Source organism: Ruditapes philippinarum, unplaced genomic scaffold (genome assembly GCF_026571515.1).
Source record: "Ruditapes philippinarum isolate M1 unplaced genomic scaffold, ASM2657151v2 ctg4066_1_1_1_1, whole genome shotgun sequence".
NCBI lineage: Eukaryota > Metazoa > Mollusca > Bivalvia > Venerida > Veneridae > Ruditapes > Ruditapes philippinarum.
The window spans coordinates 1-71,412 of record NW_026858575.1 but is presented as its reverse complement, the minus strand read 5'-3'; the positions used below and the strand labels follow the sequence as shown (position 1 = coordinate 71,412).

Below are 71,412 nucleotides of genomic sequence, written 5' to 3'. Positions count from 1 at the left end.
AATGTTTTAAATGTTCTATGTTGCATTCAATTTAGTTACTCAAAGTGAAATCCCCTTCGAGCTTTCTGAGTGTTGCGGCAGGTGCATTTGGATTAATGACAACAGGAGTTAAATAGATATAACTGTTTTTGTCTAGTACTTGCTAAGAACAAAATATTATACTTTTTTATTAAAATAATACATAATAACAAACCCACGTTTTCATTTTCATAAAATATAGAAAAAACGTTTTGTGTCAAACACTATTTTAAATACTACTAATTCTAACAGTACTTTTCTATAAATAAATGCATTTGCATCTGTTATAATTCGTCGGTTTCAAATGTATTGTACTCATAATTTACCGGTCCATAATATTATAGATAAATAATCATTTATTATAATGACTTGTGTGTTGGCAAGTATATAACTTTAAACTGCAATTTTACACTTCCATGTATATATGTAATGGATCGAATGGACCACTCTCACTTGAATGCTTAGATTGACTTGTTCAGTATTTAGCAGTTATGAACTTGATTATTTATATAATGATTTATGTACATTATGTTTGTGTATGTGTATATAACACCCGGCCATACGGGCCTATAATTAACTGACCTCGCTCACAGTTTATTCTTTATTCATATATAACAGCGTATACATATGGACGCAACACGTAAAATTGAAATATTATCATGTCATAAACTTGAAAGCAAATGTTAATGTTTTTTATAAGTTGAAAATATACCACTTCTGGCGCTTTCAAATTAAAATTACACGGTTCCTACATCTTATCAAATTGATCAAAAATTACACTTGAAAATAAATAACATTATTTTGATCAGATTTCAATATATTTTTGAATATAATTATTGACATCATAACTATTATTAAATTAGTGAACATTTTTAAAGTAAAATATGTGTAACATATCTAGATATTTAATGTTAGATTTCCTTAAAGTTACTAGGCAAAATAAAAGAACCCAATTCAAATGGGCTTCTACAGCATTGATCTCATTTTGAAAAGCACATTATTTAAATGATATAAAGAAATATTAGCAGCGTCACGACAAAACCAACATAGTGCGTTTGCGACCAGCATGGATCTAGACCAGCCTGCGCGTCCGCGCAGTCTGATCAGGATCCATGCTGTTCGCTTACAAACCCTATTACAAATAGAGAAACTGATATCGTACAGCATGGATCCTGATCAGACTGCGTGGTCTGGATCCATGCTGGTCGCAAACGCATTACTTTGGTTTTGTCGTACCGCGGCTCATTTATTCTGTATGTCTACACACTAAATTAACATGTGATAGGTAACTAATGTAAAAGTTTTCTTCAAAGTTTAAGACGATTTGTAAATTATATTATATATTTGCGAAGTAAAATCTACGTCCGTCACTGTTTTTATAGAAGAATAAATTTCCACAATATAATATTGATGACAATGCTATGATGAAATTATGAGAACTCCAACATGGATTAAAGTTTATCAAATCCTTTTATTCAAATGTCTTGATTTGACATGATTTACATATCTTATAAACAATTGGAGAACCTGCATTGTATATTTTGTAATTAACAGACAGTTTTCATGATTGTTTACACGATTTAAACATAATATAAGACAACTGTAGTTCGTTCGTTCGTTCGTTCGTTCGTTAATAATGCTGAATCAAATAATACTAGTATATGTTTTCCAACTAAATTGCAAAACTGTTGCTGTTCAAATGGTTCTATCAGATTTTCGACTAACACATATATTTTGAGACAAACTATATCACATGTTATAACATTAAGGACTTAAAAAAATTATAGACAGTAATAAGATTTAATACATTCAAAATATTTCACTCTGTAAACATTTTAGGATTTGATAGATTCGGGGTTCATATTTTAAAAGTATTCAACCTTATTTTATTGTTATTCTCGTGTGTTAACTCTCGTACATGCACGTCGTTGACATGCCAACAAAGGGCATAAGCAGACGACTGAAGATCTTCTGCAATGTGCAAAACGTGGCTTGTATGAAGCAAGTTGCCGTTGTCCTGATAGAAACCAAGAGGAATGGCCCTACAAATAAATGTAGACAAAGACGACGAGGAAGGGTAAAAGGTACTAGTGCGCTATGTCGGCTTGAAGGTCGGCGCCCTCTGCCTAGCAATAATATAATTTCGTAAAGACATTTTGAAAGATAAAACTTTATAAACTTTAAAATTGTAAGAATTCTTAAAGTACAGTTGATTACATCGCTAAATTTCATTAGATTCTGAGAATCGTTGTTATCATATTGTTTGTCTGTGAAGCATTTATTATCATGTATTAAAATCAATATATTGGTTGTTTTCTTTTTCCGCGTGCCTACTTAACATTATTTTTTATACTATTATAACTTTTATTCGTATTATGTTTTCTTTAAATTGCATGTGTATTAATTGACAGATACACTTTAATTTAAATCTGTATACCAGATTTAAGCTATAAGAATGTAAATATATAACGATGATGCATTCGTGTTTTTTCTAAATCATATTCATGTATTAAATTAATTTTACTTTGAAAGTAACTGATGATTAAAAAGGGTAGTGATATTGGTATATTCAACTTTAATTATTTTTTGCTTGATGATATGTAATATGTATATACGTTAAATCGGACATTAACCCATATCAGCAATCTTTAAATGTTTATACAGGTGTTTTATCAGTTTTGTTTTGTATATATACATGAGATATTTAATGTAGATTTAGAGTATGTTTCAAGATTAGCTATTATAGGAAAACAAGATGTTTACCATAAAACTTTTTCAGAACCTAATTAATTGCAAAGGAAAGGAGGCAGTAAAACAAATTTTAATAGAAATACTTATAAACGAGGTAAAATTACTTATATACATATAAACAAGGTCAAGATACTTGACTTGGAATGTTACATTTTCTGTGTGGCACATCTAGCACTTGATTCTTTTATTCCTTTATGAATGTAACAATATTAACACTAGCTGTCATATTTCAGTTACTTGATATGATGATCATATACCATATATTTACAAACTGTAATAATAAATAGATAATAGTGTGGTCTTTGCGTCGTTATCGTCTACGGACTTGGCACCGACTCTTATACTCTAGAATAATCCATCATTTTCAAGTCAAAATAGAACATTTGAGCCGCGTCACGACAAAACCAACATAGTGCGTTTGCGACCAGCATGGATCAAGACCAGCCTGCGCATCCGCGCAGTTTGATCAGGATCCATGATGTTCGCTATCAGTTTCTCTACTTGTTATAGGGTTTGTAAGCGAACAGCATGGATCCTTATCAGACTGCGCGGAGGCGCAGGCTGGTCTGAATCCATGCTAGTCGCAAACCCACTATGTTGGTTTTGTCATGACGCGGCTCATTTATTTTACATTGTTCTTAAACGTCTCGGTTCACGTTACCTTCTCGGGTTCACATTATATTAGTAACACTTTCAGGGGGATCTGATATGTTCATGATATAATCCAAAGTGTTCCTTTAATTTTGTTTTAAAAAAATTAAGAGAACATGTGTGTAAATAGTGAAAACATTCATAATGTAATTATATACATGTATATACATATTATCACTCCCTTGCGTAAATGTAAGTACTTAAATACTACGATTCAACATAATTGACCAATTTCATTGTTTACATTTATTTATTGAGGGAGAAAAGAATAATGTTATACACGCTATGGTTGTTTTTTGTTACCTTATGAGAAGCAAAACAGGCAAAGTGAAAAATAACGATATACATGTAAGAAGCAAATGGAAACCCAAATGTGAAGATACAAGAAGTACATACCACATGTAGTTGTAACATTTAAATGAAGATACATGGAACATATGGTAACCAAAAATAAAATCCAAAAAGCATATAGTAACGAAAAAACAATAAAGCACATAGTAAACAAGAAGAGAAAATACAAGATGCAAATAGTAATCAAAATTAAAAATACAAAAAGTACTTAGTTACCAAAAGATGCAGATACATGAAGCGTATATGGGGACCCGAAAATGTGAGTACAACAGAGACACAGTGACCCTAAAATTAAGATACCAGAAAGACATGTAAACAAAAATTAATATACAAGAAGCAAACGACTCAGTATCGCTTCTATATGAAATTGATCATAATAATAAAATTAATTTAAGATTTCGTAACAAATTCAGGGCTTATCCTTAATATTTTCCTCGTGTGCTTAAAGATATAATCATATTAAATCAGATTATGAGGAATCGAAAGTATTTAGATTCAAGTCTTTTTCTCTGTTTCTATAAGTTTTAAATCTTACATTAGTATAAAATATAATCTAGTGACAGATGCAGAACTTATTACTATACAAAACACTCTTGCAGTGGATATAATTTGTATTTCAATAAATCTTTGAAATGTATAATTGACGTTAATATTTGTATAGAATACATATTTCTGTCGGAAAGACACATTAATTAAGATTTTATAGTTTACACACTCATTCTGCTTTAAATTTGTTTTCTTCAAAATTGTGTATTGCGACTGGGTATTACAAAGAACATATGTGAGGTACAATCGCAACTTATTGTCTTCATATAATTTCACATTGTTTCCGTTGTCTTCGGTTGTATGTATATAATGTTATTCTGATGGCACAAACCTGATAAACAAACAGTTTTGTTATACAAACATCATTAGTAGTATAAACATTTTATCATGCTGTTAGTTTGCAAAAATTTTGATTGCAAACAATTACCATGCAAACAATAACCATCAAGGGACTCATTATTGGTAATAAAGAATGTGCTCCAGAAGTGCATGATTATTCTAATGAATATACTTTTAACAGGCAATAAGACAGCTTGTATGCTAACAAACATATAATTATGCTTTCCTGAATGTTCCTATGTTATAAATCAACTATTTGCTGGGTTCGTTTGTTATCGGATGATTTGGTACGTGTGTACTATCATTGAAGAGAAAGCATATTTGAGCCGCGTCACGACAAAACCATCATAATGCGTTTGCGACAAGCATGGCTCCAGACCAGCCTGCGCATCCGCGCAGTCTGATCAGGATCCATGCTGTTCGCTTACCAACCATTTTACAAGTAGAGAAACTGATAGCGAACAGCATGGATCCTGATCAGACTGCGCAGATGCGCAGACTGGTCTGGATCCATGCTGGTCGCAAACGCATTATGTTGGTTTTGTCGTGACGCGGCTCGTTTATTCAGTGATGATTTTTAAAACCGTAACCACATTAAATATCATAAATAGACTAGTTCATATATCAATCTGGATAAAACATTTTTCACTTTAGGGAAAATTTAAAAATATTTAGTGACCAGTGTAGATTAATATCGTACGACACAGACGGATAGGCTGATTTTTCACTGGACTGCACTGTCAAAGCGAAAGTATTTCAGCAGCTTTATTCATTGCAGTAAGTACAAAGGCTAGAATAATACCCTTAATGAGTTTGTAACAATTTTGCAAACGGAAACCGATTGATAATTTTTAATGAAAGAAATGGTGGCGATGGCAAATATACCACACACGCACGCACCAACGCATACGCACGCACGCACACACACACGCACGTGCGCGCGCACGCACGCACGCACGCACACACACACACACACAGGTTTTTACGTTCCATAATATTATTACTCTCGGGGTTTCAGGATACAATAAGCTACATTTTCTTTTAAACAACTAGTATAATTGAAACAAAGATATGCTTAGTTGTAGCGATGTTCGCCGAGTAGAAATCACTTTAAACACCTTTACATAATTAAATAAAATGCACAGTCTGTAAATTATTAAAATCATTGGGAGATGTATGCTTAACAAGGGGAAAAACTCGTGCTTGAGAAAAGCTAAAACTGAAGTACAGTAAGTCTCTCTTAAAAACTAAATAGACCTTAAAGAAGAGATTCAAATATATCTATTTGATTTCCAAAGTACAAAGTCGAAAAGGTTCCCTGACTGGGTCGATATTTCAAAAAGCTCTTTTACCATGATGCTTCACATGTTGTCAATTTCTGCAAGTCTGCATTGTTTGATACATTCAATTTTATTCGGCAGTAACCTTTTCTTATATTATTCACTTTTGAAACATGGAAAGACTGAGGCACGGCACACTTTGAAAATAGTCTATTTCAGTATCGTATTATATAGTGTTCAAGAAGGCAGCCCTACGTCAGTAACGCCCCAACAGTAAAGTACAGTTTGTTGTATTCTACAACTATATGTTTATGCACCTTGAAATCGGTGACGGTATGTGATGCATTGCCATAACCGTAATTATCACTTTGAATTAACACTTTAACGGTTAGTACATGTTACTATAGGAGTATAATAGTAGAATAACGGGACTACAGGCTTATGAATGACTAAGTTTCAGTACAGGTTGGTGTGAGAAGAGAATAGGTTACTAATCCATCTTGCATTTAAGGAAGAACAACCAATATTTATTCATGTTTTTTTTATTGATGATTACTACCTTATGTCACATAATTTCCGGCTTGTACACATAGCAGTACCTCTTTGTTTCAAGTACATGTAATAATATAACAAAATTAACAATGTCACAATGATTAGGGGCATATATGTAAAATATGTCAATTAATTCAACATAGAAATAACAAATTGACAAATTTATTGAATGCAGAATGTATACACTGTACAAATTTGTTATGTACTTTTAACGAAAATCTGAAATTATCAAGAGCTTTAAATCATTACTCCAGTTAATTTGACTTAATTACTTAAATTAACTGACAATACTAAATAGATTAATTCTTGTTGTTGGTAATATGCATTGCTCCTAAAGATAAAAACTCACCAAAATCACATCTGAAATATACTTATAATCTTCATGAAGGTGCAGGATACTCTAGAATTCGCCCGATTCCTTTAAAATATACTAACACACAATGAAATCTATGGCTTTTTCAAAAATGCCTAATTAACTGTCAATCATACGTTTATAGATTTTTCACAAAAAATATTCAAAGTTTCTTACTTGTATGTCGCCATCTGTCAATGCTTGATATTCAATTTTCTTACATTCTTTTAGAGACTCGCTACCAACATATTTAGTTACGGGTAAATACCCAAAAACTACTGATTATTATCTACACACAAACAAGAAAGAATTACAATGACAGAGAAATGCCAAAAGCTTTCTGTACCATCAAAAACTCATGTCTGTGTTATAATTAAATTTGACCGGGGCCATAGTTTGAATATGCCCCCCTATCCCCTTCATTTTTTGTGGTCATCTGCTGTGATTTTCTTAAAAGACTGTTTCGCATTAATTCTAACTTTGGTAAAATACGCACTGCAGTTACTTTGTATTTAATCAAAGATTAAAAAGATCATTTTCAGCGGAAGTAACTACATACTACAATGACCATTTCTATAATATGATTTACTTAATCTGAAGAATGAGATCATAGCAAGAAAAGCTTGAGATGTCCCGCTGATGTGGGCTCCACGTCCATACCAGCAAGTACGCAGATTCTCTGACCCATATGGGTTCGTCCCGGCAGCAAATATCAATAAACGTATAAACAATTACATGTGCTGGTGAGTCTGAGCCAAAACAGATTCCTTCAAGGTATGTTAATTGTTTTGATAAACATATGTCTAAATGAATGAATTTTTATTCAGCCATTAAAAACAGGTAATTTTCATTCTGGTACTGGCATTACCGTTTTTAAGATGTTTTATGTGTTACATGTATAAGTTACCAAATTACATTTGGCCTAAAACACCAACATGTATATTCAAACTCTTCAAGTAGTATCTTTCTTGTAATCTAAATATCGTAAAAATATGGTAACATGTCCTAACCATGCTCAACATTTTCGTTATCAATATATTTTAGTAGTCCGTGTTAGTACGGCGTTTAGAAGAGATAAGAAGGGAAGTAACTGTATGAGACGTCTGCAGTTTTAAGACGAGGTAAAATCCAACGTTTCGCTGTTAAAATGACTGACGCAGGACTGGAAAGGTTCGCAATAATTTTAGTCGGATAGTTAGATACAAAACATAACTTCGATTTAGATTACTATTACGTAATTAATAAAACCAAACGTTTTACCATTAAAACTGTTCGAGCAAATGGCGTTTAGTAAAAGAAGGGAAGGAACTCAAATGTGATTATTTTCTACACTTAGTCATGTACTGAACAGAAATATGTTTAAATTATGTTTACATTATGTTATGTGATGCAGATATATTATATATATCTATTTTAGCCCTCCCAGACCACAACGTGTGATTGCATTTGATGTTATTTCTACTGCAAATCCTGTGTATGCGGACACGAAAAATCTTGTTAAAAAGGGTCATGAAGGTCAGTTATCTCTTGTTCGTGTTTGTTGGCGTGCAGAATGCCTTTGGGTGTATATACATGTTTCTTTAATATATGCACTGCTTACAGCTGAACAACTGTCATAATTATGTTGAGTACATATGTAGAATTCTAAAATGTACAATAGAGAAAATAAGAATCCCTAAAGAAAGCCCAACACGCCAAAATTGAAAACGTTGCAGGCTCGGTTTGATTGAGCCTGTTCATGGACGGTACTGTCAAGTGCAAAAACTTTGTAGGCCCATTTGGACATTGTGTGACATGACTGATATACTCAAACACAAAGAGACATTAAAACAATTCTTTCTTTCAAATGCAGGACAGTTAATGAAAATCAAATACATTTATCAAAGATTTATTCATTTGAGAAGTGGGGTGTAGAGTGGGTAGAGCTTGTCACATGTGACAAAGCATTACTTTAAACACCTTTTATTGCTGACATAACCAAACCATCTCATTCATTGACGAAATATAGGATATAATTTATTACTCATTTAGATTTTGAAATAAATAACATCTAATGAAAGACACATTCAAGATTATAGAAGACAGTTACATAATTATTATAGTGTGATATATAATTTATTTTATATAAACTTTTGAACCTGTATAATTGCAATCATAAATTTACACAAAGGGAACATCATAGAAATGCTCAAACTAGTATAGGCCAAAAGGCCTACATTGTTCAACAAATTATTTTCTTATATATAGATATTAATCAACATTGTTCCTCATTTTGCATGTTTATTTCTATCAGATACTGAAATGCTGTTAAAGTTTGAAGACGGTCTTGTTGACAGAGCAGTGTCTGACCTGCCAAATATAGCATCTCAGGTGTTCTCGTTAAACAAGGACCAAAATAGTGAAATAAAACGACAACAAAAACATTTGACCATTATACAGGTGAGCTTGACTAGTACTGTGAGTCTGTGACACAGTTGGTGTCTTAAAAGTTGTTGTTGTTTTGAAATAAAGTTGTAACAAGTAAACTTTGTGTACATCTTTAGTCGATTGTTTCTTAAATATGCCTTTTTACTCATTTCCAAAATGTATTTTCTAAAAAAAAAATTTGCAGAAGTCAGATGTGTAAGGACTTTAGGCTGTCTACATATTACAAAATATTTACGAAAATCAATAGTTTTTTTTTTTCATATTTTATTTCATAAACAAATATAATTTGATAAAATGCCATCCTTACGCATGTTTTGAAATGTGCTTTTAACTTATTTGTTTTAGGACAAGGTGAAAGAGGGTAAGAATTAAAACAGTATAGATTAACCATCAATATTTGTTTCGTTATTAATTCGTTTTAATGTGATAATTAAGTATGTGTTCAATATACTAGTATAAATACATTTACTTCACAATTATACAAGTGTGTAGAACATTTTACTTACTATTCATCACCATAGTCTGTGTAGATTTATCAATAAATACACTAGTGACAAATAAGTCGAAGTGAGATTTTTGGACTACTTTTAGTATGTCTACCCTTTTAGTCCAGCTGTTGAAGGTTTGAGTCCTAATCGGATATCATGACCTTGCTACTCGGATATCATGACCTTGCTACTCGGATATCATCACCTTACTACTCGGATATCATGACCTTACTACTCGGATATCATGACCTTGCTACTCGGATATCATCACCTTGCTACTCGGATATCATGACCTTGCTACTCGGATATCATCGCCTTACTACTCGGATATCATGACCTTGCTACTCGGATATCATCACCTTGCTACTCGGATATCATGACCTTGCTACTCGGATATCATCACCTTACTACTCGGATATCATCACCTTACTACTCGGATATCATGACCTTGCTACTCGGATATCATGACCTTGCTACTCGGATATCATCACCTTACTACTCGGATATCATCACCATGCTACTCGGATATCATGACATTGCTACTCGGATATCATGACCTTGCTACTCGGATATCATGACCTTGCTACTCGGATATCATGACCTTGCTACTCGGATATCATGACCTTGCTACTCGGATATCATCACCTTACTACTCGGATATCATCACCATGCTACTCGGATATCATGACCTTGCTACTCGGATATCATGACCTTGCTACTCGGATATCATGACCTTACTACTCGGATATCATCACCTTACTACTCGGATATCATCGCCTTGCTACTCGGATATCATCACCTTACTACTCGGATATCATGACCTTGCTACTCGGATATCATGACCTTGCTACTCGGATATCATGACCTTGCTACTCGGATATCATCACCTTACTACTCGGATATCATCACCTTGCTACTCGGATATCATCGCCTTGCTACTCGGATATCATGACCTTGCTACTCGGATATCATGACCTTGCTACTCGGATATCATCACCTTACTACTCGGATATCATCACCTTGCTACTCGGATATCATCGCCTTGCTACTCGGGAATCATCACCTTACTACTCGGATATCATGACCTTGCTACTCGGATATCATGACCTTGCTACTCGGATATCATGACCTTGCTACTCGGATATCATCACCTTACTACTCGGATATCATCACCTTGCTACTCGGATATCATCACCTTGCTACTCGGATATCATGACCTTGCTACTCGGATATCATGACCTTGCTACTCGGATATCATCACCTTACTACTCGGATATCATCACCTTGCTACTCGGATATCATCGCCTTGCTACTCGGGAATCATCACCTTACTACTCGGATATCATGACCTTGCTACTCGGATATCATGACCTTGCTACTCGGAATTTATTTAAATAGGTTACAAAACCTTGATTCACACTCCTTCATAAATTTGTTAAAAGATAACTTACTCGTCAGTCATAAATTAATAAATAATGAATAATTTTTGCATTATAATATTAGTATTGCCATTGCAATGTTGCCTATATATGTATTTCATCAATGTAACATGTTGAAAACGTAATTTTCTGAATAATACACAGGTGAAGAAAAGGTGAATGAGATCAAATTAGAAATACAATGTGTGATGAACAAAATCTTTATGAAAGAAGAGGAAAGTAAAGATAGCAGTAAAAGAATTAAAGTTATAGACTCCGGTAATTGTGTGTGCTTTATTAAAGATCCTGTATATCGTTGGTGGTGGTCGTGTTGGTAGTTTTCACTCCGGATTCCGACAGGAAGCCACATTGAATTCACCAGAGCACAGTTCAACCACCGCACCGTTCCTGGGCTGTCAAGCAGTTTATCAGTACTAGTTGCATTCACTTTTGCAAGGAACTTCACCAACTTGAAACCTATGTTATCTTTCATTATAAGAACGTGATTTTATGATACTCAAATTTTATTTGTAATTTGCTTTAAATCACATTTCTGCATAATGATATGGTAGCGTAAAGTCTTGTATATTCGTGTATTATGATGTTTTGAACACACCGATATATACTTGCAGATCTTAACTAAACTTATTTTCTTCCAGAGATTAAGTCATTGATAACAAAGGTATTAAACAAAGAACACGAGTTATCTCATCTTAAGGAAAATACAGACGTAGAAACCAGGTATATCTAATATAATATCACAAACATTTAATCAAAACCATATTTTTTAACATTAAGCAAACTTGGAAAAGAAAGGAAAGTCTAACACTAGGTAAAATTGAACAAAATTTAATGATCAATCGGTTTTGATGATATCATCACCTTTCTACAGGATTTATTTTCGAAACTGTTATTTGTAGAATTTTTTTGCATTAAAATTGTGTAACGGCTTCAAAACCACTTTGCATTTGTTTATGGTACATTAAGAGTATATTATACCCCGGTCACATATTCACGGAATACGCCCACGGAAGAGCCACGGATTAATTCCGGCATCGTCCGTAGCTACCCGTACTGGTCAGTAGCTCTCCGTATTGTAACCGTAATCAATCGTAGTAGTCCTTGTATATCCGTAGCGATCCTTGACAATTTTTGAACATGCACAAAAATTTGCTACGGAAAAATCAACCGTAGCGTATCCCTACTAGTCCGTATTAATCCGTACTGATACGTACTGGTCCGCACGAAAACCGTACTAGTCCGTACTGATTCGTAGTCCACCAACTTGTCAAGGATTTCCACGGTTTTGTACGGAGAACTACGTATTTGTACGGTTACCCTACGTATAAGCTACGGTTTTAATACGGATTAATACGGCATTGTCACGGAAAGCCACGATCGTAATATGTTGTACTACGGAGAGGCAAGGATTAGCACGGTCTTATACGGTTTATTGCGTTGCAACACGAAACGGTACGGAATGGTACGGTCCACCACTGTTTAGTACGGATGAATTAATTTTCAAGGGTATAAATACTACCTTCTTGTTAAAAACAGACATATTTGCGGAAACATTTAATAAATGATAATTGCCATTTACTGGCTGCAACTTTATATTGAAATGGCTCAGAATGCGGAGGCAGTGGTCGAGCTTCTTGATGACATACATAATGATAGAAGTAAATTTATATTAATATCGTACTACAATTCATAAGTAATAGAATAACATTTAATGTTACATATTTTACAAACATTGGATCGTGAAATTGGAGTAAATATGTACATAAAACGAAGTGTCTCATAAGCCTCGGAGGCTCTTGAGTGATAATAAGATTAATTAACAAGCTTTTTACATATTTTTAAAACATAAACATCACGATAATTAATGTAATTGTTAGATGAACAGCAAATCTTAAAGCAGTATTGATCAACATTTTTCATTAATGATTACTAGACGTCCATATCTAATCAGGTAAGAGAAGACAGACGAGATGGTGGACTAGAGATGGGCTTTTACGAAGACCGCTTCAAGTTAAGTATGAGGCTCTCATGGTCGAACTTGTTGAGGATCCAGCGTCCTTCAAGAAATTCACTTTAATCGGACCTGATGTGTCTCGGGGATCGGACGCGACTAGGCCGAGTCCTCTCCGCCAAAATCATTGAACTCTGCAATTCGTTTTCTAGGTGTTCTTTTTCTTTTGAGGCATTTTGAAAATGAGCAAGCAATAGGTTGTGGACTGATGTATTAGGTCCGTATAGATCCGTTGCAATTCGTTCTTCTCCGTATCAATACGTTCTCCTCCGTATCAGACCGTACTTATTCGTACTAACCCGTGCTTATACCGTAGCAGACCGTAGTGTATCCGTAGTGCGTCCGTCCTGATTCGTGTCGTTCCGTATCAAACCCTGTCGGTCCGTAACAATCCGTGTCTCTCCGGGGGCTTTTGGTGGTAAATTCGTCGGACTCCGTACTCATACCGTTGTGTGTCCGGACTGGAACCGTAGCGGACTACGAAATTTCACATTTCCGTAGTAATCCGTGAATGATTAGACCGTAGCTCTTCCGTGGCATTATCCGTGAATATGTGACCGGGGCATTAAAGACCGCCTGGATTAACAAAATAAAGAAAGTGGTATATAAGACAGATTCCACACAAGATATACTTTTAAGGTGTCTTATATATATCCGTTACATAGTAATGGACAGTAACTAGGGGACTGAGCAACAGTTAGGAAAATCGGTGCAATTTATGGCTGAAACATTCAAAGCGTATAGTAAATAAAATTAAAAGAAATTAATAAGCTTGCATACTACTGCTAAGACATTAAATTTTAAACATTATTCAAACAAATTCAGGATAATGAATTGTAGAGCCGAACGGTCGACTGATATCTTGGGGTATCAAACTCGTAGGTCAAATACCAACAAATTTTAAGGTACTCTCTCCGTAAAATTAATTTGTTTGTCATTCAATGTAACCATTTCTTTATGTTATCTCAAAGTTTTTAGCGTGGGCTTATTAGTAGTTTTCCGTGTAACCGGTATTTATATTCATTTATTAAAAATAGTTAAGAGAGCTTCAATGTCTTTAATTCAATTGACCTATCTTTGACGTTTTAGTTATTCCAAGGGCAATGAATGACATCTTGCATTCCAAAGCTATTATGTTTAATTATTCCATGCATGTCGTAAATAAGGCATGTGACCTATTGGATATTTCTCCTGCAGTACAGAATAAATTTGATTACATCAACACATTCAGTATGACTTGAATTTTCTACCAAACAAACATTGCTTGTTTTAGAAATCTAAAGAAACAACTAGAGAAAACAGATAAGTACAGACAAGACGTAGAACAGTTTGAACAAGCATCGTCTTCTACCTATAATGATCTACAGATGGTTAAACATGAAATAGAGCAATTAAAGAAACAAAGTAAGTTTCTCATAGATTAAAGTTACATTAAAAAATATGTAAAAATATTTTGCCATCGGCCTAAAAATCAAGCATTATACAGTTTCATAAACCTTTTTAACAGTTATGTTGTAAATATCATCAAATATTGTTCATAAACTAGGATTTTAAACGGAAAACCCCACGGTAACACTAAAGTTCGTATACGAATTTTAACATGCAAATGAAGACAATAATCTTATGCTCTAATTCGTTACACTCAAACGAGCATAAATCATTTACATTCTTTAATAATACACCTTTGAAATAATAAACAACACAACACAGAGTTTAAAGAGGCTAGAGAGAGTATTTGTAAGCCGTCTCCACTAACCGTTTATTTTCCCAACCAACAAAAACAAAATTCTGGATATAAATCTACATATCAATTTTTGTTAAGACAAAAGTCCAAAAAAGCTTCCATATGACTTATAGTAGTAAATTTACTAAGCAAATTCATCTGTTAAAAAATGCCAAATACATCGTGTAAAGAAATATAAACTTTCCAATATAACTGAATAATAGAGTTGTGTAAAAACAGAAGTTTTTGGAAATGTTCGAAAAGTCAGGTTGCTGCGAGCGGGATACCCAACCCTAACTCCAACGTGGTATTGTTGAAGGATTAATCCAGGCTCAAGACCAGCGGCTCCTTCGAACCTACCTGACGTAAAACCCGAAATTTAGAGGTCTGAAATTTTTTGTCATAATGGAAAAAGGAAACGAATTTTGAAAATTATAAATAGACAAAAACACAGATAATTTGTCACTGAAATAAACTCATTTCATGTACATAATTATATGCAAACAGAATAATAATTCACAATGAATCAAAACGGAATTAAATGAATATGCCTCATCAATTTTGAAAGTCCATTTTTTTTTTTTGCGTATAAAGACACACGTTTACTTTGCTCTGAGCTGTACATAATCCTGAAAAAGAAAACAATTGTAAGAAACATTTACATAACTTTCTGTATAATATGATCGAAAATATTTCAATATTTTCGGAAATTTCACATCTAAACGGCTTGACAAATAAACCTCGAATGCCCGCTTTACTAATTACAAGAAACTCGTGCACTATTGCCGCCAAAAACATAACTTCCGATTACTTCCTTATAAGGAAATACTAAGTTACGGTGTATGATTCCGATAATAAATACATAGCTCGTGTATGCGCTTCGTCACATTGTTATAGTTGCTGTCTGGAACACAGTAAACATGAGATTTTCTTGTGCAAACGTTTTAGCTTCACGGTGAACTAGGCCTGTGGTTCAGAAAAAAGTAATCATCTCATAAAAAGGATTAAATTTGTATGAAAACATCCGTTACAATGCGGAAATATACCGTTACATTAGAACTGCTGCACATAGTCATGTTTGTTGTTTTAATATTGATATACGGATGAACCGAGGGCGGAGTTTCTCATGCAAACAGAAATGATTATTATTGTACTTCCGATTTCGCCACAATTAGGTTGCCCATTTTTATGCTTATAAAACTTATTTTGGTTGTCTTGACACAAAAATATAATCTGGAGTCGATATAAAACCAAATTTATTTATAAAATGTCGCCATTTCTGTTTTTATGAAATTTATTTAATGTAGCTTTAAGATATTTTGAGGTTTTTATCAATAACTAGTTCAATTAATTTTAAGGATCTTATGAGATATAATAGAAGCAGGTTGCTTGTTCAAGCACTGTTTGTTTGTGTTCCAACAATACGTTATATTTGTCAGGTGTAACAGAGAGATCAAATAGTTCAGTTAAATATATTCTTTCTTCTGTTTGTAACTACTGTATATGTATTAACTATGTATATAAATACACTATCGATACGTACCTTCAAATGGAGACGCTTCAAAAAACTATTGTTTTATATTTGTAAATGAATTCAAATACGAAATAAACTGCCAAACAGGTGACCAGTGCCATGAAAGGTACACAACTTAACTGGCTTGGAATGCTACACTAAATACTTACAGCCAACTCTCAACAATATCTCTCATATCCTTTGCTCCAAGTAGCACATTCAAAGAAACTGATTATACCAAACCTGAGCAACAGAAAGGTTTTGTTTTTGTTTTTGTTTTATCTTTCTTCCTTCTTTTATTTAGAAGAGATTATGGATAAGGATCCAGAAGCTACAGAGAGGTTACTGTCAGGGATTGTCGAGAAGGAATTACAATCAGACATTGAAGACTTAAAGTCTAAACTCCTTCAAGAAGGGAACCAAGCAAAATTACACATTGAAAAGGTAGGTTCAAAGATTTTTTTATCATATTTAGTGTATGACAGTCCGAGTACCATTGTTGTTTCTTGAGATTGTCTATAATTGTCCTTCTTGACCCTTAGTGTTTGCTATGATCAAAATATTTCATCATAATAAATACTGATGTAAATATCTAGAAAGCGTATATTACGTTCACCGATGGAAAGAAAGTGCTTTATATAAAGACAATTTGAAAGTGTGACGTTTAAATATTTCTTGAAATAAAGGCATTCTTTACAATGTCAATTCTTATCTTAACAAACTTATCCTATTTAATACATAAATAAATATTATATTTGGGAAAATTTTCCCTCCAAATTTCAGCTGACTGAAGAACGCAAGAAGCATAAACAGTTGACACAGACAATCCAAGTTTTACATGTGAGAACATTTTCTTAATTTTCTTCCGACGTTCGCTTATCCTTTGATGTTTTTTTTATTGCTGCTGTTTTTAATTTTAATAGTAATTAGAAAGCAAATTACTTAACCTAAGTATGGGAAGAATGAGCCTATTTCTTAGCAGTGAATATTTCTACCAAGAATTTTATTTTCATTTGAGGTGTCGTAAATATGAAGTAGATTGTTCTATTGTATCTGATCATAATATAATATAGAAATAATGGGCAATGTGTATCTTTATATACATGTATATATGCTGGGAGGTAGCTTTGTTATCTTAACATTATTTGAACTAAAAAATAGAGAAATATACTGACTTAAAGTGAAATAATATGTTTATGAAATTCTGTTGAATTTAGCAAACCCTTCGTGAGCAATGACTTTTTAACTTCTAGCTCTAGTCTAAGCTTAATTGCAAATATTATATTTTGTTGGCGTTCATGAAATGTCTCTATCAAACCAAAACTGTAAAATGTTAACTCAATACTTACTGTTCAGTCTGGCCGTTAGTATGGCGGCATTTCCCTCTTTCAGTATTTATATGAGCCGCGTCACGACAAAACCAACATAGTGCGTTTGCGACCAGCATGGATCCAGACCAACCTACGCAGGCTGGTCTGGATCTATGCTGGTCGCAAACCCATTATGTTGGTTTTGTCGTGACGCGGCTCAAATAATATCACGTTGTAGAAACGTAACGCAGCTCAAATGACCCGATTACAGCGTCAATTAAAGGAGATACAGACAAGGAACCGGCAAAAACAGAATCAGCTGAAACTGTTACAGACAAATATGGTACAAGCCGAGCAACAATTGATGAAATAACTGATTATAGTGTACATTTTTGTTGTATTTTTGTTCCGTTAATATCTACAATACAAAACTTATCACTGGTAATACTGTTTGTGTTTTACTTTTTATATGAGACTAAGATGGTAAAATATTCAGTCTGTAGATATAGCTTAAATATTCTTAAATTCGGTTGAAAAGATATCTAATCAGAATTCCAAATACGTTTAATCTGTTATTTAGTTACACACATTAAATAAGACGCCGGATATATACAGACATACATAATGTTCAAGACGATAGTTAAAGTAATATTTAACGAAAATGACGGGAAATAATATAGAAATTTTATGTAATCAGGGTTTCGAAACCATTTTTTGATGAAATAAATTACATGTAAAAGAAACAACGAATTTGCTATACACACTTCCTTTTCAAACACGTTGCCTGGATATGTCTGTAAAGATACATATTTCAATACTTTAAATAAAAATAACGAATTTGTGAATAATTTATTGAACTAAAGAAGTTAACAATATAACATACATAGATATAATAATTGTAGCACTTGATAAATGACTAATGATAAGAAATGATCAGCAATAATAGACCTTGTATGATGTCCTTTGTAATGATTAATGAATATGAAACAATGGTATAAAATAACTTAATTATGATGTTATGATGAAGCATTAACCACATTTATTTTAATAAATACATGTATTTACATCATTTTTATGTACGGCTTCTCATGAGCGTATTTTATCAACAAGAACACCGGGACTTCTCTGTTTATTTAGTGATATTAAAAAGTAGTTACTGGCCCTTGTATGCCATTATATATCGCTGATTATTCCTAGTGTCTCTACCTCTTATTTGATCAAAAAATGCAAGTTATACATGTATGTATAAAACTTCACCGAAACCTATGCAAGTTACTGACGAAATTCCTATTGAATCAGGTTAAATTGTAATTCAAACATTTATACGAAATCCCAACTTGCAAGCAAACTTAAGGGGTAGCTTTCCTACCATGAATGGTAATTACAAGGCAAAGTAAATAATATTTATCAGAAATCACCGCGCTCATGTTTATGTCAAGCCATTATAATCCTCTCACAGGGAAAGAGCATTATTATTCGAAACAATACCACATATGTTCTTGAAAATTTCGATACATTTTACAAAATGTATATAATAGAAATATCGAAAAATTAATCTATAATGGAGGAAACTTCTTATGTTTGTATCGTGAATATAGTAAAAGACTTTGTTGAAACAAAATGTTAAGCTGTTGGAAATCTACTTTGTTAATATCGTCCTGTTTTATGTTAAAAGATAACAAAATTAAGTTAAATTACTATACAACATTGTTATTAATTTGCTTATGTAGACAGTTGCATTCCTTACAACGTACAGTAAGACCCATGCGTATTTCTATATTCAATGATTTCCTTTCACTGATATGTTGGAGGCTTTTTGTAAAATTATCAATGACGCGTTTTCTGTAGATCTAATGCTTTGAAAATGTCTGTACTTGTAAGAAATGTCAAAAATGTTACTAATAATTTTAAATTGTTAGGTTCGTAAGTGGTGCAGACATGTTAATAGGGTATTGATGGTTAGTAGAGTTAGATTTATACGACGTGTGAGTGAACGCCGAGTGAATTGTGACATCATCTGTGGTTGTTACAGTGGCGGTGTCAGAACGGTTTGTGACGTCATCTGTGAGAGGTGGAGATTGGTTGGTCAAGTTGCAACCAAATTCTGAAATTATATAAACAAAAGCAAGGTTTATTTGAGAAATATTTCTAGAAGTTCACACTATTAGATATTCTTCGAAAAACTGGCCTGTACATGTACTAACTCCTTCTTTAAAGCTTAAAATATCAGTAATTCCCATTTTGTACGCTAATACGTATAAAGATAACACAAAAGCGAAAAAGGTGTAATAATAGGCTAGCTAATATCGTTGTACATAACGTAATATATAAGAACCTACAATACTATGAAAACCGAAATATTCTCCCAAAAAAGAATGTTCCTTATACTTCTTAGAATGTACAAAATAGGATATTGACAAACAAATCATACTCGACGAAAACAAAATAATTATGTATACTTCCGGATCCCGAAAAAAAATTAATTAGGTAAAAGTTCCCAAACATTTCCTTCCTTTCTTTTTAGCTCTACAATTGAAAATCTTAAGGGACTTTGAAAAATGTGGTGTAACAATTCTAACAAATGAGCGTTACTATTCATGTGATATACAAACCGTAAATGCAAGATACCGGATATTTCTACGCGAATATGAAATAATAAGCTATGGTGATTTTGTGGCTAATGCATAATTAATCGCTGTCATAAAACATATCACTTGATGCTCGTGATTTTGATAATTTCATGCACGGATAATTGCCCCAATTTTGGTACGACTTGAAGTCGCCTTCTGCAAATTGTCTTCTAATAATATCACATCTTAAACAGTCACAGTCGTCTCTCCATTTCTGATCGATTACTTTCTTCTTTACCTTTGACGATCTTATTTGTTTTCTTGCCCTATAGCTACGTTCAGTTTGGGCGCTAACCGGAGGTAAAGGATCATGGGGCACTGGCGGTATCTCGTTCCTTACATTACTTAAATCAATTTGATAAATACCTGATTGTTCTAAAACAAACAACTCACTTTTAGTGTTTTTCTTGACCGAATCTTGGGTTTTCTCTTGTTTATCTGATATTAACGGAGACATTCTTGTATTGTTCTTCACAAACACAAACTCTTTTTCAACCAATTCTTTCATACTATCCTTTTCTAATTTAAATTTTGCAGGTGCTCCTTTACTGCGTTTATTTGTGTCTGAAGTAGAAGCGTCATTCGTTTTGTGCCTTTTAAGAAGATGTTTCTTGTAGGAAATGCTCTCGTATTTCTGACTGTTGTCAGCTTTTGTTTTAATGTTTTCTTGTTTTTGGCTACTTTCTTCAGAGGCGAGATTCTGGAGGGACTTGGACATTGTGGCGGTAAGATCTCGATAGTCTTGTCTTGTATTTAGGTCAGTGTACGATGAACTATGCTGATCCTGTATAAAATATACAAGGTATTTAAAGTTAATAATAATCTACATATCAATATTTGCCATCTTATGTAATTGATATCCACACTATTTATCTGATATAAGACTGATAATATCTACAACCAGATTGAATTAAAAACATGATATAAAAAGATTAAATTAAAATGAATGTATTAACCTGGAAAAGAAATAAAAAAAGAATGAAAAAACAAAGCTTATTTCCCATATACCATAAAACTTAAATGAGACAACATATCCGATATCTCGAAATTTGAATAAAACACCACAGCACACTCCAGCTTAACAAAGATCAAAACCAAAAATGTGTATAGAATTATAAGGAAAAAAATTCAAATTGATAAAGATATAATTAAAAACACATTTGTTTAACCGTTTATATAAAATGTCAACATTGCATAATTTAGATTTCTTAATGCATCATTACGGCATGGTTCTAATCTATATATTTCAATTTTTTTATCTGTATTTAGAAAAACGATTACACTAAGATGATAGCATTTATATTTTGACATGCTAGTACAAGAAGAAATGTCGAAATAGAAAATACAAACCGTTTCTTCACTGAAAATATAATATCTATCCACAATATTAGTTTTACTTTTATATTTACTTGATAATGGTAGACGTGTTGGCATTCTTTAACGTTGGAATGCCGAATTAAAAAAAAAAGAAAATATCTACTGTCCTATACAGAGAACACAGCATTAAAATGAAGGAGGTAATGAGAACTTATTTTTTTGAAATTAATTCAGAGGATTTAAAGTTAAAATTGACTTAATTTAGAAAGATTAACTTGTTATATCATAAAGGCTTGGCTAAATAAAGTAATATTGGTCGCCAGATTAAGTACGCGGATAATCTGACCTTTTATATATTTTATCCTTCTCCGAAAAAACATATTTTGATATATTATTCAACTCTATTTATGTCAACGCTAGAGAATGAATGACTGTCAGTCGTTGACAGTTTGATACTAAAATAAGAAGTGTTCGCACAAAATATGTCACTGACTTGCTATAAAATTAGTATTTAATACATCCAATCTGTCAAATAGGAGACTTAAGTAAAGCTTTGAATCATTTAGATTATTTTTTCTTTCAACTTTTAAACTAAATTTCTTGAATTGTTTTAATTTTGAAAACTAAAATGCATAATATTTTTATATACTGCTCTATCTTACTACAATTACCAACGTTTAGAGCTCGACAGCACAAGTTGAGAAGTTGTTTTGTGTTCGAGGACTTACAATGGGTACATTTTGGAATCCATTCCATTCATACTAACAAATATTAACATATTGACCTTACATATTTAAAACCTAATTATAACAAATGTAATGCATGCCGTAGTTTTCTATTTAGGGCTTAAATATGTTCGCTTTAATGTAGTAGTAGTTGTGTGAACCTTTAAAACTATAATATGCAAAAAGTCAAAAGACTACATATTTTCACAATAGAGAATATTTGTTAGTTTTGAGTAAAAGAAGAAAATATTGGAAAAGATACGTATATTCAAAAGCATAATCTTTGTTGTTTTATGATCTTTGATGAAAAACAGCTACTTATATAAAAAAAATTATCTCATCGACAAAACCAAATATTTTCATTGATCAGCATGAAAGGGGCTTGTTAAGAAATTTGACCGCACAATTCAAGAAGGTATTATGGAAATATTGTTTTATACATTGCAGCTGGTTTTTATTTGTATGTTGCCAAAATTTCGTATTATTCTATTGACTAAGATTTAAATGTATTCACAACAGACATTCTATAAGAAGATTAAAAAATCTAGTACAATTCAAAAGTATATCGTACTGACCAAAATATTGAATTACTTAAGAGTTATTGATATTGATCGATTAAAAACTGTGCCGTCCAATACCATGTACATGTATACAGACGATCGGGTTTGTGTGAACTATCAAATAATCCTTCTAAATATATCCTGTCACACAAAAAATATATATGTTCTGTATTCACGCACTGAAAGCCTACGAAATGTGAAGCCTGTCGACTATATGCTGACCCTTACAATTTAACTATGCATTAAAATGTCCAAATATAATTGACCGTTTGGCGAATAAACCAACATTTGTTTGGTTCAAGCACATTATTTCAAATTAAGATTCATTAATTTTCTTCAAATTTATAACAGGCGTTAAGAGGTTCAGCTGCTTGTAAGCAAAACAATTTTTGCTAGCAATAAATGCTTTTTTGAATATGATGGAAGTAGAAGATTTCCTATAAGCTACTTGTTTGTGTGAGGCAGTAATTCCCTTCTGTACTGTCAGGTAACAGATAAAAAATTAACAAGAATAATTTTTCTCGAGTTTTGATAATTATAAATACTTCAGTTAATACGGTTGTTATCTCGTATTTTTTTCTTAGCAGACCATTTTATCAAAATCATGGATAGGCAATGAAAACAAATTTCAGGAGGTAAAAATTGCAAACTTTCTATGATTGAATCTGTTCATAAGAGGTAATGTGAAGTATAATATCCTCTACGTCCACTAGCACCACCTTAATCAGTATTAAATCTCCATTGAAATCAGTGATCCCGAAGGAACAAAAAATAGAACAGTACAGAGAGGAAGTATGGGTCAACATTTTTACAGCTGTCACTCAACATTTACACCTACTATTGTCACAAAAGAAAAAGAAATTTCAATTAAAAGCATGGCAGTAACGCTTTCGACTGAAATCGTGCCCGTAGTATAGTAAGATATAGCAATATAAGACATTGTTTTTATTCTGTATTTTAAAGTAATACAATGTATTTATCATTCATTTGTAACAGTGTTTTCTAAATGTAATTTGCTACGAGATAAAACAATTCTCTAAGTACTGTGTTAAAGTACTAAACAATATTATTTAGTATAAAACAAAGTCACCAACAGCAAACACGCTACACCAGAATATCTTGCAAAAGGTAAACAGAACCAAAGCTTTTCAAAGTAATAAGCTTTTTAATATTAGATCTAATAAGAATAAGCAGCATTCAATTTTTATTATATAAAACCACACACTTTTCAGGCTCTTTACTTGGAATTGAAAACGGTTACATAACTAAATATGTATAATATCCATTTCCAAATTAAAATTTGAATGTATGAACTAGTTCTTAACCTTTACATGATAAAGAGATTCATAGTAGAAAAAGGTTTTAGTGTACGTAAAGAACTAATTAAGTTTATGACTTGAAATGTCTTATTTTCTATTTTCAGTTCGGTAATTAAACAAACAAATTTTCAAATTTTCCGATTAATATATTTAAATAATAGTAACAAATATTATGAAATATCACAAAATACAAAACATAAAATAACACTATAGTTTCATTTATACAGTAACTTAACGTCAACTGTATAAGAAAGTGTCCCAATGTTATTAAAATGGCTCATTTTTAAAGCTCCAAAGACAAAGAAAAATTTAGAATACGACATAACTTTGGTCCGTGTGTTAATGTTATTATATATTATTCTACAATAGCTATAAAAGAAAGCATTTTGTCTACACTAACTCCGTGTTTGTTTTACCTTCGGGTGTTTCGGTGGACTGTATTTCCAACTCTCAAAATGAAAAGCGACCTGTGTTAATTTTAGGAGGAATGATATTTTTATCATATTTTTCTTTCTTTCCTTCTTTTAAAATAATATTTTTTATCTAACAATCTTATTTACAATTTGATTTCATTGTCTTGATACCTGAATTCCTACTTCATCAAACTTGACTTCTGCGTTACCTTTTCACGGACTTTGATCACTTTATAAAAAATATTCATGATTATAAATTCAAAGTATTATCAATCACAAAGATACGGCACTTTATTTATCTATAAAAATAAATAACTTTAAAATGATTTTTTGAAAGAAAACAAAAACAATTGTGCTGTTGAATTACTGTCGGTATTGTCTGCGCACTGTACCAAAGAAAAATTGCAGAGTCACGATATTCAACATAATTATATAATTTGATTTGTGAGTTCATCATATACGATGACTGAATCATAGAATAATGCTATTTTGGTTGAAACAATGAAGTACATGGTTAAATACAAGATAGAAAACTTGTCTACATACCTGTAAGTTTTTCTTGTCTGTTAAATCTACTCGCCGGTAACCATCTGAGTGAACTGTCTTGCCGGACATTCCTGTCACAATACTGCACGTGGAAATTGATGGTAGCTTCATAGAGTCATATGTGTATGATCGACTAAACGAGCCAGGTCCTTGAAATTTCTGTTTTAATATAAAGCAGAACATGATTGTAATACATTAATATTGGAAGAATATTCCACTAACAAACAAGAGCGGTAACCATGTATAACTGCGACCAGTGCAGACCAAATACAGGCGGCAAAGCCATGGCCTGCACTTTTCAGTATTCAGTCTGTAAATATTTTGAATTTATATTTTGCATTTTTCCCTTAATACGATCAACCGTTTAGTCTATATTGAAAAATGAATGGACGTGATTTTTGTATTATTTGAGCTGCACGCCAGTCAAATTCATTAAAAAAACAATGATTACGACATTTGAGACGTCAATGATACCGGTTTATTTCATACTTTCCAGTGTTTTACTATATAATAATATATCAGATGATTATATTCTGATAAACCACTAGTGAAATTTATTAAATATAATTTTCACTGTAGCCAGACTATATCTGAATGCGGATGAAAAACAACTAAACGGAATAACAAGAAAAAAATGAATGTCGTCATACGTAAATTTTGCTTCTACAGGAAAAATAAGTCGATGTCATCATACATCATGTTAAAAATGTAACAAAATAAGAGAAATTTAACAGAACTATATTTCAAAATTGATGATGTGACGTCACGATGTTATGATGTCTTAAAGGAGAATGCGCGACGTTACGCGGCAGTCAGTATAAAATAATTAAAATCACATGAAAAGCATGAAATAAAAAGAAAATTTATTTGTTTTACTTAAAAGATTGAAATACATTTCATTCGTGAACACCAGTTACTCTTTTGCCACTCGTGGCTACGCCACTCGTGAAAATATTGCATCTGGTGTTCATTCAGTGATCCTGCATGCAAACAAACAAATATCCTCTACATAAACATGAAATTATTATCAATTTTGAAGGTATTGTTAAAGAAAAATGCACGGTTCGAGTACAAATACATAGGAATATAATCACGAAAGCCATGGGTACAGCACTCTGATATGCATGGAAAAAATATACTATACTGAGCGTAGAAGTAATTTCCTCACGTCATTTGGTTTATTGACGTCATGTATATGTCATATGATGTGCTGCATATTATATTGTTATAAATATTGCTCTTGTCTGTCCTATTTGTCTACGAGGGAGATAGTTTGAAGCGTGTAAGAATTCTGATTTTTAAAACGTCGTTATTAAGGGGGCGGGGGTCGCCTTCATAGGAATTTAGTACATTGATGTTTATAAAGAGACGTGCCTCCAGATTCATTCTAATTTTCTTAAATGTATTGAAAAGTAAAATATTGTGAAATGAACGCTGTAGAAATATGGTAATAAATACTACAAAATCAGGCAAATATCGCACATAACGTAAATTATTACATGAATCTTGAATTTCTTTCTTTTCTTAAAATCTTAATACATTATTCTCAAGTTTAATTTTCTTGAAATATTTTGATGTATCTGGAGGCATGCAGCTTTAATGAAGATTTTACATTATACCTTTGGCATCCCAGACGCTTTTGCATTAAAATCCAATTTCGGGAGACTTTTATTTCTTTCCCGAAGAACTTTGTATCTCTGTACATAAGTTGACTTATTCCTGTGTCGAGGCTGGATAAATGATAATGGACTTGCAAAGCTACTTCCACCTGGAGAGCTATCTCGAGGGGTCATCAATCCACGAATCCCATTTTCACCCTTCCCGGCATGCTCCAGGAATGCTTTTCTATAAGCCTGTAGGTTAAAAATAAGAAGATTGCAGTCAACACAGACCAATATATATTATAAAGGAAAAAGATCTACATGTATATAAGCTTTTAAGAAAACAGATAACGCTGCACGCAACACAGCATAGAGAACGAATAGAGTTTATTTTCATAATTTCACTAAACTTATACATTAACTAACTGTAACCTTTAAGCGAAAGCGTAATTACTATAATTGATAGATTCTTTGTAATCAAATATAAATGGAAAGTACATGTACAAATAATAACAAAAGACTGATAAACTCCTATATTGTTGAATAATGCACGGTTAAAAAACGTGCATTATAATACTACAGTGTATAAAATGTCAAATGACGTGTGAGCGCAGTGCATAGACCTACCGTGTAATAATGCACTTTCCAAGATAGCCCTATCTGTTAATAGCGGAATAGTGTAAAGCGTGTTAAAATTGATATTACAGAAATGGTAAAATTTGAATATATATAAGCATGGTTCAAATATAATATAATATTGTAAAATTATATCAGGAAGACTTTTACTGATTGATGTTGTTACTACTTTTAAAAACAAGAGCGATCAGTAATCACATGTGTCGCCTCATGATGGCCAATTTCATGTTGGGACAAATTTTGTGACAGACGGGCAGACAGACAGACAGTGCACAACTAGACTTGGTACTGATCATTCTTGTAAAGTTTGGATAAAATTTCACCAGTAGTTTATGAGGAGTAGTCCGGACAAGCTTTTGCGTATCTGGCAACACACAGAAAAAAACACCTTTTTATCAAAGGGCCATAACTCAACCAAAAATCATTCAACCGGAAAACCCGTGCAATATGCGCAAGGACTTGAGCTACAGATCAATCCTGTAAAGTTTCATTGAAATTGCATTAGTGGTATAAGAGAAGTAGTCCGGACAAACTTTAAAAATAAAAATTATTAAAGGGCCATAACTCAAACAAAAATCATTGAACCGGAAAATGCTGACAATATGCACAACTACACTTGGTGCTGATCATTCCTGTAAAGTTTGGATGAAATTGCACCAGTAGTTTATGAGGAGTAGTCCGGACAAGCTTTTGTGTATCTGGCAACACACAGAAAAAGAAACCTTTTTATCAAAGGGCCATAACTCGGCCAAAAATCATTCAACCGGAAAACCCTTGCAATATGCGCAAGGACTTGAGCTACAGATCAATCCTGTAAAGTTTCATTGAAATTGCATTAGTGGTATAAGAGAAGTAGTCCGGACAAACTTTAAAATTAAAAATTATTAAAGGGCCATAACTCTGACAAAAATCATTGAACCGGAAAATGCTGACAATATGCACAACTAGACTTGGTACTGATCATTCCTGTAAAGTTTGGATGAAATTGCACCAGTAATTTATGAGGAGTAGTCCGGACAAGTTTTGTGACGGACGGACGGACATACAGACAGACAGACAGACAGACAGACGGACAGACAGACGACGGACAGACAGACGACGGAGAAGTGATCCCTATATGTCGCCACTACTCCGTAGAGGCGACACAAAAAAGATGAATTAAAGTGAAACAAGTTTTATTAATAATACATGTACGTAGTTCATATTTAAGACAGTTACAGTTTGTTGTTTGTCTGACAGTGGTAACATGAATTGTTTACCTTAAGAAGTGCGGCAAACTGTTCATCTGAAAGTTTGCCTTTATACTGCTTCAGTTGCTCGGGAGTCTCAATGGTGCCGGTTTGTGTGAACCCCGTCTTGAATTCAATCCCTGAACTATCTCTGTCTGAATGTAACGATATATAGGTATACCAACCACGTTGTCTTAAACTAAGCTAATTAATCCATTTAATATAGTGTAACCGCAAACTTTGAACAAGATTTATCAACTTCTAGTTGTTAACTGCTCTTCCGCGTATATATATTTTCAGTACAATTTATATTCTCTCTTTTTATTTCTTTTCGTAAACTTCAAGATATTGCAGATAGACTTCCGTTTCTTTCATTTAAATAACCATGCTTAGATCATGTATACAGTCATTTAAAAGTCAGTCAATTATATTTCACTATTTTAGTTCAATTTCTATATTTGGTATACAAACGTTTAAAACGCACGGAGAAGATCAAAGATTAAGGATAGCAGTACAATCCGAAATGGTATTATATCGTCTCAAAACAAGATAATGGCCATTTTTAATTACAAAAACAATATGTAAACAAGGTATTAATTTTCATAATCCATGGATGTTAATCGGTTTGGCACATACATTGTATACATGATCTGCTTATATCGACTACATAATACTAATACTATTATAAATCTAGCTTAATCAATATAGATCTCTTTAGTTCATATTTAGCATAAAGCCTGCGAAAAATGAAACCATTTTAGATATACTGAAATCGATCATACTAGGTACAAACAAGTTAATGTTATTGTCATAACACTGAAATTTAAGATATTTATAATGACCTCCCTCGATACAAGTGTCATGTTTAGTTCGTCGTATACAATAAGCACAGTTCTTTTTACAATGAGATAAAATAGCTGTCATTTCTTTCTTTATGTGAAATCTAAACCTTAAACTTGTGGTAATTAAAATAAATTACTTCACCCCATAGTCTTCAACTTTCGGTTTAATGACTTTGTACAATAATAGTTGTTCTCCATACGACATGTACCATGTCAACTACAAAATTACTTGTCAAAAATCATGCAGTATGTGCATTAAATGAAATATCTATTTAAAGTAATTATTATGACGGTGTCTCCGATAGTACCATCGTTAAACTTGCCCTTGTATCGCACACACAAACAAGCACAGGTACGCACACTAGTGTTACTAATCAGTATAGGATAGTATAGACAATCCACTAGAGGATGTTTAAATATGCTTAATATCTAAGCTCTAGCTATTTATGTTTTTTAAAAGAAGATTTTTCAATTTTAACTATATGCATTTAAGGAAAATCAATGACGCCCTTGGACTGTACCTATTTTGACCCCAGGGCTTTTATTTGAACAAACTTGGTAGACGCTCATTATACCATGTTTCATGGAGATGTCGTTTTTGAGATGTCGTTTAAAGTAAAAGTTTACGGTCAGCGTGGTCGGACGACGGATGAAAAGCGATCACAAAAGCTCACCATGTCACTTTGTAATAGGCGAGCTAAAAAAGGCCCGAAAACATATACAACATTACTGATTTAATGAACAAGACCTCCACTGAAGCGGGGCAATATACGCCCAACGGCAAATTAACGGGAAGGTACGATCATGGCAAAATGCCCCATGGTGTATAAAAAGGGCAGTATTTTATATATAAATTACATGTTATACAGAATATCAAGGAATTATAGAATGCCTCACAAAGAACACCATGACAATTCAGTTCTTTTCAAATATGTTGTATATTCATTAATAAAATAAAATTAAATAAATAACCATGGATGAAATGGAAAGGTTTATATATTAACTTTTTGAAGGCTGCATGAGCAAGTGTAAAAATCTTTCCAGTTTGATATTTGACAGCATGGCATCCTAAGAAGTATGGATTTTAGGAAATATTTTTTCTCAAAATAGAAGCGGACAATAGGGCTATGGTAAAATTGTAGGTAAATGTAAGTCCCTCTTGACAGTCTGCATTTATCAAGCACTGATGAAGTTAAATACATGAAAGAAACAACTCAAATATATCAGGCAACAAACAACTGAAGTTTATTATTTATTCCGTATGTACATACCTTGCTTAAGCATATGTATTCAATATCGTTACAAAAATATGAACTTTCAAAGACCTTAATATTTCAAAATTACAAAAAAAAAAAATCATAATAAAATACCAAAATGAAAAGAAAAGCAATAATTTGGCACAAAAAGGAACTATAATAAACATAGATGAACCTTAAATGATGACATAATGAAAGGTGATTTTTTGCAACATAAATTATATAATACTACAATGCCCTCTAAAATAATTATACATGTAATACATATCAATATCAATAATATGCTGTCCTCCAACAATTCCATTACCACTTCATAATTCTATTTGTTTACAAACATTTATCTTAAGCAACTTTATACAAGATCCAGTGGCTGACAACATAACTCCACAAAGATATTTATCAGAAAACTTCACAAATGCTTGCAACATTGACAAAGTGAAAAAGGAGTAATAAATATGAAACATGAGTTTTAGGGTTACATGTAATTTGAAATGGGTCTTCCCATTTTAATAGTGAACAAGGTTTTTAAGATTGAAAAGGGTTTCTTTGATATATATTTTTTTTTTTGGAAACGGACCTTGTTTTATGAAAAAGGGACACTCCTCTGCAAAGAAAATGAATTGAAATTGTGTCATATTATGAATGTGAAGAGGTATACCAAGTTTGATAGTAAAAAAAGAAACACCAACGTTAAGACATGACAGTACCTATATTTCTCTCCAACAAGTCAATATTTATCTAAACACTTCATAAAATCAATACCACTTTATAAAAATAATAATTAAAGAAATTAATTTAAAAAACCACTTGATGAAACCACATAATATATGAAAGCACTTTTGGAAGGCAGTTTTTAAATTAAGCAAAAGAGTAAAAGTGAGATTACCCAGTAAATTACACAAGTGTTGTGAAGAATGATAATTTTAATGTCTGTTGCAGTTAATTTACACGGACTTATATAAATTAATGAACAGACAACAGAAAAATATTTTCTAAATAATTAATTGTTTTCTATTATGAAATCATAATGAATCAATTGATTGCAATATAAGAGAACCGGATGTTAACTATTTAAATTTACAGTAAACATAGGTTAACTATTCCAAATGTTATCTTGTTTTACAATGAAACAAATGTTAACTATTGCAGATATACCAAATGTTATCTTGTTTTACAATGAAACAAATGTTAACTATTGCAGATATACCAAATGTTATCTTGTTTTACAATGAAACAAATGTTAACTATTGCAGATACACATTAAAACAAGTGTCAACTGATGCAAATTTAGAGTGAGTAAAGTCAATGTTAACTATTGCAAATTTACAGTAAAACAAATGATATCCTGCAAATCAACAATAAAACATGTTATCAAAAAAAAACCCCAGATATTACAAATAAAGTTGTAGTATAATGTACATATAACATGTTTGCCCTATAGACACAAAGCACAGATGGTCCTTAAAATATCTCTCCTAAATACATGTAAATACCAATTGCTAGATTAATTACCATTATTATCACTACAAGAACTATATATACAGGTATCATGCTAACTAAACACATATACATATATTTTTCTTATGTATATTCCATTACAGATTTTGTTTCTAAAATGTTTATAATATCTCTGCATTTTCTATAACATTATCTGATCTAAACAAAAACATTATACATAATAATGTAAATTTCCATTGGATATTTCTTTTACAGTTGACAATTTATGATAAACAAAAATATGAACAAAACAAAACGCCCTTCCTTCCTATCTGTCTATCTTGAGACATTAAAATGAGCTGCCAGCATTCTAGCCAGGTGACAAAGATTAATCACTTTCAGCAAGTTAAATGTTAACATGTAAGATAGCTTTGAAACTATCTGTCTGCATATTGATTGTGACAAAATAATAGTAACAGCTATATCCCTACAAATATCACAAAATGTGACTGTAACTAACATAGTGGTGAACAACTTTTATGACAGAACTTGATATCAAAATAATATTATATTCTTCAACAGAGGAATAAAGGTACTATACAAAAAGGAAAAAATAGAAGAGTATTTTAGCCTTAAAAATGAGTATTTCGAGCCTCTGTTACAACAACTTGAAACAGCAGCAACATCAAAACGAGAGTTCAGGTTCTTGCAAGATAAAAAAGTGAGATTAAGAGGGCATATCAAAGCACAAGCCTGTAAAAGCATAAAACACAAAGTTGAATGAAAGATGCAGAGATTATATTTAGGCAAACCATTTAAGACCGTGCAGTTAAACTTTGTTCCCTCAATCCCAGATAGCTGGAATACCTGCCTTAACTTAACATCATACCCAGTTTAATTCCTAAATAATATATTGTTCTACCTCAGATCCCTCAAATACTGAATGCTGCCTGTGTCAGAAATTTAATGACAAACACACTTCTTCTGTTGAACACCAAAACACAATAAAAGTAGCAGGCTGACTTGCTTTGAATTACTGACTATTGACTTCAACTGTTGTTAATACAAGAACTACCAATCTATTGATATAAAAACTTCAATGGGCCTCTGAGTTTAAGCAAATAAAGTTCAACTTAGTGTAATTTCCACAAAAATATGTTACAAATGCCTTATTAAATCCATATTAAAATATACTTCTAGTTTCTTGTTCAAATTAGAGAAATAACTGCATAGAACTTATGTGTTTCTAATGAAGCAACATTAATAACAAACAAAAGTTATACATAAACATTTTCTGTAACAAAATATTGAAAAAACATTTGATATTTTACTCTTACTATTCAAATGTAGAAAAAGTGATAATTTGGAACACGATAATTACAGGACTGTAATATGAAATATTGCTGTAGCATAAAATACTGTATAATATCTAACAATATGTACATAAAGAACTTAATAGCACTTCAACATTTTGATGGGGTCACAGGACTGACACATATTCTGTCTTGCCTTAACTCATTATTTAAGAAAATAGGAGATAATTGTGAGAACAAAATAAAATACATCTGTTTCTAATACCAATACAAAATATTAATGTAGATATGTTTTCATGTTTTTTCTTTCTGACTTTTATTTTATTCCCGAAACACTCAAATATCAACAACTGTATTTTATAAAATGCAATAAGGAATAAAATACATGTATATGATCATTAGAAAAACTGTAAACAGACATTTATATTATTTTGGACTTTAAAATATAATATATATAAACAAATGCCCCTGTCCAGATCTGTACTTTTAAAAAAAATTTAACCTTGAAGGTCAAAATTGTGTCAATATTTCAAAATAAAACTTTTTTACAAGAGACATGTTGTGATATTGAAGATTTTCACGAAAAATTATGAAAATGTATATTTTCACGAGCACGAATTTTATTAATTTGAGTGAAAATGTGTATCATATTTCACAAAAATGAAAAGATAACCTTTTTATTTTATTTTACTATCAAGATAAAACATTAAATTTGTTAACAAACTCCCTCACTTATTGTACAATCTGAAGATATATGAGCCGCGTCACGACAAAACCAATATAATGGGTTTGCGACAAGCATGGATCCATACCAGCCTGCGCATCCGCCCAGTCTGATCAGGATCCATGCTGTTCGCTTACAAACCCTATTACAAGTACAGAAACTGAAAGCGAACAGCATGGATCCTGATCAGACTGCACGGATGCCCAGGCTGGTCTGGATCCATGCTGGTCGCAAACCCAATATGTTGGTTTTGTCGTGACGCGGCTCATATTATTATTATTAATATTTTGGTTTTCATCAGTGAGTGACTATAGGCTCAATACACAATTTATTGCCATCATCTTAAACTGTGTTGAGAAAAAGTGCCCGATTTTTTTTTTTAATTTGTGATAATGAAATAAATAACTGAAGTTATTGACTGTCAAGAAAAACATCTAAAAGTAGTCCCTAGAAATAAAAATGCACAAAAACATTTACAAAATAACTTGGTAGATTTATAATTAATACTGTTTTGAAGACATATGGCATCCTGTAATGATATGGCATGTATGTGAATATTGCTATTAATTATTTGAACAGTGGTATAACTGGTATACTAATCTATCTATCTAACAATCCATGGTCTACACATAGTCAATAATACTACATAATCTGGTATTTTCCACAAAACCATAGAATAAATTCCCATTTGAAATCATGAAATAATACTGCTATTTGAACCATGTGCATATACTATTATTGATCTCAGAACAATGGAATATTTTTGCATTTTGTATTGCTTAAGTATCACTCTATTCTACTATATTTGATACTGCACTATTGTGTCAGATGTAAACCATTATTTATAGCAGTGAAAACATTGTGGCTTAATCGTTATAGCCTCACTGATACAAGGGTATATCACTGTGCACTACATCTATGCATTAGGTTACATATGCTGTTGTAATCATAGCCTCTTGTAGATCTATTTGTAATATCACATGACTGGCTGAAACTACAGCATAGATTTTATTTGTACAACTTTCAGTTTCGATGTTGATATAGGAGGTTCTAGATGTATTTCTGTTATAACCTACTCAACAGTAGCTACCAAAGACATCAACAAATACAATTATGTGTCATTTCCTCCTGTTGGTTCTGTAACAAAAAAATGTTTTTCTTATTACACTGTTCAACAACATGAAAGATAAGTTAACAAATATTTCCCTTCTAAGTGTAAGCCATAATACAGCAATCTTTAGAGGTCATATGATAATGAAAGTTAACAAGTAAAAATAAAAAAACTCTTGAGTCTGACTAAATCCATCACATTCTGGAAGCTTTGAATGCAAGCTTCCTCCCCAAGAAAAGTTATAGTTATTTAATATTTTGTATGGAAGTCAAAATACATGTACTACTTTGTTTACATTTTGATACTTTGATGACATATTATTTCACATTTAGCACCACTGTCTTCAGGCAATAACCATCTACATGGCTCTAAAACCATTATTTAAATATTGCAAAATTCATGTTTGCTTTTTCTAAAGAAGTTAAAATTCATTCGTTTCTGAGACATAATGTGCCTTTCCTCTGTAAACCATTTTATTACATTATCTATTTAATTATTATTTCTAAATCATTTATCAGTAAAACAATTTTATTGAAATCACTATAAACCATTTATTTATTAGAAATAGATAAGCTAGAAATAATCTTGAACATTCAGTTACAAATTTAAACAATTTTACATAGGATTACACTTACATTTTGATACTCTCACAACATATTACTTTCACATATAGCACCACCTTTTTTCATGTAACAAGCATATAACATGTTCTATAACCATTATTTAAACATTGCAATATTCATGTTTGCTTTTTCTAAAGAAGTTTAAATTTACTTGTTTCTATATATATCTACTTTATTATTATTTTTAAATTATTTATCTCTGAAACAATTTAACTCAAATGTCTGTAGACCATCAGTAGAAGTACACCCACCATCGTCATCATCAAGGTTTATTGTTTCAGGGATATCAGTTAACTGTAGTTCATCCAGGGACTTTAGTCTCTGAGCTGTAATACAAACATATTATAATAAAGTTACTATTAAAGTATATTAAGATATATGGGGCAGTCAGTATGCTGCATAATTCATGTTCATTTGTAATTATATATAATGTGATAAAAAATCAATGCAATTATTGTTGTATATATTTGCCACTTGTAGATTTTAGGAACAAGACTAAATGTGCAACATCTAAAGATTCAATACAAATTTTATTACTAAATCTTTTTATCACATAAACCCAAAATTGAACTTGTGAATAACACAATATTATGCTTGCCAGAGGCTCGCATAATATGATTTTGTTCAATAAATTTACTAGTATCAAACCTACACTTGTTCAGTATCCTCTTATTTATATATTACATACAATTTGTTCTTTGATTCCTTGTTTGTTTGTTTGTTGGGTTTTACGTCACACTGACACAGTATAAGTCAATTCGCGACGTTCAAGCTTTACTGGTGGAGGAAGACCTCAGGTGCCCTTCCTTGCATTATTTCAGGCACGAACGGGCACCTGAGTAGAACCACCGACGTTCCGTAAGCTAGCTGGATAGCTTCCTCACATGAAAGAAATCAAAGTCCCTGTCGGGATTCAAACCCACAGCGGTGAGGGGCAAGTGGTTTGAAATCAACGGCCTTAACCACTCTGCCACGGACGCCCCCCTTTGATTCCTGTTTCCTTTTCTAGACAAGTAGTAGATAAGTAGAAGGGGGTATATTGTTAATTTGTTTGTGATATATATGCTTTCTTTTATAACAACACAAAAAGAACATAAATTAGTTACTGTATTCATATACTACATTTTAGATCATACCTTCAATCAAAAGTCCTTCTTCATAATGATCAAACAGTTTATCTGTCCATTGCTTCAAAGGTTCTGTAAGTTTGAATACAGTATCTGAAATAAATACCAACCTAATCATTATTTAATCGTAATTAAGTTTTGAAAAGACACCAATGAAAAATTGAAAACTAAAAACATGTATAATCTAAAAGGATGCCAATAAATGATATTCATAAGACAAAATTTGCATAATATGTTAAAATCTATTTATTTATTAAATTTAAGTTATTCTTGCCAATTTTTGTCCTTTTCTGGATAATTTCGTTAATTTGTTTGCTTGGTATTTAATCCAGTTTAACAAATTTTTGGTCATATCTCATTTTCTCAACAGCAGGTCCATCTAACAAGCTTCCCTGGATATCTAACCAGTAATTATCTATTTCCAAGCAATTGATCAACTAATAACCCCCTTATGATGTCTGAATCAGGTGTGGGAGACAATGACCAGTAGACTTTACAATAAAACAAAGACAACTTTACAATAAAACAAAGACAGTATAAAAATAACACATCGTACATATTAGCAACCCGAGAACTGAAATAACACCCTGAGAGACATGATAATTTTTTTTTATTACATCAAACCAAGACTTTAATGTAATTTTTCATCACTATGCATTATTACTCTGAGAGTAATTTATTTTTATCATATAAGCGGCCACTGGTGAGAGAACTAGAATAACATTTTTTCTTACTTCTACATAGATTACTTGCCCCTAAGGAATATTGAAAAAAAAAATTATATTGACCAGGGGATATTTATTTCGAGGATGATAGATCGAAATAACACCATGTGATGTCTGTTAGGATATATAGTTAAAATGTTTATGTGAGGTATAATAACATAAAATGTTATCCTTACCTAAAACATCAACAAACTCTTCTTTCTTTTGAGCTTTGTTTGCCCTTTCTATTAATTTCTGCAAAGTTTCATTTGCCTCTTCTAATTTCCTTGTCCCATCTTCTGGATATGATTTTGGTGGTGCAGGAAATATCCATTTACCTACAGTAACATCCCCATTGCTATCATCATCATCATCTCTAGTCAGATCTATACCAACAGTTGTATCTATAAATCTCTCTGATCTGAGAACTCTGTCAGCAGCACTTATTCCATTCATGTCTGAACTATACTTTTCATCATCTACTGCCCTTGATGGTTTATTCAAATGTCTTCTTTCATTCGTCAAAGGTTTACTCCTGTCATAGTTATCTCCACATACTGCAGTTGAATCAATGTTATGAACTTGAACTAATTCTACAGAGTCCTTTTCCTTTTTATTTGAGCCAAAGTTACCTCTTATTCCAAGTTCCTTTTTCATTTTATCTAATGTTAGTTGACAAACATTGTTATCATCTTTAGTTGATCCACTAAAGGAAACATTTGCCTCCTCGTCCTCCTCATCAATAACAATTACATCATCAGCAGCACCAGGACTTTCATTGTTACTTGAACCTGCAGAAGTGTCATGAACATTTTCATGCATCTCCCCTGTTGATTTCTCTGTATCTATTGCACCACCAGTTTTACTCAAGTTTTCTTTATTCCTTTCTTGTAAGTGTTCTTCAGAAGTCCTTAAGTCTACATCTGGGAGATCAACAACGGTATCAGCATTTGTTCTTTCTTGTCCTGAGGTACCTGTATCTAATGTTTTACTTTGAGAGCCAATATCCTGAGATTCTGAACAGGCAGTTTTATCACTCTTTGATTCAGTTTTACCTAACTGTTCCAAATTGTCAGATCCACCAACTAATTCAGATACAATAGTCTTTGTCTTTTCAGTAAGGGATTTAGTTCCTTTGATTTCATCATATGATAATGGTTTTCCATCAACATATGGTAAAGTTCTATCTGAGTCATACCCATTTGACTTTTCATCATCAGAGCACAAGTTTATACATTCACTTGATGAGAGTCTTTTCTTTTTCATTGAGGCCTTACTAGCACTAGATTTTGGTGAGACTGTTTCACTTTCTATAAAATCAAAAAGATTCCTATCCTTTTTACTGGTCATTTTTGTTTGAGATTCCTTAGAAGTTTCTGACTGCTTCTCACTTGAGGAAGCTGTATTCTGAAAGAATGGTGTAACACAAGAATTTCCACAATACTGATCCTTGCATACAAAGTGAAATAACCTGTTAGCGTCCACTTCTGAAATAATAATAAACTTGTCTGGTATAGTTTTAATCACTTTTCTTTCCACCAAATTTTTTACCACATAGTCATAAAACAAGGGTGCTAACTCAATATCTGGTATCTTTAAAACTTTTCTTTTTAGAATTCCAATTTTACTGAATTTCAGACTTTTGTTTGGTTCTTGAATTCGAAAACATCGTCTTAAAATTTCCTTCATTATAAAAAAGTAACCATCCGGTGTTATAAGCCGGGTGACAGTTTTGCCATGATAACGGACCCATGTCATTTTATGTGTATCTGTAACCGAGTAAACTTGAGTACATGATCTACTTTCAGTGTCTGATATTTTATTCTCAGATTTGTCACTATCAGAAGGGTCTGTTTCCTTTTGAGTTAGAGTTGTATTTTCTTTAATACTTTCATCAGTTGCAAGTTTAATCTCTCTACCTGCTTCCTCACTTTGTTCTGAGATTTTTTCCTTAATTTCATCTGAATTAATATTTTTATTGATTTCTGTATGAGATGAAGTATCTTTCTCTTCATTGCCTAACACTTTTGCTGATAGTTCAGTTTCAGCTTTTTGTTTTTCTCTAGTTGGCTCCGTTCTACCAGGCTCTTCACTATTTGATTCTTCACCGATTTCTTTATCAAGTTTTTCATTAATATCATCAACAGGTGGCTCATACTGATTATGCTCTTTATTATTCACTTCACTCATAACATCCATATCTTCAGCAACATTTTTTGTATCACCAGTAGCACTATTCACACTATCATTGTCACTTTCCTGATCTTCTTCATCAAAACCAGCATTAGCTTTAGCCTCAGTCCAAGCTAGCATCATTTTTAATGTTGATAAACTGACTGTGGTTTTTTCCAACTCTTCATGAGGTAGATTATCCATTAATGTTTTCAGATCTTGTGGTTTTTGTATGACTTGACCATCTAACCCTGATATACTGGGTGACTCAGATCTTTCATGCTCAGTGTTTGTTGCAGAACTTTCATCTGTTTCAATGATCGCCCTCGCTCGAACTCTTTTACCTCGGCCTCGACCTAATTAATGAAAGCAAATATCATCTTGAACATAATGCAAGAAAAAGAGTATGTTTGTTTGTTTGGGTTTTACGTCATACCGACACAGTATAGGTCATTAGGCGACGTTTCAGCTTAACTGGTGGAGGAAGACCTCAGGTGCCCTTCCGTGCATTATTTCAGGCACGAACAGTCACCTGAGTAGAACCACCCACGTTCCGTAAGCTAGCTGGATAGCTTCTTCACATGAAGGAATCCTAAGTCCCTGTAGGGATTCGAACCCACAGTGGTGAGGGGCAAGTGGTGTGAAGTCAACGACCTTGCCCACTCGGCCATGGACGCCCAAGAAAAAGAGTAGAGCCAGCAACTTTTATCAAGTATAAGCAGAATGGTAAGGTGTTGCTTCAGGAGGAATATAATTACACACTGACTATATTAGAGGGAAATATTTCATCTTTTGTGCATACTGGTTTCAAAGAAAATGCCAATTATATAATCTTAAAATCTTTGAATAAATGATATATATAATATTCTGATGGATATTTTATTTAGAGACACATTATGTTTCTGAAATGCTTTTATTTTTATTTCTTTCATGCTTTTTATTTGGTCTTTGGCTTCTGTTGCTTTTAAGCAATAAGTTAATTTATTTTGGTGTAGTATTTTGTATGGAAATTAAAATACAATTTTGTTTAAACTTTACATTAAAATGTTACTTTGTGGACAAATAATTTTCTCTACCGCATTTCTTTCTTCAGGTGATTAGCATGTAACATGCCCTTAGTCCATTATTTTAAACAGTATAAAACTCATAAAAAGTTTCATCTCTGCTCTTTCTAAAGAAAGAAAAACTATTTGTTTCTGAGGATGTTCTGAGGCATAACTTTGTGCCTTTAAAACAGAAGACTTTAATATTTTTCCAATGTACACTAAAAATAAACAAGTGACATCTAGGACTTAACATCTTCAACTTTGTAGGGCATTAATAGAAAATTTTGGTATCTTACTAAGCACTGGGCCATTATTTACAGAATATAAAGTTAAGGTTATTTTTGCATATTGCGATAGATTTAGGTAATCTATAGTTTTTTAGAACCTTATACAGTTCAGTGCAGTGAACATTTTTGACATTCAGGTGAGAATAGCTGACATGCTTACAATAATATATTTTTTTAGAATGTTTCATGGCTCAAGTCTAGTCTTGTTATACTTCTTGTTACATGTGGCACAAGCCAGCTTACATACAAACAGATTAAAAGAGCAAACACAAAATGTACAAAATACATTTTTTTATACTTTAGGTTAGCAAATCTGTAAATTCTAAAAATTTCAAATTTTTATTAATAACTTATGACTGTTTACTTATTCAAAACAAACAATTACAGTGTACATGTACATAAAAGCAAACCTCTGTGTGTTCCACCAGCTTTCATGCCTCTTGTAGGCTTGTTCTGTTTCTTCTTATTTCTAGGTGTAATGCTTGAAGCCCAATTCTTTCCTAAGAAAAGATATAAAGAAAACCGTAAAAAGCTTCATTTCTTGTTGTGCACAGTTTTGGCTCTTTGACTGATTTATATCAGATGAAGTTCACATTTGGGAGATGAGTTTACCAGAAAAACACGAGTCAATGATTGTTACAGGTGAATGGAGTTCAATGACTTTAAAATGAGCAGATTTATCAATAAATGTAACAGAAGGTAAAAGATCTTAAAATGAACATGCTTATCAATAAATGTAACAGAAGTTTAAAGATTGCTGCATCAAAATTGTGGTGAGTCATTTAACATAAACATGAAGATCAACAACAATGTTAAACAGTTTACATAAGCTTAATCTACAATACTGAATAAAAGTTTCAGTTTTAAGTCAAACGAAAGGGCCATAATAGTCTTTAATTGCTCACATGAGGATTGGATTTGCATGGACAAGATTCAAAATTAAGTCATTTGTAAAGTTTCATCAAACTAAACCAAGAGGATGTTTTTATTTTAAGACTTATTTCAATATTTATCATGCTGGCAGTGACTAATTATTTAATCAATGTGTGTAAAGTATTACCTAAAGAAATCAATCAAAATTATCCATGTAGTTGAGTAGAAAATTTTGTTTAAAGCTTATTTCTATCATTTAATTTTAGAAGATGAGTTTAGCATTTTTTTTAGAAGGTAAATGATAATTCATTAACACTATCATCAAAACTGATCAGAAGATTACAAGGAGATATCATTAAAAGTGTATTATTATAAGCTCTGGCAGCAAACTAAAATAACTTATATATCTTTTTTATAACTAGAAATGTGTCCATAGGACACGGGTGCCCCCACACTCCACCGATTTGTCAATCTTATGTCTCTAGGTCAAATTTTTTTTTTGGCTACATGTGCCCAAGTTGAAAACTAAAAATCTTTTATTAAGTAAAGGGCAAATACTACAAATACTGAATAAATCCACAAGAAAACCCTAGGGTGCATAAGTACACATGCTGACCAACATTCTTGTAAACTTTCAGGCCTACAGGTCAAATACTTTTTGAGTTAAGTGCAACACAAGTTGAATATTGTAAATTTTTACTTAGTAAAGGGCAATAACTCCACATGAAAGTACCCAGGTGCACAACTACACATGCTGAGCAACATTCCTGTAAGGTTTCATAACTCTAGGTCAAATACTTTTTTAGTTATGTGCGACACAAGGTGAAAATTGGAAATTTTTACTATTTCAAGGGCTATAACTCTAAAAATACAAAATACATCCACACAAAAATACCCAGGTGAACAACGACACATGCTGATCAACATTCCTGTAAGGTTTCATGACTGTAGGTCAATTACTTTTTGAGCTACATGCAACACAAAAAGAGAACGGAGGGACAGATGGACAGACATACTCACAAAATGGTTCTTATGTGACTTTTCCTTTGATTTTTTTGGCCATTTTTAGTCACACAAGGCTTAAAAAAAGACACACAAGTAAAAACGGAATGAATAGGATCAAAGAGAATTTACTGTTACCCATTGTTCTCCAAGTCACACAAGTACCTCTGGGTTTGTACAGAAGGACGGACGAATGGACAAGGGTAAATCTAAATTCCCCCCCCCCCCCTATAGTCGGGGCACAAAAATCAACATTGGCTAAGTAGTGGAGGAAAAAACCTCCTTTAAAGTTTATTACTATTTTTTGCACTATTTTTTTGCACAAGAGGCCATTTTGTACAGTAGACAAATGATTTCACCAATGTTTGTAATGGCTGACCTTATGATCATTTATATCTAGTGTCACTAAAATCTACATTGCAGTAGAGGAAATGTTTAAAGGTTTTTATGTTTCGGTCTGGAAGCCGTCATATCTAGCAGTCAAGAAAATTTTTAGCAATTTTTATAATGGAAAACCCATTAAATGCCTCCTGTATAGTTTCATCACTATTGTCCAAGGGGCTTAAGAGATGACTAAGTTGAATGATTACAAATGATGATAAATGACAGAAGCCAGACACAAGGCAATCACAATAGCTCACTCAGATGAGTAAAAACAAATACCTCTTCCCCTAGTGTGACCTCCTCTGCCCCGACCTCTTGCTCGCTTTACAGGAGGTTTACTTGAATAACTGTCACTGATAGAGCTGTGCTTCCTTTTTTTAGTCAGCAGAACAGGTACCTCATCCCTGTCTATTTCAACAGTTGGCTCAGGTAATTCCTCTGTTTCCATATTACTGTCTTTCTCCCCTATGACTTCACTAGAATTATCTTCTAATTCATTTTGAAAATGGATTGGCAACTCTTTGGTTGCATCATTTGAAATAACATTTAATTCATTGTCAGTGAGACTCTGTTCCTTATGGGATGGAATTTCCATTTCTGGTAACATAGGTGATGGTGTAGCAGAGATGTCTGTAGGAAGATGGAGTTCAGGCAGATAATTTCGGAAGTCTATATCAGGATCCATATCCTGAGTCCCAAATTGATAATCAAGCACCAGTTCATCTGAAACTCTTTTATTTATATCAAAAAATGAATCTGTTTTACTTAACTGTTCATCAGAACTTTCAGTTCCTTCCCTTAAATCACTTTTTCTCATCTCTACATTTTCTGATTCTTCAACAGATGGTTCAGTGGTATACATAGGTAACACTGGTATTTCTTGCTGTCCATTTCTGTCAGAGATACCAGTTTCACCAGAACATTCATGGTTTGTGTCCTTATTAGGTTCAACTGTTGTTTGTTCATTGCCTTTTTCTGCTTCCATATTTTTTGCTATTTGTGCCCTCACTGACTTTGGAAGACACCGTAACAAATCAGCTACCTTGTATTCTATCACTTCTTCTGTGCAGACTGTCGGTCTTAAAACAAATGGCTCTGTGGCTTGACTTGCAGAAGTACTTGTATTTGTAGGGAAATCTGCAGGTGTAGTGACTGTTGCCATGGCTACAGTTTGTTCTATATTTTTCTCTAGAGTACTAGATCCTGCTGTTATTGGAATCTGTGTGGACATACCCATTTCAGCTGATGGTGCAGCATACCAGCGTCCTAGTGCCGCCCTATCATTTAAATCATTGGACTGCGGGATAGCAAAGGCTGAATGGATGGCGGAGGCATTATCAACACCTCTCATTGGCTCTGTGAGAGATCTAGCTATTGCTGTGGCTGAAGTCTGAGCAGTCAAAGAAGGGCTATTAACTAAGGGCTGTGATTGTTGTTCTCCTAAAATCCTATTTCTCTCTCTAATAGCATATTTTGCCAGAAAAGCTGGAAATGACTCATTCGGGCCAAGCAGTCCACTTCTTTGGCATTTTTCTTTTATTTTCATAAGTTTACGCTTGGCCTCAGAATCACTGCTGTCACTCAGGTTTGCTAAATTGGCTATTGTCTGAACAACACCTGCTAATTTGGCATTTTGCCAACTGACTGGAATGTCAAGACCTTGACTCCCACTCACTGATCCAGTTGGCTGCTGATTCTGTGTTTGAAATAAATTTTGTCGTTGAGCATAAATATCTTCTTGACTTATTGTTTGCTGATTTCTATTAAAAGGGTTTTGACCTTGATAGCCCTGACCAACGGCCATTCCCATTGGTACTTGACCTTGTGTCATATGACCTGGCAGAGATCCCATCCCGTAATTACCTAATGACTGTGACACTGTGGGATAAGACGAGCTAGTCTGTGATTGTCTAGGAATACTGCTATGACCTTGACTTTGGGTGTGCATTGGTCCTGGTTGCCGTGGGTAACCAGTCGGTAGCATCTTCGGAACATTTTGGTGAGCTGGTGGAGGAACAGGAAGACTTGGATTCATGGAATACTGGTTTGCAGTTGAACTATAATTCTGAGGCCTCTGCATCTGAGTAAAAGTGAAATTTGGGGCAAAATTAGATTGACTCACAGAAGGTCTATTTTGAGTCATAGTATTTGGCATACGAAAAGAGTTATTAGCAAATATAGGATCAATTCTCTCTCCTTGGACACTACTCAGCGCATTCATTTGATTGGCCAGTCCAGGATATCTATATTGGGGACACGCTTGACCAGGAAAATGACCTTGACCTTGATTGACAGGATAATTGATTTGTTTATCTTGCTGTATCTTGTGTCCAAGTGCTTGTCTAATCAAGGGATCTCCTTGAACTCTTGCCATGGCTACTGGATGCCTCATGGCACTAGGTATGCTTCCTCTCCAATCTGGAAAAATAACAAAAAATTAATCATCTTATATTTGTGAAACTGAAACTATTTCTTCTTTATGTACAATACATTCTGGGATGTTTTAGCCAGAATTTCTGGATAAAATATTAATCGGTTGAGATGTGATTCTGAACAATAAAGATTGTGTTGAAGGATTATTTAAAGATGCTTAATTTATTGCAGGTTTTTAAGCTGAAGTGCTAATTATTTTTTGAGTTATAAATACATTTGACAGGTTATATAGCCCTAATAATATTGCAAATGGATTTCTTGAATATTTGTTTGGCTTAAATACTTTACATACTATACTGTAAAAACCATGAGGAACCAAAGAATGCATAAATATCAATGGTTTCTACATCATAGAGTATCATCTATGTGCGCATGAAATTTTGTTTGTGTGTTTTGTTCTTTATGGCATATTTCTCAATTCAAATATCATTACAAAACATTAGAACCAGTTGAATCGGGTGATGCTCCCCGAGAAGGTTTTGGACACAGGAAAGTATATAAAAAAATGAACAAAGGGCAAAAGCTCCAAAATTAGACAAGGCAGAGTAATGGTTTTTTGCACTGCACTTCTATTCAATCAGATCTATCTATATTTAAAGTATCGTGATGATATCTCTTATAGTTTCAGAGTTTATGTCCCTGGTAAAATTCAAAAGTGTAAAAATGAACAAAGGGCAATAACTCCAAAATTAGACAAGGCTGTGTTTAGGTTCTTCAGCATTGCAGTTCTACCAAATGAGATCTATCTATCAAAGTTTCATGTTGATATCTCAAATAGTTTTAGAGCTATGTCCCGGACAAAAGTCAAAAAGTAAAAATAAACAAAGGGCAATAACTTCATAATAAGGCAAGGCAGAGTTATGGTTCTTTAGCACTGCACTTCTTCCCAATCATGGCAATGAGACCTATCTACCTACAAAGTTTCATGTTGATAACTCTTATAATTCTACAGTAATATCCCAAACAAAGTTGAAAGTGTCAAAATGAACAAAGGGCAAAAACTCCAAAATTAGGCAAGACAAATTTATGGCTCTTTAACAATGCACTTCGACTCAATAAGATCTATCTACCTACAAAGTTTTATGTTGATATCTCTTATACTTTATGAGTTATGTCCCGGACAAAGTTCAAAGTGTAAAAATAAACAAAGGGCAATAATTCAAAAATTAAGCACGGCAGAGTAACGGTTCTTGTGCACTGCAAACCTACTAAATAAGATCTATCTATCTGCAAAGTTTCATGTTGATAAATCTTATAGTTTTAGAGTTATGTCCCAGACAAAGTTCAAAGTGTAAAAATAAACAAAGGGCAATAATTCAAGTAATAGGCAAGGCAGAGTTACGGTTCTTGTGCACTGCACACATACTCAATGAAATCTATCTACCTACAAAGTTTCATGTTGATACCTCCTATAGTTTTAGAGTTAAATGTCGCGGACAAAGTTCAAAGTGTAAAAATACACAAAGGGCAATAATTCATAAATAGGCACAGCAGAGTTACTGTTCTTGTGCACTGCACACCTTCTAAATGAAATCTATCTACCTACCAAGTTTCTGTTGATACCTCTCATAGTTTTAGAGTTATGTCCCAGACAAAGTTCAAAGTGTAAAAATAAACAAAGGGCAATAATTCAAAAATTAGGCATGGCAGAGTTACGGTTCTTATAGTTTTAGAGTTATGTCCCGGACAAAGTTCAAAGTGTAAAAATAAACAAAGGGCAATAATTCAAAAATTAGGTACGGCAGAGTTACGGTTCTTATAGTTTTAGAGTTATGTCCCAGACAAAGTTCAAAGTGTAAAAATAAACAAAGGGCAATAATTCAAAAATTAGGCATGGCAGAGTTACGGTTCTTATAGTTTTAGAGTTATGTCCCGGACAAAGTTCAAAGTGTAAAAATAAACAAAGGGCAATAATTCAAAAATTAGGTACGGCAGAGTATATATAATGTATATTATATAACATACATTGACAATTAACAAAATTGATATATATACCTTTTTATTTAAAACTTCCTGAGTGACAGGGAATTATAATTTGTATATCTCTACAGTATTTAACAACTAGTTGTCCTATTTCTGTTATGAATGATCACATATAAACCATTATCTAATACGATCTCTATGACCTTGTTCTATCTTTGTAACTTGCAACACATGCTTTTATCTCATTATGTTCTATAATACTGAGTCACTACCACACTATATCTATATCATAGATTTGTCCTGATTATGTATTCAGATAAAGTACGGGGTTTCTGTACTAGAATTCTAAACTTCAGGAGATCACAGTACAGTCTGGTTAGACTGCCCTGACTTAATAATGTTAACATAGACAATTAATTAATATTTATCATGTTATATGTTTGTAACTGATTTGTACGACTTTGAAATTCAGAGATTAAGGGATGTCAATATCAAAATATTAAAACTTTCGAAGGCAATATTATTACAACAAGTTTTTAGCATACTATTGAAGCAACCTCTTAGATTAAAAAAAATTCTGACCACAAAATTGTGACTTGATACAGGTCTATTTGACCAAGGATGTAATACATCAATTATGTAAACAATATAATTTACTATATCAGAGAAGATTTTGGAAATCTTGTTTCAATACAAGTCATTGAAAAGAATCAAAACAATATCTTAGAAATATTGATTGTGAAAGATACCGTAAAATCCCGATTTAACGCCCCCACCCTAATTAACGCCCCCACCCACTTTTGAAAACCTGGTGTATAATTTAAACAAAGAAAATAAAAGAAAATAAAGAAACTCTCTTACTTGTTCAGAGATTTATGGTACATTCAATATCATTCCATTTATGAAAAATATCCATGAATCAAACACTTTAAAGTTCACATAAACAGAGTGTAGTCATCAGGGGGAATTTTTGGGAGGAAAATTAGAGATAGCTCATGGTGTAGATCAAAGGTATCATGGATTGACAGGGTGATGTTGTGCTTGTGGCTTTTTTTTACATCGTTTGAAGAGAGATTTTTTTTTTATTTTTTTTTAATCTTTTTTTTTAAATCTTTATTAAACATAAAATGTTACACTCCCAGGGGCGTTAAATCAGGATTTTACGGTATTTATTTTTTAAGATAAATAGAAAATATTTGTTTGTTTTCAGTTATCATTATATCCGGGGGGAAGAAAGAAAAACTGTAATATTTGTGGATACTTTCTCACTTTGATGTGCAATATATATCATAGTCACAAAAAAAAACATTTATTTTCATATTAGAATAAAAACAATGTTTCACTGATTTCATAGTAGCACTGGAAAAACACGTAAAGAAGATGATGTAAGACGTTCAACAGCTACTCTAACATTGAGCTGTCATAAGTAATTCAAGTTTGTAATCATTATCCCATATTTATAATGAAATAATGCTATTTGAATTGAAATATGCCATTTAGAACAAAACGCCACAATTAACTTACATAAATTTATAAATTAGGATAGATAGATACATGACTTTAATGGCCTAAAAATTCTCAAGTTTTTACTATGGCTGTAGGTTAAATATTGACCCATTTCCTGGGTTCCCTGTGTTTTAAATGTAGTGTTGTCTACTTTGTAGAGTTGAATTATTCTCCAGGGAGTCAATATTTGAGCCGCGTCACAACAAAACCAATATAATGGGTTTGCAAACAACATGGATCCAGACCAGCCTGCGCATCCACGCAGTCTGATCAGGATCCATGCTGTTCACTATCAGTTTCTCTATTTGTTATAGGGTTTGTAAGCGAACAGCATGGATCCTGATCAGACTGCGCAGGCTGGTCTGGATCCATGCTGGTCGCAAACGCATAATGTTGGTTTTGTCATGACACGGCTCATTTCAATCTCTCCCCCACCTGCCTCCCCAAAAAATAAAAGAATGATAAATAAAGCATACTCTGTCCATATTGCTGAGCACTTGTGGGACCAGGGTATCCAAATCTTGTATTTGATTGGTTTGGTATACTGCTGGTTCCCATACTGGCACCAATGTTATTCCCCATACTGTTGACACCCATACTTGGTGGTGCTGTATTGACTGTAAAATAAAAATCATACCCAATGATTCATAACTCTTAACCTTCTAAAACTGACAAAATTAGTCATTACAAATAGAATACAGTCAGAAAAACCTGTGCTGCAAGTCTAACCAGGCTTTATACTGTTTGAAGTTCAATATTTATATTCTGATTTTGTCAAAATAGCAAATATTTTAAATATGACGTCAGTTGAGTCAAAAGTTTTCAGCTATACAAAGTAACACAAATATATTGAACAATATTTCTATTTGAAATATTTGACCTAATGACCCCTATATCAATAGAGGTCCTCTGTCTATCATACAGTCAACATGTAAAAAATTTAACTACAATAAATTTCAAGGTTATATGGAATATAAAATGAGTTAGTTGTACCAACCAAGCAACATAAAATAACAATAAACAAACAGACAGATCATTTTAACTGAGTGTAACAAATTATATGTATGATGCAGATATGTATCATATGATTTAACCTCTAACCTTCCACAGCTGTAACTATATATCACCATAAACAAGAGCTGTCACAGGAAACAGCGAAGCTCGACTAATAAAATACTGGACGCAGTAAGGAAGATAAAACTAGGAAAGAAAAATCAATTATGTATAATTATGTATTAAGTTATAGTAAAAAATAACATTGTTAACATAAATTCCAAGATCAAGGGGAATAATTCTGGAAATAGTCACGCTAGAGTTATGAACCTTGTCAAACAACATATGTGTAAGGATAAGAAATATATATTTGAAGTTTGAAGTAGGTCCTTAAAAAGTAAAGAAGTTATAATATTTCTTAAAGAAAGTCCTAAGTTCAAAGAGAGATAAATCTGTAAATATTGCTTCAAGAGTTATGAACCTTGTCACATAAAATGTAATTGATGATAAGGAATAATTATTTGAAGTTTGAGGTAGATACCTTTAAAACTAACAAGAGCGATCAGTGATCACATGTGTAGCCTTATGATGGCCAATTTCATGTTGGGACAAGTTTTGTGACAGACAGACAGACGGACAGTGCACAACTAGACTTGGTACTGATCATTCCTGTAAAGTTTGGATGAAACTGCACCAGTAGTTTATGAGGATTAGTCCGGACAATATGTGCAATATGCGCAAGGCCTTAAGCTACAGATCAATCCTGTAAAGTTTCATTGAAATTGCATTTGTGGTACATTGTATAAGAGAAGTAGTCCGGACAAACTTTAAAAATAAAAATTATTAAAGGGCCATAACTCTGACAAAAATCACTGAACCGGAAAATGCTGACAATATGCACAACTGCACTTGGTACTGATCATTCCTGTAAAGTATGGATGAAATTGCACCAGTAGTTTATGAGGAGTAGTCCGGACAAGCTTTTGTGTATCTGGCAACACACAGAAAAAAAACACCTTTTTATCTAAGGGCCATAACTCGGCCAAAAATCATTCAACCGGAAAACCTGTGCAATATGCGCAAGGCCTTGATTAATAAGAAATAAAGAAGTAACAGTAAAAAATAGTATTTTTAAGGAAAATTCTAAGTTCAAGGGGATATAAATCTGAAAATATTGGTGCTAGAGTCATGAACCTTGTCACATAAGATGAGGTTGATTATAAGGAACATATATTTGAAGTTTGAAGTTGATACCTTAAGAAATGTCAAAGTTATAGTGAAAAATATTTTACTGCACTTTAATCAGAAATCTTGATCAATGCGGATGCTGATATCAGGGCGAGTAGGACAGCTCTCCGTATAGTCTAGCTAATAATTAATTACTTGTACTAGGACACCTGACAAGAAGATAAATGCTTACCATTCACTTGATTGTATATAAATTATATATAAGATCTATACATTGTAACTTTATAAGAGAAAATTAATGAAGCAGATACATGATTTTTTTATTGAATCAGAGACATAATGACCTTTTTTCAATCTTCAACTCATTCTCTGGTATAGAATGTATGGAATATACACCTTTGTTAATAAACTGTCAATGCCTTAAACCAAAAAAAAATATTTTTCTGATCTTTAACCTCGAACAGCATGTGATCTTAACCTTAATTATAGGGTCTGTATATAACAATCCACCTCAAAATGGTGATCATAAAAACCACAAAAATAAGCTGATACAAAAACGATTATTATGTTACAGCTAGTTCAGGTTTAAGTTGTCATTAGAGACAGACAGATCTAGAGAAAGGTCAAAACAATATGCCCAACAACTGACCATCAATAAATCTGAAAGCATTATTGGATTAAAGAAATAAATTTGTTTCCATATCACCAGTCTGTTAGTTTCTAACACAACAGATATCTACAGTAATTGTATTTATAAAATCCATTTACCCAGAAAATTCATGCAAGATTGATTCATTGGACATGGACATGAAAGCTTCAATCAGTGACATTAAACCTAAAACAAGAGTTATTAGAGGAGCAGTTCTCTTCAAACACTTGTCTCAGAACTTAATAAGTTAATAGTATGAACCAAACTAGAAAGAGGGAAAATAACTGCAAAGGAAATTATCTGTCCTATCAATCTAGAAAACAAGTATTTCAAGTTTAAAGTGAATATCTATGATGATGGTTTTTTTTAGTAAATTAAACAAGTATACAAAGGAAAATTAAGTAAAAGTGACCTTATATAATGCCATTTAGAACGTGTTCCAATTTCAAAGTGATTAACTTTGATACAGGTCACTGTGATCTTGACATTTTGAGCTAATATTCAGTGTGACAGGTAACACTCAGCAAGGTGCATCAACATAATTATGATGTTTCAATGTTATATAGCTTTGTTAGTATTGAAGTAAATGAATATACACTAAAACTACCATAAAGCTTATTCATAGCTGACACCTACAAGATGGTCATGACAATACCTCCATGTCTTTTGTTTGGAAAGTGCATGAACCTAATAAATTCTGTGTGTCAAAACTTGAAACTTGTAAATCATATCATGGTTGATGGTACGGCAGTACTGCTGCAGCTCAAGTTATAAAATTAACAAGTTTCCAGAAGAGAAGACCTACCATTTCTAGAGGGTATGTTTGTTGTTGGGTATGATTTAAGAGATCTTCTGAAATGATTTTCTATAGCAGCATTGAATTTCTCTGTAAGAAAATAAGGATAAAGCAATATCTAGCAACAAAATGCATTCCTATGAAAAGCAACTTACAAAATATAATCTGATAGCATTAACACATCCCTTATAAGCCCAGATGCACATAACCATACCCTCATATTAAATGAGTCAAACTAAAAATACTGTATGTTAAGATTAGCTGACATTGGATGCACCAGTCAGTTGTAACAATAGCATTTTCATCTCCCAACCAATAGTGGGCACTTAAACTTTCAGATATTTTAACCCCTGGTAATGGATATACCTGATAATGCAGAAACAGTCATACAGTAAATCATTATGCATGAAAAATGTCTCATACTCAAACACAGACAGAACCAAAACACCACACTGACAGAGTCAGACAATGTAAAAACCTTAATACTCCCAACTGATCTAGGAACTTAGCTTAATCCTCAAACTGCTCAAAGAAATTGGCTTAATACCCCCCTCTCCCAAACTTATCCAGGAATTTGGCTTAATCCCCCCCAACTGATCCAGGAACTTGGCTTAATCCCCCAAACTGATCCAGGAACTTCAGGCTTAATCCCCCTCAACTGATCCAGGAATTTCAGGCTTAATCCTCCTACTGTTCAAAGAAATTAGCTTAATACCCCCCCCCCCCCCACCAAAATTGATTCAGGAATTTGGCTTATTAATATTTCCCTAACTACTCAAAGAATTTGGCTTAATCCCCCCCCACATTGCTTCAGGAACTTGGCTTAATTCCCCCATTACCATAGGATGGAAGACTGGCTGATGATTATAACTGACTTGTGCAATAAGCATTTGGTGAATAAGTATTAAACATAATACAGGGTAACCTCTACCGAGCTGTCCTATGTTGAGCAATAGCTTTCATCAAATCTTCCAAAGATTTAACAAGTAATTTTTACATTTCTACAGCAACACCTGCCAGCAACAATTGCAATATTTTGAACATTTTCATCTAAATGTCAGTTGCTCAGCAGAGGTTATTCTGTACACACAAATTATTATAAAGAAATGTCTGTAAACTTGAAAATCAAAACATGTGTATGTAAGTATAAGCAAAGCAAAAAGAATAAGTTAGTTTGGATGACACAAATATAGTGGCAAAATAAGTTATTTAAATTCATTTTTAGCATTCATATATACATAAGAACTTAACCTTTACGCAACAAATTGGTACAGTGGACTTCTCTCTGTCTGCTTTTATACCTGCTGATTCTTCAAGTTACCAACCAAATAACTGACTAGCAAGCAGTACTAGCAAGCAGTACTAGCAAGCAGATTTTTAAACTTTTTCAATTAAAATTCTAAAAACATGTTAGAATGGAAATTTAATACCCACACCAAAAGCTTCACAGGTGTTTGAGAACAAAAGCCGAAGAAGGCAACCAATGGTAATATGTACAAAAGTTTGTCTATGATATAGACCATGTTCCAAATGGAATGTGAATAAGATGGAAATACCTTCTTGTGATGCCGTTGTTGATGATGTGTGTCCATGCCTAACAAGAGGTGGGGGAGGAGGTAAATTATGTCCTGGTGTTTGTAAACTGTGTCCTAAACTATGGCCTGGTTGCTGCAAACTATGTCCTAAACTATGGCCTGGTTGTTGTAAACTGTGCCCTAAACTCTGTCCTGGTGGTAATACATTTTGTCCTATATCTTGTCCTGGAGGAAGTAAATTCTGTCTTGGTTGTGATAAATTCTGTCCAAGTGGTGATAAAGTCTGACCAGGTGAGTGTAAGCTGTGTCCAATTGATGGTAAATTCTGTCCTGTGTCTAAATTGCTTCCTGTAAAAAATAATAAATAAATTCAAAGGAGGCCTGAAATATAAAGAAATAGTTAACTGACATAATTGTATGGAAGAGTGAGTGAGTATAGATTTACAAATAAAAAAAATATTCATGAAACATTATTAACAAGATCATCGCAAAAACTGGGCAATTAATGGCCTGGATACACATTTGTAAAGGAAATTCAAAAATAAAATTAATGTCAAAGAAAGATAACTAACACTGTAACAGTTCATGGAACTTGTCTGAAACATGTTTTACAGCAATAAATCTTATAATACTTGCTGACCTGACACTAAGTGCATGATTCATATTTTTACTTTTGTAGAGGCCTACAAGGCAATGCTACATGCCAAATATCCAAGCTTTGGGCATAGTAGTTTTCATCAAGAAGATTGTTTTATATAAGTCATATAAACTAAATGTCCCTTTTATGCTGGGCCTTTTTTTACCTCATGGTCAATATTGTCTGAACTTTTGCAGAGGACCATAAGGCAAGGCTGCATACAAACAAAATATCTATATGATAAGAGGTTTTTTTTTTACTACGATACTTGTTTATATTATAAGCCAATGTAAACTAAGAGAAATATCAAGACTATTTTTTCCCAAAGGTGCAAATTGATATATAGAACTTTTGTAGAGAATGATGACCACAAAGTGATGTAATATAAGTCTATGTAAACTAATAGAACCAGCACAAGTGAAAATCAAAATTATTGATATAAATATAAAAACAAATGTAGGAAAAAATACTTTATCTCTGTAGAGCCCAAATGATGTCAAAAAGCCAGTAAAAAATAATTTAATTTTCACATAGATTAAGTGAAACAGTTAAAATGGAAATTAAATTTGAAATTGATAGTTTGTGCAATTCTTAGCCGAATAATAGATCCCTACTCTGACATTTTATTTGAATAACAATAGATTAAACCAGAAACATTGACATCTGTTCCTTTGTTAACAAAAATGTTGTGGTGAAATTCTTATTGTAATCCACTAATCTGATAATTAGAATTAGACAGGTTAAGGATTTATGCATTTGAGTGAAAAGATTTGCAATGTTTTTTGTTTTTGGGTCATTTTGCCAAAATAAAATTGATATATCTGGTAGAATGTTCTAAAAAATTTCGAACAAGTTATGGATACAGACCCGCATCAAATGGTAGACAAGTCTTAAAAAAGAATTTACAGTCCCATCATGTCAAAAACCTCAGTTCTGAGCCCCTTCGAACCACTGCATTTGTGACTGAAGGTTTGAAAATTTCAATTTAACAGAATAAGCTTGTAGTCCTGACCGAGTATAATCTCCCTTTGTTAAAAAATATTACAGCCCATATTAGGATTTTGAATGGCCCAATATGACCCTGACCTTGACCTAAGGATGCTTAAACATGCATTCTGTACAAAGTCTCACTATTATTAAAATTTCTGCTGAATAATTTCAATTTGCTTCCATCAATTCAAAAACATATAAAGCTGTAACTGGTTTTTATACCAAAAATTGTCTATACAAACTTTATTAAGTTATAAGGCCACCTTATACACATACAAATTTATAATACAAAATATACATTCTATGGATGCTACAAAATCAGAAATGTTTCAGACATATTATAAATACATATAACAAAATGACAACATTTTTCATAGAAAAAGTATAGGTACTTTAAATCATCTAAACTGATTGACAAAAATTGATCTTGTAGAGCAGACACACAATATTGAAATGTATACATAATGACAAAGAGTGACCTTCACCCAAGGAAGCCAAAACCTACACAGTCATATTATGGTTAACATTCCTGCCAATCAGTTTTAATTTCCTAATCTATCAGTTCAAAATATACAGAATGGACATGATTTTGCAATAAGACAAAAGGATGGACCAACGGGTGCATAACAGAATACAACATAATTCTCAGTTGTATATTAAGTGATCTGCTATAAATATCCCAATTTGAAACCAAAATGTTTGCTTGTTGTAAGCTTGCGACAAGCTTAATACCACAAATATTAAATATCAAAGGGGATTAGACAATCAAATCAAAAAGGAGAAAAGGTATAAATTCTCAAACTGTTGTGCAGATATCATATACAATGGAAAAAGAACAGATAAATTCTACAAAACATGCATGAATTGAAAAATAATAACCAAATGTTCAGAGGAACCATTTAAGACATAATGCCAAACATAAACAAGCACAAAGTCTAAATGTTCAAGGAATGGAAAGGCCTGAAGGGGAAATATATAAATTGGTAAAATAGACATTAATTAATAAAGAAAAATACAGAATAAATTAAAAATTTAACAATCTAATAATTTCACCTTGGTCAAGGTCATTTAAAGGTCAATGTTGTATCTGAATTACTTAAAATATAAGTTTGTTATGAGTGTTCTTTTGTCTAGGTTTGAATAAAATCCATAAATAACTTAGTTAATTATGGCCAAATGAAGAAAATTTACAAATTTTACCTTTACAGTTAAGGTCAATTTGATAATGGTCAAGTTCAATTAAAGTTTCTTTAATGTCTTGTCTGAGGATTGTTGTGCCCAAATATAAAGTCAAATACTTACCAAGTTATAGCCTGTGATATAGCAAAAGCTGTGAAATAACAATAAATTGACTTTCAAACTAAAGGTCATTTATAAGTCAAGGTCAAACTGATTTTGATTTTCTTCAGGACAATGTCCTTATGGCTGTTATGAAGACAATCCATTTGAACATGAAGGTCAAAGTCATTTACTTGTGAGGGTCATAGTTTAGTCTGGTCATCTTAAAAGTCCTGTCCAAAGGGTTGTTGGGTCCAAGTATGAAGGAAATCTATTGAGAAATAAAAAAAACAACTATGACTAACATTACATTTTTGGACGACAATGGCATTGGCATCGGCTACATTAACAGTAACATGAAAAACATGACTGTAGCAATAGCTCTTCTTTTTTTTTTTTACACAGTCGTGCTAAAAATGAATACAATTAAGCTGTCTAGCTAAGTACAGTTTTGGAAACTGTAAAAGAATACCCACAATATAAAACTTTTGTTGTTTAGCAATACTGACCTGAGAAATTTGAATAGTCAATGACCTAATTTGTGCGTTAATTATCTGATTTCAAAAATAAAATATTCGAATTTTCATGTAGGCAAAATGGTAAATGTATAACTTAAAATTATCATTATAACACGGTTCACACTTATAATTCCCCTACCAAACAGATAGGGCAATATTATACAATATATGCACAGCATAAAAAACAGATGCTAAATTACATGTTATGTGACGTCATATATTATTCTACAACAATGCACTCAAAATTGATACCATTGCCTAATAGACCCAGTGATTTGCAGTTTCAAACAGAAGCCAGTAAGTTCAAATAATGATGGAAGTTATTTTAATATGCCTTAATGCATAAAATTACTGCACCATTACAGTTCTGTCATACTTACAGCTTCAGGCCGTCAGATTGTAATTATTGATTACAGTATGATTACAGTATCAAGAACTAAACTATCATTACAGCCTGGTGCATAAAATAAATCGTAACAAATTACAGAAACTAATGAAAATAAATCAGTCACAGGTCAATATTGCCAAACAATAAAGAATGAAATTTATAGCAATTTGAGGTATACACATAAATGTATGATATCTCAGAAAGATGATTTATAAAATGTTAGCTACCAATTACTGCATGTACTGAAGTAATTGGGCATGTGTAAATAGAAAACCAGGGCTTCTATTTTTCCTTGAAATACTGAGGTTATTAATTTTACAGATCTGTAATAATTTTTCAGGAATTAAACACATCTTTTTAATATAATTATATTATCATATATATGTCAAAAATCTACAGAAACAAGTACAAATATTAGTTCTACACAAAATATACTGCACCCATCAATATTTTGCACTTTGTCAACTGTTGGGGTTGTACATTCAACTTACCATTGATGAGTTAAGATATTACGTTATTTTATGTATAAGCAGTAGTACTGCTGAGAATCTGACACAAAATAAAGATTACAGAATTTGCTAAGACTATTAATATTTTTCCGTATGATATGCTAGGTGAATTGAGATTTAAACATGTATCTTCCTGATCCCTAATCAAATGTAAATTATAACCTACCCCCTCACCAAGTGGGAATAGCTGAGACATTGACTTTTATATCCCAGGTAAAGGTCCTCCCAGCTTGAGGGAACATTCAGTCATTTGAAACTTTTCTAATCCTCTAATTGCCATGTTATTTATGATTGATAAATCTTTTTGCCAAAGATTTATCCCTCAATGAATTTGACCCAGCATTAAAGACACTGAGGCGTGATGAAAGAGGGCAAAGACAAGTAAAGAGTGTTACAAAAATAATTTAAAACACTAAGCCGGTTAAAATTTATTAGTAATTGTATTTACAAAAATAAATTGGTAACGCAGCTGCGCCACACCTGACCAATTTATTTTTGTAAATACATACTATTAAACTTTAACCTATACTTAAAAACTTGACTATAATTTCAACCACTGTTCCCTTCCCTGTAGATTGGAAAACTGGGTAACATTTGACTGGTGAATAAGGAAATATGCAAACAGAACAGGTCCTGGTGAATCTCTAGAGAAAGAGATATCAAATCCTTTCCCCTCCTGTATAAAATATTATTTATGTGCATTGAAGGAATCAATCATTCTGGGTATTTTGCCAATTTTCTTGTGCTCTTGTTGATAAGCTGCATTTAATGCTCTCAAATAAGTGTTAAAGTTTCAACCCATTCCCTTCAGTAGTTTTGAAGATTCCAAGTTGCTTGCCAGAACCTAACCTAAGTCTTACTACAATCCATTTAGGTGAGTACAATAATTATTGCTATTTCAATTTTTTTAAAAGTCGAGGATTAAATGAGAAATATGATCAAACAGTTGCAACTTTGATTCTTAGTGCAAAACATTGATAGCTGCATATCAAATATCTATAAGTGCATACAAATGATCTCCTCTACAAATTGTGCCCAAAATACAAACCAAAATACTTTCTCCACCGCATATTAGCTGCCAACATTTAGGGGGGAAAATCAGAACATCATAATTAGAGTAATTCAATAAAAATTGACTGCATTTATTTAAAATTTCCTAGTGGAAAACCCAACATGTCACTTAATCTATAAATAGTCTTTATGTGTCAACACTATAAATAGAATGTTCTTACTTGTCTATATACATACTGTGGTAACATTAAATCCTAGATTAATTTTTAAAAAAGTTTAAAAGCTTTTAAAAATTAAACTTGCTTCATTTTCTGAGTTTATAAATTTATGTCAGTAAGCTTATCAAACTGAGGGGAAAAAATCCAAATTAAATAACTTGTATGTGTTTTGAAATACTTCAGGAAGGAAATATTTTACCATACACTCTTGTATCTTGTTGTATCATATATAAATGACAATGAAAATATATTTCATATGTTTTACAATACATTATTATTTTCAAAACAGAGAGAAAAGTTTAAGGTGATCCATCTTTTCCTTATTCAAATAAAATCATTGTACTTCAAACATGAATATAAGTATATGCATATAGAGATCTGGTAAAACAATAATTATGTGATCAAATGGTAAAACATTGTTAGTGACATCTCCTCATCTTAACACATACATGTATATTAACATAAAATCTAGATTATTATCATCATTCAAAAAGTGTCATATTTCACTTTGTACGATAATTATCTTCTCCCATCTTTAGATTTTATATGCATGAGATGATTGCTGTACACATCAGGTAAGATTTCATTTTCTGATATGTCACCATGAAAAAAAACTGACCATTAAGAAAATAATCATCAAAAACTGACCATTAAATCTAAATAAATAAATCACCAACCCCGCTTTCAGCCCCCTAAAGAAAATTATATTCCAAAGGTCATTTAAATTTTGCTAATTTAATTCTGAAAGCAGTCTATTTGATCAGATTTAATGAGAAAAGAAAAAAAATCTAAATGGTAACCATGCACATACCTGTACCATAATGCACTCCTGCTGAATTTTGCACATAACCAAACTGTGGGTTTGGTTGACTAGGTAGATGACCCCCTTCCATAACAGCATTCTTAAACTCTCCTGAAAAATGTAAAAATATTCTCAATTTCAGTCCTTTTATGTCATTTAATATATACATGTATATTCTTCTATTTTTCTTTTCACAGTGTCTTGTACATACCTTTATTTCTATTATTTTGTTTTTCATTTACATTACCACCATTATTTACATCATCATCATCATTTTCACCCTTATCATTTATATCTGAATTCATACCCTGGTCCTAATTTTGTATATCTAAAAATCATATAAACTAATTGCTATTCAAATCATTTTAGTTTAAAAATTTTTTTTAAATATTCATAATACCAATTTTTTAGTTGAACACACCAACATTTTTTTTTCCTTTTTTGTTAATACCTTTACCACTTGACATAAAATATGAACCTTTTCCCTCAGGTATGTCACTTATACACATGTATGTCTATCCAATTATAGGGTTCAGTGACAATAAAAAAATATGATGTTTAGTTTTGAAATAAAAATTTCCTGATCTGAACATTTCAACATCTTAATATAGGTATTTACATATACCAATAAAAAAACAATAAATGTGACTATAAAGTCTTTAATCACAGGTAGCAATCATTCTATGAAGTTTGAATATTGTGGGCCAAATGGAACTTAAGTTATGCTCCAGAAACCAAATTGCTAACAGACAGACACTAGGGGATGTAACGTAAGATGTCCGAAATTTTTTTGAACATATAAAAAGCATCTATCATTAACACATCAAATCATACCATATTCAAAATAGTAATATTTCTGAAGAAAACAGACCAACTTTCATTATTCACATATTTTCGCGATGCCAATTTTTTAAATTTAAATCAAAAGGCAGATATAATCTGTTTAAAGCTCTGTAGCCATTAGAAATGTTCATAATGTTTTGTTATAATAAATCAAAACCACTTTTGATCTGAATGATATTTATAATTTCCGTACCAGGTGATTGACTAATAATGTATAATGTATTTCTTGGTACCCATGTCCTAATTGAGAAATGTGGAATCTGAGATTAGATTCATGTAAAAATAATTTACCAGGGTAAGTTAAATTTTCAAGTTCAAGGATAAAAATTCAGAGGGGGGGGAAATAAAGTAAAACTGAAACAAAACATCCACAGGCTTATTTGAACGTAAAATGTTATAACAGTGATTAAAGGTACTTGGGAAGGGTGCTGGACAATTAAAACTATTTCAGTTGTAACAAGATGATACCAAATGAAATACAAAATGTAATCTAAAAATATTAATTATTGTTGTTCTTTGAATACATACTAAACATACTGAACATTTACCGAGACTTGGGACATTTGTGGTCAATTTTGGGACACCTCTATTTTGCTAGGCCAGTTGTTCTGGACAAGTCTCTAGTCCCAAAAACAATTATATGACCTAACTTAGCCTAATCTACAAACATGGTGGTTTGACCTAGGTTTATTGTCCATTTACAATGATGGACATATGTACTTTAAAGATAATATAGAACATTTAATATCAGTAAAATAAATCATTAAAAGTTATCCATTTCTATTAGTACAATTTGGCAGAAAAATAACAGCCTATTGTCAGCAAAAGGAGTAAATTTGTTGAATTGATATAATCGCTGTCAAATAATTCATATCACTTAAAGATCCCGTAACATCCGCGCAGTCTGATCAGGATCCATGCTGTTCCCTTACAAACCCTATAACAAGTAAAGAAACTGATAGCGAACAGCATGGATCCTGATCAGACTGCGCGGATGTGCAGGCTGGTCTGGATCCATGCTGGTCGCAAACCCATTATGTTAGTTTTGTAATGAAACGGCTCAATTATAACTTTTTGCAAGTGTGGTATACACACAGTAACAATATCAATCACAAAACATACAGGATCTGAAGCTTCTAAGTATCATGAATTTCAGAGTATAAATATTATTTTCAAAGGTTACAGTTTTATCTATGCATTGAATAAGTAGAACACGATAACATTTGCATTAAGGCCATCCATAAAAAATTGTTTGTTTGTAGTGGTACGACCGACCCATGAAAATGGCCCCGACCCTAAAAAATTTTTACACCTTCGAAGATTTTTTTTTTTTTGAGATCATTATGTACCCATTCTGTTAAAAAGATCTTTCTCCAATAACTTTTCAGACAAATTTTGAAATGAGAAGTAGAAGAGTAAAAGCATTTACATTTGCAAAGGGCATAAAAATTCTCAGTTTCCAAGTCAAACATGTGAATGAATTGTTCTTTTGTTAATTATTTAACATTAAATCTTATAAAAGTTGATCCACTTTTGAAGATATTTGCTAAAATAATTGCCGATCGGATGAATCTCTTACACACTGTGTGAAGCTGTATTCATTCCACTAAATGCTGCCTATATATACGTACAGTATATGGAAATGATGCCCTCTTGAAGGTATTTTTACAAATATCAAGTTTTCGTCTTTAGACTTAATTTAGTGGACATATTAAACCAGAATAAAATTCGATTTATTTTTTGTATAAAAGTGAAAAAACGATTGCAACTTTGTTATGTGAAAATAGACAGAAATGGTACCCTCATGAAGGTTTTTTTTTACATGAGTGGACATATCTAACTTGAAAACAATTTGATTAATTTTTAGTATAAAAGTGAAAAAAAAAAGATTGCAACCTTGCTTCAAAGATAATATACAGTAAACTCCAACTGTATCGATATCGCTTGTAATGATATATCGGTTATATCGATACGTTTGTCTTGGTCCCTGCCAACTTCCATTATAACCTAACGGAAGCATCCTCGCATATATCGATATCGCATGTATCGATATTTCGGATATATCGATGTGGATTTTCAACCCCAACGCACATATATTACCTCTTAAAACGATAATTTGCTGCACAAGTTTGTTGTGGAAGAGCAGTTTCGGTCCGCTTGTTTTAATGCATAAATATCTGCTCGATTAAATATAATGACGCGGAACATGTTCTGTGCGTACGTAACTACCGTTTTGTTCTCAATACAGGTGAATTCATCTCAAAAAATAAAAGCATGGTTTTGTCCTTTTATTGTTTCCTTTCAATAACAATTTTCGTTGTAAATAAGTTATACATGTACATGTAGCTAAAACAGTGAACATGTCAGAAAAACGAAAAAGAAAAATTTTGGATATTGAAACTAAATATAAATTAATTCAAGAGATTAATCTTGGTAAACGTAAAAAAAACAGGACATTGCAAACGATTTTGGAATTAAACAAAACACATTAAGTTCAATCTGGAAATAAAGATTCTGTCATCAATGCATACGAGACTACGTCGTTCAGCCCAGCCCGTAAACGAATGCGTCATGCCAGTAATAGAGACATTGAAATGGCGCTGTTTGAGTGGTTTAAGACTGTACGATCCCAAAATGTGCCTATTGATGGACCTATGCTTACACGAAAGGCTAATTCTCTGGCATGTGAGCTGGGCATGGAAAATTTTCAGGCAACAAACGGATTTATTGAAAGATTCAAAAATCGTCATGGCATATCCAGCAAAACATTATCCGGTGAAGGTGCTTCCGTCGATAATTCACAAACTGAAAATTGGATGCAGTCAAAACTTCCAAGTTTGATCAAGGACTATGAACCAAAAAATGTCTACAATATCGATGAAACTGACGTTTTTTATAAAATGACCCCAAATAAAACACTAGAGGTAAAAGGAACAAAATGTTTTGGAGGCAAACAAAGCAAGGACAGAATCACAGTGCTTATCGGCGCAAATATGGACGGTTCTGATAAACTTAAACTTTTGATAATCAGAAAATTCAAAAATCCTAGATGTTTTAAAAATGTTAAAAGTTTGCCGGTAGATTACGAAGCTAATCATCGTGCTTGGATGAACTCAGAAATATTTATCAGTTGGGTGAAAAAACTTGACAAACGTATGACACGTGAGAAAAGATCTATTCTATTGTTTGTTGATAATTGCCCGGCCCATCCGAAAATCGAGGGATTAAAAGCTGTAAAACTGTTGTTTTTCCCACCTATCACTACATCTAAGTTACAGCCCTGTGATCAAGGGATTATCTTTTTATTCAAAAGGCATTACAGGTCACGTGTCCTTGACCATATTATTTCATGTCTTGACAAACATATCGATAAACAGATTAACATTCTAAAAGCCATACAATGGTTTTATGCGGCATGGAAAGATGTAACACCGACATGTATCCAGAATTGTTTTAGAAAGGCTGGATTTATGAATCAAGCACATCATGAAATTAATGCGACCCCGCAGGGGCATGTTTCCGATTCGTCTGACACAGACGAGTTCGAGGACGATGACATTCCGCTGGCTGAATTGGCATCGAAATGGAATCGCCTTAGAGTATTCAGTGACATAGACAAAAACATTTCTTTTGATGATTACATAAATGCCGATGAGAATGTTGTCTCCGGTGAGCAGAAGTCCGATAGCAATATAATAGCGGAGGTACAGCAAAAATTGAAACCCGCTGAAACCCTGTCGCAGAGTGACGAAGAGAGTGACTCTGAGACTGTTGATGACCCCCCACCCACCATGAATGAGTTTCTTAATGCTATAGACACTTGCAGACGCTTTGTTCTTTCTAAGTCTGATTCGTGTGATTCTGTTTTCAGATGTTTACATGAACTTGAGAAATTTTCAGTTGAAATAAGGAAAGCCAAAAAGCAGACAAAATTAACTGATTTTTTCCGACAGTGAATGTCTTTGTACATGAACAAAACTTAAACAAGATTTACCCATGAGTGTAAATAGTTAAAAAAGCAATTTAATTTTGACGTTTTTTTTTCCAGTGTATAAATTTAAGCCAATGTAAGGTTACCAGTACCTGTGTACATATTACTTTCGGTTTATGTCAGTTTTGTGTTTATTTTGATGTGCAACTAATTTTTTATGCATTCAACATTGATATGCATAAAAAGAATAAAGTTTTGTCGTAAGTACATGATTGTCACATGTCTAGTATATAATGCTACTGCTTATACATGTTGAACGATGCAGTGCATCGTCAGTAAGCTACACACCGTACAGAAATTCGGTTGTAACGATATTCGGATATAGTTTTGTATGTCCCCTGAATATCGTTATAAGCGGAGTTTACTGTACATACATCACTGAATGTTAAAATGGACTACCCTCCGTAACCATAGGCCACCACTGTATACATATATTTTTACACAAAATATTACTAGAAGAACTTTATTGTTGACTTTAATTAATTTAAATCATTTTGCCATTCATGATTGTCAAAAAATGAGGTTACACTAAAACTTGTTGAAAAAACAAGTTAATTGATAAAATTTTCGCGGGAAAATCGCTGGAAATTAATGGGTCTATTTCCGATACTTTTAAATAAGTTAAATACCTGTGTTTTCTTCATATTTCTTCATAAGAATGATAATTATTCATAAATTTTACCTTTTCCTAAATTGTAATTTAATAGCCATATTTTTTAATCTTTGTTGCAAACAATTTAACAAATCATGCACTGTTTTTGTTCCTTTTTTCTCCTTTGTATAAATTGTCCGTACTATATTCCCTTTTAAACACCCAAATGGGTTTATTTAACTGTTGCCAGGTGCTCTCTTTAATCCAACTTTCAAAACAAAATCCAGGCTCCAGGACCTGTTGATTACACACTATACATGTATACAGCAGGTGACGTAGATTTTTCTACATAAAACACTGCCAAATATGGTGAGTACACACGACTGTGTGACAGGTGTAACATACATAATGATATATTATTATGCTGGGTTAATACAGTATGGTTAAAATTTGTTTGGTAAGTGGCAAGATCTAAAATTCGTTCTATTTTTTCAAAGGGCTAGATCTGTCAAGTAATCATTTTTCTCAGACCACTTGTTTTATTACAGGTATTGTCACCTTTTTCCAGACATTGCCAATTTCAGTAAATAGGGAACAAGTTAAATTATTTAGTTTAAAGATGAAATAAATGTAAAATAAACAACAAACAAAAAAAAAGAAAGATTTAAATAAAAATCCCATATTATAAAGACTATTATACATATGGGATTTTTATTTAAATCGTTCTTTTTTTTGTTTTGGATAGAATTTCGGGAAGTACAAAGACCGGTCAATAACGGTATGACGGAGTTTATCGCTAGAACTGGCAATGGAACCGACGATGGGAGAAGAGCAGTGATAAATTCATTCAATTGGCGTAAAGGTTAGATAGTTGATAAGAGTAAGCAGTGTTTCTTATAGATTTTAATGTGCTTTCTTGATTATAAGTGCTCGGAAGTAAATCCCAGGCGTTTTTTTTAAATAAATATTCCTTGTTAATGTAGCGGTGGGAGGGGAAATGTTGTTGCCTTCCTTGTGTTTTTTTATACGGGGAAGTCTTTGGCTTGCCCGGCTATAGACTACACGTGTATATTTAAAAGAAAATTCAAATTAAAAAAAATAAAAAAATATATAGAATTCTATACCTATCAATGAAATTTTCAGTGTCAGTTCTAGTTAGGCGTCGCCATTTACAATGTAACTCAATGATAAAAGGCGTTGTATTCCGATTACGGAAAAAATCTCAACTTTTTGGATTAATAATAATCGTCGAGTGTTCCGAGTGAAAACGGAAGTGGGTACATATAATACCGAATGACACCTTTAAAACGGAAAAATGAAAGGATTTTTTACCGACTTCCCCGTTCATAGGCTTTGTCTAATTTCATATTAGTATATATATGGGATTTTTTTTAAATCGTTATTTTTTTGTTTTGGATATAATTTCAGGTTCCTGTGATCAGACGATAATAATTTACTACATGGCATGCTTGATGAATGAATACGAGCTTGTCGGACTTTCCATACAGGTCTGTCTTCAGCACTCACGTCATGTCACAGTATACTTTAAACTATATTTGACACTGACTCACTGAACACATTAAAATTAAGGTAAAATGGTGACAGATACACTAACAAAGTTCTATGCTCCTGCGTTTATGAATAAATTATGCAAATGAGCCGCCATGTTGGAGTTTCGGTAAGCGTGTTGGAAATTGCTACCTGTTCGTTTTGAAAGCTCGTCCTAACTTACAATTTCCTTGAATGTATGAAAACTTTGTTTTGTTTGATTGCATATTGAATGATAGGTATTGCAAAATAAATATAATGAAAATCGATCAATAAATAATTGTATACGAGCGTTATAAAGTCAATTTAATTCGTCAGAATAATAAGGTTCTGTTGCAGGGTATCGGTAAAAGACTGCTTTTTTTTCCCGTTTTTGAAATTTATTTAATGAATACGGAGACCAATTTTTCTCAAAACAGATTTATGAATATACTTTACGTTGCAACAGAGTTTACCGTGTGTCCATTCCTTATTTAAATTGTCTGAGAATTTAAATCTGTTTGTTTTTACATGAAAATGTGTACCGTCATTTTGACCGAGTGGAATAAAAACTACCATGACGGTGATAATACCGGATATGTTAATGAAAATTACGCCGTGTAGTGCAAAGTTTTGGACATTGCAATTAAAATTAACACTTACGTTGACTCAAACTGTTCCTTGTCAGCAAAATTGAAACCGAAAGTAGAGGTTGTTCTAGAATTTAATCGAATAAAATGGGTGGGATTTAACCACCGCGCATGCCCTGTGCGAACGTATTGTTTACATCCGGTCGTAGCATAGGGTAAGAGTGCAAACTTTGTTAGTGAGATAATGAGAATAAAAGCAATTTACAAAAAAGGAAAAGAGTATTCTCCTGATGAAAAATACATATTCAATAAGCCATTAATGAGTAGAAAATACCCGGTATATATTTGAAACTTACTTTAAACACAGATAATCTAATTTTGATTTGTTGTTGTTGTCCTCGTTGTTGTTGTTGTCGTTCCTTCGAATCTACCGAAAAGAACCGTATTTAACCCAAAGAAGTTTTTTCTATGACAGTTTTGCTTTGCGTGCGTAAAGCGGAACCAACAATGTAGAAGGAGTATTTCTAACAATATAAACACGCTTGCTTTTAACACACACACACACACCCTAAAGGGTAGTAATGATGCCGAAATCAGCTTTTATCACAAGAGATACAAGATACAAGACAATTATTTTACGTCGGATACATTTAAACAGAAAACACTAGCTCATTAGCTATTTTCCGACAAACAGAAGTAAATGTATTAACAAAATTAAAGCAGCATAAGCATATTTAAGTACATGGATTTAAGGTATTAAAGCAACTATAATTATAACTCAGTTATAGCTCAGTTGGTTAAACCACTGACTATCACTCCTGAGGTCCCGGGTTCGATCCTGGGTTACACCCTTGGGATTTTTCAGAGACACTTTCAGTGTTTCCCACCTACCTAGAGGTGTACTGGTAAGAAATCCAGGTAATCCTCGCATGTATCAGTGCTATACACTGGGCATGTAAAAGAACCAAGGGGTCTATTCAATAAGAGCTAGGGACTGGTTCCCGGATTCCCTTGTATCTTAAAGCTGTTTCTTAAATGTATACAATGTATACCTGCTTAGAGTGATCGAAAACGATTTTAAAGCAGTATGATGTAGAGTAGAGTAATTGTATGATTTCATTACAGAAATCAACTCATGTAAACAGCAAATATGGTTATGGCAATCTTAAACTTTTCTAAAGCATTTGATAAAGTTTCTCATAGACGTTTATCACACAAACTAGAGTATTATGGTATTTCCGGTAATACTAGGCGTTGGATTGATTCCTTTTTAATAGAACACAACAAGTAGTAGTGGACAACGCATCATCTGATATAGCCTCAGTAACATCTGGTAGACCGCAAGGAACAGTCCTCGGACAAACACTCTTTGTAATCTACATAAATGACATCGCAGATAATATTACATCAGGTATACGTTTATTCGCTGACGATTGTGTGTTATATCGGCCAATAAGTAATCAAAGAGACAACATAGCTCTCCAGGAAGATCTTATTAAACTTGAAAATTGGTCGGACATTTGGCAAATGGAATTTAATGTTAAAAAATGCGCCATTATGCAATTTTCATCTTCTTCACATAAAAAGAAATATGACTACAAAATGAAAGGCGAAAGCTTGGAAATAGTCAACCGGCATCCATATTTAGGGGTTGAATTCAGTGATAATTTGAAATTCAACGACCATATTAACAACATCACAAAAAAGGCAGCAAGTACACTTGGTTTTCTAAAGAGGAACTTAAGATACTGTCCTCCCAAAGTAAAAGAAAAAGCTTACATTAGTTTGGTCAGACCTAAACTAGAATACGCTTCCCCAATATGGAATCCTTTACAAAAGACTCAAGTTAAACAGAAATAACAGATACAAAGAAACGCAGCGAGATTGGTATTGAATAGACCGTATAACCCACACAATCCTTCTAGTGTAACTGAACTAATAAATAAATTACAATGGCCCAGTCTTCAACAACTTAGAGTTTGGGCAGATGTGACTCTCATGTGTAAAGTAGTTTTTAATAGCCGTACCAGTACTATACCACCCCACTAGCTATTGCCACCGTTCGTTCAACCCGAAGAAATCACAGTATGAAATTCATCCCAATCCAATCTAGAATCAACGTGTATCAACACTCATTTTTCCCAAGAACTGTTGATACCTGGAATATTATACCGGATTCTTGTGTTACTACTGAGAGCCTGGAGGCGTTTAAATCTTCCATCCAGCTCGTTCCAGTCGTACCATCATATGTTTAAATGGACACCACCTTGTAAAGTGTAAATACATGTTGGTCACCAGACCTTTTTATGGTGTAGTGTGGCAATGGGACAGTTGTGATACAATTGTGTAAAATAGTTTTAAAAATTTATGTCGGAACACGCCGTTCTACACCGATGTACAGCCTTCACCTCATCGACGTCGATGTCTACCTCGTGGATTTTGTCGAGTAACCCCGTTGAAGCGTTGAAGTTGAAGATACATTATCTTGTTTATTTTGCATTTTTTGGACATAATAATTGAAATTGACCTCCTGTGAAAAAAAAACAAACTATCAAAATATTTTATTTTAATGATGTTCTTGGCATAATAAATGTATGCATTATTCGAATTACTTCCATTGTCAGTTACACCGTCATAAAATACAATTACTTCGAAATTCTCTTATATGATATTTGATGGCAAAGTCTTGTATCAAGCGAAATAACCTGACCAATTGCTATGTTTTATGTCACCACGTTCGGCCCGACATTTCCCAGTGCTCACAACTTACTTTACTGGTTATGTAAGAGATTGGTAGCTTTTTCCTTACTTCCATTGTGCATGCTCACAAACAACTTGTACAATGTAAACCTAGACCGTTGTTTATT

General features: G+C 32.7%; 4 protein-coding genes across 5 annotated transcripts; 2 read left to right on the top strand and 2 right to left on the bottom strand.

Moving 5' to 3' along the window:
* The first annotated feature begins 7,906 nt into the window (after positions 1 to 7,906).
* On the top strand, positions 7,907 to 18,182 carry LOC132753636 (coiled-coil domain-containing protein 122-like). Its single transcript, XM_060744130.1, has 10 exons — positions 7,907 to 8,010; positions 8,258 to 8,355; positions 9,134 to 9,279; positions 9,613 to 9,628; positions 11,339 to 11,452; positions 11,833 to 11,914; positions 14,479 to 14,609; positions 16,746 to 16,885; positions 17,225 to 17,281; positions 17,990 to 18,182. Exons 1-10 carry the CDS (start codon positions 7,988 to 7,990, stop codon positions 18,122 to 18,124), a joined length of 942 nt encoding a protein of 313 aa, XP_060600113.1. The 5' UTR covers positions 7,907 to 7,987; the 3' UTR covers positions 18,125 to 18,182.
* A 412-nt stretch (positions 18,183 to 18,594) lies between these two features.
* On the bottom strand, positions 18,595 to 29,424 carry LOC132753634 (uncharacterized). 2 transcript variants are annotated; one of them, XM_060744126.1, is made up of 6 exons: positions 28,758 to 29,419; positions 26,881 to 27,114; positions 25,262 to 25,420; positions 24,719 to 24,769; positions 20,775 to 21,165; positions 18,595 to 19,855 (listed from the first exon to the last, which is right to left on the bottom strand). In XM_060744126.1, exons 2-6 carry the CDS (start codon positions 27,052 to 27,054, stop codon positions 19,659 to 19,661), a joined length of 972 nt encoding a protein of 323 aa, XP_060600109.1. In that variant the 5' UTR covers positions 27,055 to 27,114; positions 28,758 to 29,419; the 3' UTR covers positions 18,595 to 19,658. The 2 variants fall into 2 exon arrangements, with proteins under 2 accessions (XP_060600109.1, XP_060600110.1); XM_060744127.1 differs by lacking the exon at positions 24,719 to 24,769 and having other exon boundaries at positions 28,758 to 29,424.
* Positions 29,425 to 36,222: 6,798 nt separating this feature from the next.
* LOC132753632 (uncharacterized) lies at positions 36,223 to 69,036 on the bottom strand. The gene is made up of 11 exons (XM_060744125.1): positions 68,902 to 69,036; positions 61,012 to 61,113; positions 60,020 to 60,046; positions 54,673 to 54,999; positions 53,126 to 53,206; positions 49,967 to 50,107; positions 43,908 to 46,046; positions 41,780 to 41,869; positions 38,062 to 40,392; positions 37,170 to 37,253; positions 36,223 to 36,359 (listed from the first exon to the last, which is right to left on the bottom strand). Exons 2-11 carry the CDS (start codon positions 61,091 to 61,093, stop codon positions 36,223 to 36,225), a joined length of 5,439 nt encoding a protein of 1,812 aa, XP_060600108.1. The 5' UTR covers positions 61,094 to 61,113; positions 68,902 to 69,036.
* Positions 64,410 to 65,801, top strand: LOC132753635 (tigger transposable element-derived protein 4-like). Its single transcript, XM_060744128.1, has one exon. It carries the CDS (start codon positions 64,410 to 64,412, stop codon positions 65,799 to 65,801), a length of 1,392 nt encoding a protein of 463 aa, XP_060600111.1.
* Positions 69,037 to 71,412: the final 2,376 nt, after the last annotated feature.

Excerpts from the sequence above, each read along its gene's own strand:
- LOC132753636 (XM_060744130.1), top strand. The coding sequence starts at position 7,988 with ATGACTGACGCAGGACTGGAAAG. Across the intron at positions 8,011-8,257 it reads ACTGACGCAGGACTGGAAAG|CCCTCCCAGACCACAACGTG; the intron begins GTTCGCAATAAT and ends TATCTATTTTAG. Across the intron at positions 16,886-17,224 it reads CAAAATTACACATTGAAAAG|CTGACTGAAGAACGCAAGAA; the intron begins GTAGGTTCAAAG and ends TCCAAATTTCAG.
- LOC132753634 (XM_060744126.1), bottom strand. The coding sequence starts at position 27,054 with ATGACCCCTCGAGATAGCTCTCCAGGTGGAAGTAGCTTTGCAAGTCCA. Across the intron at positions 25,421-26,880 it reads AAGCGTCTGGGATGCCAAAG|AAATTTCAAGGACCTGGCTC; the intron begins GTATAATGTAAA and ends ATATTAAAACAG. Across the intron at positions 19,856-20,774 it reads GGTCAAGAAAAACACTAAAA|AATTTGGTTGCAACTTGACC; the intron begins GTGAGTTGTTTG and ends ATATAATTTCAG.
- LOC132753632 (XM_060744125.1), bottom strand. The coding sequence starts at position 61,093 with ATGGAAGGGGGTCATCTACCTAGTCAACCAAACCCACAGTTTGGTTAT. Across the intron at positions 46,047-49,966 it reads TGCTCAGCAATATGGACAGA|ATTGGAGAGGAAGCATACCT; the intron begins GTATGCTTTATT and ends TTATTTTTCCAG. Across the intron at positions 36,360-37,169 it reads AGAAGGACTTTTGATTGAAG|CTCAGAGACTAAAGTCCCTG; the intron begins GTATGATCTAAA and ends TTTGTATTACAG.
- LOC132753635 (XM_060744128.1), top strand. The coding sequence starts at position 64,410 with ATGCGTCATGCCAGTAATAGAGACATTGAAATGGCGCTGTTTGAGTGG.